The sequence below is a fragment of the Papilio xuthus genome, unplaced genomic scaffold (assembly GCF_000836235.2).
Source record: "Papilio xuthus unplaced genomic scaffold, Pxut_1.1 DF827777.1, whole genome shotgun sequence".
In the NCBI taxonomy this organism is placed as follows: Eukaryota; Metazoa; Arthropoda; class Insecta; order Lepidoptera; family Papilionidae; genus Papilio; species Papilio xuthus.
Window position 1 is genome coordinate 2427532 of NW_013530872.1, and position 72089 is coordinate 2499620.

At 34.0% G+C, this 72089-nt stretch overlaps 4 protein-coding genes across 4 annotated transcripts; all 4 read right to left on the bottom strand.

Moving 5' to 3' along the window:
- Window positions 1–10921: 10921 nt before the first annotated feature.
- Adamts-1 (A disintegrin and metalloproteinase with thrombospondin motifs 1) lies at window positions 10922–35135 on the bottom strand. The gene is made up of 17 exons (XM_013309611.1): window positions 34377–35135; window positions 34191–34297; window positions 33950–34118; window positions 33047–33212; window positions 27920–28060; window positions 27227–27346; window positions 24302–24434; window positions 20678–20850; window positions 19789–19934; window positions 19270–19388; window positions 18261–18369; window positions 15830–16200; window positions 14723–14817; window positions 13924–14046; window positions 12632–12736; window positions 12339–12471; window positions 10922–11949 (listed from the first exon to the last, which is right to left on the bottom strand). The coding sequence occupies exons 1-17, from the start codon at window positions 35083–35085 to the stop codon at window positions 11662–11664; spliced, it is 3207 nt and encodes a 1068-aa protein (XP_013165065.1). The 5' UTR covers window positions 35086–35135; the 3' UTR covers window positions 10922–11661.
- Window positions 35136–40369: 5234 nt separating this feature from the next.
- Window positions 40370–45511, bottom strand: Or-64 (olfactory receptor 64). Its single transcript, XM_013308987.1, has 9 exons — window positions 45394–45511; window positions 44564–44751; window positions 43647–43810; window positions 42921–43174; window positions 42544–42640; window positions 42347–42446; window positions 41576–41683; window positions 41060–41224; window positions 40370–40426 (listed from the first exon to the last, which is right to left on the bottom strand). Exons 1-9 carry the CDS (start codon window positions 45509–45511, stop codon window positions 40370–40372), a joined length of 1251 nt encoding a protein of 416 aa, XP_013164441.1.
- Window positions 45512–49869: 4358 nt separating this feature from the next.
- LOC106115558 (odorant receptor 13a-like) lies at window positions 49870–54511 on the bottom strand. The gene is made up of 9 exons (XM_013308988.1): window positions 54397–54511; window positions 53814–54001; window positions 53376–53539; window positions 52553–52800; window positions 52208–52304; window positions 51948–52047; window positions 51343–51450; window positions 50620–50784; window positions 49870–49923 (listed from the first exon to the last, which is right to left on the bottom strand). Exons 1-9 carry the CDS (start codon window positions 54509–54511, stop codon window positions 49870–49872), a joined length of 1239 nt encoding a protein of 412 aa, XP_013164442.1.
- Window positions 54512–55804: 1293 nt separating this feature from the next.
- lovit (loss of visual transmission) lies at window positions 55805–64823 on the bottom strand. Its single transcript, XM_013309147.1, has 9 exons — window positions 64404–64823; window positions 63610–63872; window positions 63046–63285; window positions 60065–60166; window positions 59546–59793; window positions 59257–59469; window positions 59022–59152; window positions 58381–58555; window positions 55805–56095 (listed from the first exon to the last, which is right to left on the bottom strand). Exons 1-9 carry the CDS (start codon window positions 64616–64618, stop codon window positions 55877–55879), a joined length of 1806 nt encoding a protein of 601 aa, XP_013164601.1. The 5' UTR covers window positions 64619–64823; the 3' UTR covers window positions 55805–55876.
- Window positions 64824–72089: the final 7266 nt, after the last annotated feature.

The following is a 72089-nucleotide window of genomic DNA, read 5'->3' on the forward strand; positions in this document are numbered from 1 at the left end:
GCAACCTGTTCAGACACGCTGGCCCCTTCCCATCTACATGGAACCAACAACAGAGCGGGTGCGGCTTGTGAAGCGGCTGAAAATGCAAAAGCATGCAAATACAGGGGTCTAGGCTCCGAATATCATTTTGTCCCATTCGGCGTCGAGACCCTTGGTCCGTGGGGTCCTAGCGCTTTAAGACTTTTTAAGGACATTTCCAAAAAATTAATCGACATCACAGGGGACCGAAGAGCTGGCAGCTACCTCGGTCAAAGAATTAGTTACGCTGCCAGTATCTTCGGGACCTTGCCTAAAGGGACTCCTTTTATTAACATATTTTAGTTAATTATTCGGTTTTTTTTTTTAATTTTATTTTATATCATAGATTTAAGAGTTTATGTATTATAAGTATATATATGTATAAGGATGTAAATAAATATAAAATATATGTATATCATGAAATGTTAACTTGAGCGTATTGAGTCAATAAATATACAAAGTCTATGTGATTTTCAAACGGTTTTATTTAACTTGTTCTGTTTATTTGGGTCAAGTGTAAATTGATATTTGTGTTATATTCTGATTAATCTGAAAATTGGTAAGTACACACCCTATAGACCCTGATGACAATAATATAAAAAAAACATTTGATGAAAAATCGGGGGAATTTATTGTTTTTTTAATACAACTTGGGAGGAAAATAACGGAATATTTCATCATCATCATCAGCTCACTATACTTCCCCACCGAGGGGCTCGGAGCCTACTCTAAGTTAGGGGTCTAGGGACTAAGTCATAGCCAACCACGCTGGCCAAGTGCGGGTTGGTTGACTTCACACATATTTTTGAATTTCTTCTCAGATATGTGCAGGTTGCATCACGATGTTTTCCTTCACCGTAAGAACGTCGGATAAATGTACATATGCAAATCGGAAATCGAAAGATACATTGGTACGTGTTGGGATTCGAACCCAGGATCTGCAGATTGCAATCAAGGGCTTGACTCGGGAGTCACCGACGCTCCGAACGGGTTGTTTACATTTAAAATATCTAAGTATAAACCTAATACTAACATCATTCTGTTAATGGAAGGTTATTTTTTAACGATAATCTCAACGATCCGAACAAATAAAGTTATTTAATAATTCAAACACAAAGCAATTTAACTTGTTAATTTAGGGTATGAACAGAATCGATCCCATTTACAAAGTTAAAGTGCCTTTGAATAAATTTATATGAAACGTGCGGATTAATTTTTTTTTATATCATAAGGTGGCAAACGAGCGAGCGGCTATCTGAAATCGCTGAAATAGCGAAGTGACCGTTACCCATAGACATACGCAATTACATATGCGTTGCCAAAATTTTTGTATGTCTATATTTTATTTAAATAATTATTTATTCATAAGCGATTCGCATGTTGACGAGAATTTAACAATGCAAAAAACATGAGAATTTTTTAAAACTAGAAATTTAAAATTTCTAGTCGAACTTTTATACCTTTGTGTCGATTGACAAAGGTGTTTTAATTTTCACATGTGACCTTCTATTGTTTAACAGTTTTTTAACGAGTAACGTGTTTGAATCGTATTTCAAAGAATGACAAAATAGTAGAGCCTTAATTTCATTTATATTATATCTATTTTAACAACATACTGTATATGTACAGTTATATAGGTTTAACTTCCTATTATTGCAGTGGTCGGTTTTATAGTAAATCATAGTGACAGCAACTTTCCAGTTATTATCAATGTTCGCTCGGGGAGTGCTCCGCCAAGACATATTACATTCCCTATATTGTAATATTTAATTAAATTAGATAATGTTCAGAGAAGATTTAGATTCGCTTTGTATTTAAATTATATGTATTCTTTGCATAGTTCTAAAGATCAGCAATTTATACATTAATAAAATCGGAGTGTCTGTTTGTAATATTGAAATTACCGTTTTTAACAACATGTATGTGAATAGATACGGTACACAACATTTCTTACAATTTTTGTCTGTCTGTTTGTTCCGGCTAATATCTGAAATGGCTCTACCGATTTTGACGGGACTTTTATTGGCAAGTAGGTAATGTAATACGGAGTAACATAGGTTATGTTTGTTTTGGAAAAATTCTTTTATTTTAGAAAAATAAACTAATGTGCCATGTCCAAGTACTATCCAGTACCGCGCGCAGCTCGAAGTCAGTATTTCACGCGGACAAAATCGCGGGCACAGCTAGTATTACTTAAGTGTAAAAGTAACTTTTTTTTAAAATTGTATAAGCTAGCGCTTGACCACGATCCCACCTGATGTAAAGTGATGATTTAGTCACTGCTACGCACTAAGCTTAACAAATGCCTATTCAGTCTACTAAGAAAGACACGTCTTACTTGGACGAAAAAACTGAACTGAACTTCTAAACATCACCAGTAAATCATTATATCTAAATCTTCTACGATTTTGATTCATTCACTCGTAGGCTAATCGTTTTATTTTGCGCGTATGGACATACAATTTTAAACATTGAGGGAGCAGTTGCAAACTTTTATTTAAGATAACTAGCGAAAATATTACTCAAAGCTCCAAAGAAGTTTGAATAAACAGCTAACGACCACATTTGCACCTGCTTCAGTTCAGAAAACGCTTTGTGATTCATGAATTTATTAAAACCTCATGCATACAAAATTCGAAAGAAAAAAAGACTCGTATTTTACCTCTTCGTGAAATATTCCTTATTTTGAGTTAATCTGATAGAAATCTTACTCTTACTTATATCATAAATGCGAATGTTAAATGGATGGATGGATGTTTGTCTGAAGGTATCTTCAGAACGGCGGCATGGATCTCGCTGAAATTTGGCGTAGCAGTAGACCATAGTCTGGAAGAACACATTGGCTACAAAGTTTTTTTTTAATTCCGCGCGTATGCAAATGCTAGTATTTGAATAATTTTGTATTACAAGATTCATTTATTCATATAGAAATCATGCAATCGTTACGATAATTTTAATATAAATGTTAAATTTATTTATCGATATAATATTTCCATCTCAATTACGATATTTTTTTGGATCACTTATTGGTATGGATGCCAAGAAAAGTGTAACGATTGCAGTGAAAAATTGAATTTGTTTCATATTCTATACAGATAATATGTCACTGTCACAGACTCACAGAGAGCACTCGAATGGAGATGAAATGAAAAGCGGAACATTAATTGAAAACAGATCTATTGCTACATTGATATAATACATGTGATTAATGCTGGATCGTAATTTTAATTTAGATCTTAATCTGTTATTATTGTTACAATGTTATATGTTTTTTAATCTGCTCTGTATTAAATTTCAAACTTATTGACATCAATTCTTTTTTTTCTTTAATTCATGTCTATTCATTTATAGCTCTGGAATAGTTTGACCGATCAACCATAGAACATCGTCATCTTCCCGGCCTTTTCTTTACTTTGTCTAATCTTACTAATATTATAAATGCGAATGTTTAAATGGATGTTTGGTTAATGTTATCTATTAAACGGTTGAACGGATCCAGCTGAAATTTGGCATAGATGTAGAAAATAGTATGGAAGAACACATAGGTTACACATTCCGTACGGGCGGAGTCGCGGACGACAGCTAGAGCATAATAATAATAAAAAATAAAAGTCTATAGGCTAAAGTATGCCTGATTTATTATTCCGTTCGTTCAGCAATATGATAGGAAACTTATAAAGCTTCTATAGATTCTTCTATTCGTTTCTATACGAAGCCATTTCATGTGAGTGTCGCAAAATCTATTCCGCACTAAACTCGATTGCGATCTGCAATCGCTGCAGCAAATTAAGACATAAATTGCATGTTTATGAAATTGAATAATTACAATATGTCCATGTATGTTCCTATTTACGTATTTCCCTTATTTATTTACCAATAGAAGAAACAAAGATTGTATTGATAGAAAAAACCTCTTGTCGAAAACTTATATTATTCACGTAAATCTTACAAATTTTACAAATTTCCAATGTTATGACATGAATTTATTTACATCGAATCTACAGCGTTAAAACTTATTTTTAAGTTTTTAGCTATAAAAGTAACGATGCTTCCATTACATTTTCATCTTCTTTATTAAAATGTCTATGTCCTTTCTCAGACTCAAGACTATCATTGTAACAAATTGCCTTTAAATCAGTTCAGTAGTTTTGGCGTGAAAGCGAGACAGACTCTCGCATTTATAATATTTTAAGTAAGAATGATTGCTGAAATTGCTGATTTTTTTTAGGACGTTCAAAGTTTACTTAAAGTCAATGGATATATCAAATTAGATTAATTATGAGGAAAAAAGTTGATGGTCAATTTCGTATCATCCATAGACGAAAACTGTAAGTGAATTTATTTTATAAGGGAAAATCATTCACGTAATTTGACGAAATGATGATAAAAAGAAGTCTGGTTACATTCAATTCGCAATTTATAGATAGCGGGGGCAAACTTCACAACTGGGGCGATCGATCGATATAGGAATAGCTGACTAACTTTGTCTATATCTTTTGCAACATCTAATAACTTTATCGTTTTCTCTATTTGAGGAACAAAAAGAACCAAATCACACATGATTGCGGTGCAGTTAAGAAAAAAAGAATAAAACGGTAAACAAAATACGATTTTTTACTTTAAATATGTATTAAAAGTTCTTTTCCTAATTTTTAGTAGACCCAAAAATAGTCAGGGTTCCTCTTTCAATTCGGTTCAATATTTGATGAAATAAGACGTAGATATAAATTGTAAAGGTCGTTACAAATCCCTTCATTCCTTGCGGTGAGGTAGGTTTTATAGTTGGTTGGATTTACGAGGCGGGAACGACAGCGGTAGATGACATTTTTTCAGATGTTATAAAGGTTAAGTTAAATATAGATCACATTATATTAAAATCTAAAGATTAGCTTTAAATTGAAAGCACGATTTATCACATAACTTGCTTACATAAACAATCGCTGTCGCCGGTGACTCCGTTCGTGCGATATAAAAAAGTGCGAAATAAAAAGTGCAAAAGAAGAAGAAGAAGAAGAAGAAAGAACAAAAACAACAACCACCACCTCCTAGCCTTTGTGTTCTTCCTGACTACGTTCTACATTTTTTTTTTCATTTCATTGAGATCCATGAAGCAGTATTGGAGATACCTTCAAACAAAGTTCCATCCATCTATCCATCCATGTTAAAAAATCTATTCAAAAAATGAAAATGACTATGAAACTAATAGCCAATATTAAATGGAATGCCATTGCATTCCAATGAATAATATCGTATTTTCGCGCAATTTTCATTTTGCATAAGCCGCATATCGCAAACGAACATATTTCACGAGCTATTTTCCCGGCAGTGGATTTAAAACTCAATTTATTGGTATGAAATTAACGATAACGATAATAGAATAATATTCTGTATTTTGTCAACACATATGAAAACACAGTTACTTTGAGTATATCCATGTATGGGTATGGATATCACAACAACAATTAACAATGCCCGGAACGTTACCCGTACTCATGTAGACATAGATTATGGACTTTCATTTGCCACGGTCCTGACACCCGTCTCTCGCATCTTTGTTTTGAGACGTTTCTAAATGTCCGTAATTAATTACTTTGCAATTAGGGCATATTCTATCCCATCTAAATAATCCAATGAGAGTTATTTTCATATTGCTTTTTGTATAAATTTATCTGCCTATAACTGCATTTTATTTTGCGACCTAGTTAATATAAAAAAAGTCTACGCTTACATTCTTTGAAATCAGTTCACGGCCTCATGTTATCCTTTTTATAAAAGCCTCTAGATGGAACGTAATCGAATGTAAAAACTCAATTCACGTGAAAAGGGTCAAATAATATTTTATATAAAAGTAACTAGTAAGATTACTTTTGGACTGAGAAGTAAGCAACGATCATTTTGGCTGCTTTTTAACGAAAAAAAGTTTTTGGAAAAAAAATTACGAAAAGTGGGACTTTGGTTATGGCTATATGACGTTCTCTGTTATTATTCCATCTTTATTTAAAAATCGCTCTATCTTTTAAATTGGACATAAAATTACTGTAAAATAATGTCCGTCAGCTGCGATTTATGACTGCAATTTGCGAATATAGCATGATAGATGGGATCTATGCGCGTCATATATCACAATTTTACTTAGGTAGATTACAAACGGGTAGGATTTGTGATTTGCCAGTGACATATCCATCATATTTACGGAGTTGCCATGCTACAATGTACCAATTACTAGTGAGTTCCGAAATTAAAAAAAAAGTAACACATAAAAGAAATACAGAAGAATTGAACCTTTTTATTTTTAAATCGGCTTAAAGTCAACAAATACTTTCTCTCTATAAATGTAGAAGACTTGTTCAATGTAGTTTAAAGTAGTATAAATCGTGGCTTTTAGATAAAGCAAGCGTCATCTGAATGCATTTTAATAAGGGCCGCACTTCGCGGAAATTGAAACCGTTTCGATACGATATGAGAATTGACAGCACATGCATTATTCTGTATCGTCGAGTGCTCGCTGCGATCACGTTCATTGTATTAATGTCAGAGGATTTATTGTACGTATTTGACAATATCTGCGAGAATACGCTGCTCTTTTTGATGATAGTACCATTTTATTTGTTTAAAATATATTTAATGAGACTATAAAAAGTTAGTAGAGGAATAAATAATTCTTAGTATGTTCAAACGGTCGTCTTTTTGCATCACACATTTTGGCGTCTGTCTTTCGGTTTAAGTATGACGTTGGTGTCTAGAATATGGTGAATAAGCATTCTCTAAGCTAGAGCGTATCATTTTTCTTTTAATTCACCATTTAATATAAGATCTCAGTTGTTAAGTCTTTGTTTATTCATCGTCAAAAAATCGTGGATTACAGGTATTATATTGTAAATAGTTGCCTTTGAATATGATTAAAAAAGTATAAAGGAACAAGTTAAAATAGAGCTGAAATAACCCAAACGTGTCTCGTAGAATTTAATATGCACAGTCTAGCGAGCGCAGGTGCGGTTTATTATAATTTAAAATAACTTTCCAAGAAATATGCCCAAGTATTAATTTAACTTATGAATTAAATTCAAATAAAGAAGATAATGTAACTATTAACTTTTATATGAACTCTTGAAACTGATATTAAAGGATTTAAACGACATGAATGATAAATGGTTGCTGATGTCTGTAATTTCCGATGGAAATTTCGGAAAATTAAGGAAACCATATTTGAAATAATCCAACGTCATATCTGCTGTTACAGCAATATATCTGGTCTTTTTGCAAATTTAAAAATTACGAAGTTTACAAGTCAAAAGCTTTGAAGATTTTATACATTCTTTTGACTAGCTTTGTACCGAGACATATGCTATGAATTTATTTAAAACTCATGCATACAAACTCGGTACTCTTCGTAACTTTGAAAGTTATACAGCGTATGTTTTCTTTGTAGCAAATATATGTATGCTAGTACAGGTTAATTTTTATATAGAAAATACGTAAAATACATATTTTATGCCGGCGTCTAATTCCAAGCGACTTTATCATGCTAAAATATTTTTGAAGACAGAGTGACATTCAGTTTTATAATTAAATGGTTAATTTTATATTCATAATCTTACTATTATATATTACTTTTGCTAATATAAAAGCTAAAGTTTAGTTGGATGAATAGAATTTGTTTGAAAGTATCTTCGGAACAGCTCAAGGGATATTGATGAAATTTAGCATAGATGTAGAACATAGTCGGAAGAACATAGGCTGCTAATTAAGTTTTTTTTTAAATTCCGCTCAGACAGAATCGCGGGCGATAACTAGTTTAAAAATAAATTAAGTTTACTAATGCTGTGGTAGAAATATGTATATAATAATCATATAATAATAGTTAATTCGTTACCTTTTTTCATATGTATCCTTAAGATTCATTCATGTTGCAGATGTTATCACAATTGCATTTACAATGTTATTGCAATTATAATAAAGTTCAAAGTTTAATAAATCATGGATTATAAAAAATGTCTCGAGAACTAATAAATGGTAACAAATGTTGAACGGGGACAGTGTAACTGGGGCAATCGATTGAGGGTGGAATTAGAACTACAAGTTTCTCGCTACCTGCGCCATTACATATCGGATAATAGTTGTTATTGATTTATGTGAAACTTTATTAAAATTAGCTCAACGGATTCATTATTTAATTGCTGATATTTGTCGCGTCATGAAAGTTTAAGAATAAAGCAGTCTTAAATAAACGTAGACTAAACTATGTCAAGATAGAAAGAAAGAAATTAATTTATTCAAAAGAAAAGGTTTTCATTCGACATGTGCTGCGATGGATATCACAGCGCCGTTTTTCATTGAATCCTTAAATATGAGAAAAATGATGTATAGCCTTGAATCAAAATGGAGTAGGGAACAATCTTCGCTGTTTCTGCTAACTATAATGCTTCGAGAAGTCAACAGCGGCTGTTTGCAGCGGTTGGCTACCGCCGTGCTTGTGTTTGACGTGGGCAGTAGTTTGTTGTAGCCGTTTTAAAAAAATCACAGCGGCTTTTTCAAGTTGCCCAAGTCCGTATATGTTAATCCCTAATCAATCCAAACTATGTAGTCATACTAAAAGCGACGATCTACGTCGTTGTGAGTTTTCACTTATGAATTAATTACAATTAAGCCATTTAGCAAAAAGGGTATGCGGCAAAAGATAATCCCAAAGCTTTAATTATTCAAAAGCACTTTCAACTCGCTCGTGGCAATTTATCTGATGAGGACCTTGTTGCCCTCTGATTGTTATTTCAATATCTAAAAAATACGTATGAAGATCGATTTTTTTTTCCAATCATTATTGTCAACAAAATTACATCGATCAAGCCATCTTAAAAATCAAAACTATTTTTTTATTTTATATTATATCTCGTATTCATTTATTTATCATATTTTTAATATAGTACATTTCATATCCAAAAAAAATATATATATACAAAACATTGTATTTAAAATAGAACACCACCGGCTGCGGAATCCCATGACTCAAACAACCAGTGGTCAGGGCTGCAGAGACAGGAACCTTCTCACGATGCGCGCGGTTTCGCGATATTATATTATTATTATACTAGTTTTGGCCACTACCAAAAAAAATGTCGGTCACGCGTACGTGTACTTACCTCTGTGACATTGCATTGAAGTCGCAAGGCTACTAAAATGGTTAGGTTTTGAAGATTTACGTTTCTACAGTATCTAGTCTTTGTTAATGCAGCTAATATATGTATCTGTAGCCCCATTTGGCTAAACCTCGGGCATATAATCCGATTAAAATTGTTATTCGCATTGCACTATTCTACGACTGAACTTTATTGGAGCTAATTTGGATGATTAAAACTCGCATAAAGAACAGAAAAAGGCGAGAGAAAAATAATTGTAAAAAATCAAATCTTTCACAGCTTTTAGCAAAAATAAACTTGGCATAAAATAGACTTTGAACATAATCGATAGATCGACTATTATTAGATGTTTGTATTTAGTAATTTAATGGCTCGCATTGTAGCTGTCAAACCCTATTACTGAGGCCGGCTCACGTCTGATATCCATACGGAGATTAATTAAAAGCAAACACGCTCTAAACAAGTACGCCTTGATTGGCTTGTTTGTTTATTATTAAATATTTACTTTGAATTGTTTTAAGTTTCATTAGACTAATTTAAAGTTTAGCTAGTTGTAATCTTACTAATATTATAAATGCGAATGTTTAGATGGATAGATAATTGGATGGCGAAACGGATCTCGATGAAATTTGGCATACATATATAACATAGTCTGGAAAAACACATAGGCTACTAGTTAAGTTTTTTTTTAATTACGCGTGACGGAGTCGCATGCAACAGCTAATGTTATCATAAAATTGGTTTTCTATTGATTTATATCAATGTTATTGGGAGAAACAGTCTAACAGAGGAAGAGCCCGCTTTAACATGTTCGCGCGAATTGGCCCTTCTCGCCCGGTGAAATACCACGACCACACAGAAGACAGGCGTGAAGTGGAAGCTATTCCGCGTTTCGTCTGATGAGTGTGCGTCCCGGAGGCCAAATTTAGTCCTCTTTCCCTTACCACCCTTTTTCTTACAGGGAAAGGATGGGAAGTGGAAGTGGACTTTCCGGATAAGAGGGATGCATGGAAAGGGAAAATATTTCTTTCTGTGCATCCTCTCCTCCGTCGATCAAAAGTAGGCAACGCATATGCAATTGCGTATGTCTATGGGCAACGGTCACTTCGCTATATCAGGTGGCCGCTCGCTCGTTTGCCACCTTATGATATGAAAAAAGAAAAAGTACGAAATATACCGAAGTCTGGTTTATATTGAATTTGGATGATAAGTAACGTCTTCAGATTCTTAGCGAAGTATTTTGAGTATAGTCTTTCAAATAAGTCATGGTGTGCAGAATTTAATAAATGTGTAACCGTCTACCGAGGCTGGGTAAACGCGCCGGTGCGTTTTATTACGATTTCAAATAAATTTGCGAGATATACGCACAGAAACGAAATTAGTTTTTTACATTACGCACAGAAAATCTGTTTTAGAATTTGTGATTTTTTTAATTTGCGACTGGATTTGGGTTAATGTTTATTGCGCTTGTGTAAGTTTTTATGTATGTAGGTTTGTATATGTTAATAAAAAAAGTGTTAATTTAAAATGTGATAAGAATGGTTTGAAGTCTCTCTCGCCATTACTTTTTTCAAGAATATTTTAAATTAAAAAGAGGTTTTTTTTTTAATTTTTAAGAAATGTAATATATTATATGTTTTGAAACACAGGTGTTTTTTCAAATGTTAGGATTTTTTCAATAGTTTTAAGTAAAAAAATTGCTTTAATTAGATTTTTTTTATTTGGAAGTCGTGTACATTACAATATGGCACTTCGTTCCGTTACTTATTAAAAAAACATTATAAAAAAACTTAAAATTACTTATATAAATATTTATATAATAATAATAATGAAATACTGGTTACATCGTTTTTAAATTAAATACTCATTCCTGAAGGTTTTACGTCTTACCAAAATAAATATAAAATATTGTAAGCGTTTACATACGAAATACAAACATCGTACAGTCTACTTAAATTATATGGTTCTCGCAAATATCAAATTAATTTGAAATACAATTTTTTTTTACATTTTTTCATCTTCTAAAAGTAAATATACATATTTTTATTAACATAAAATTTGTTAATTTATGTAATATTGCTACATTACATATTTTGATTGATAATTAGTTTTGCGTTATACAATTAAATTGTGTGCGAGGACAAAATACAGATTTGTACCTAGATTGTTTTATGTGCCAAAATAATAAACATTGTAAATAACATTGTGATAGCTTCTAAAACTATTTATTTAGGCTCAACTATCATCTAAAATCTAAATGATTCTTATTATAATATTATTTATGGATGATAAGAAATCTTTGTCATAATTTTACTTTACCTAAAATCTGCCTGTTAATTCCAAGTGTACTTTAACAATCGGAATTCTGTAGATTTTTTACAATCTGCGTCTTAGTTGCAAGATAACCGAATAGCTTTACTTTGGGTTAAAGCCGGAAACGTCATGCATGGAATTCGCACTAGAGCGAGGTTTTTATTACAAAGACCTTGTGTCTTGGTTACTAAGAACACTAATGGGCTTTATCTGAATTAGGTTCGATAGCACGACAAGCGTTACAACAGTACTTTCTAAAGGGCGGTACAACACAATTCCTTTTTAGCTGGTCTCGTGCGAATAGCTCGCAGTACTGCGTGCCGTCAGTGGCAGGGCAGTGCGTATGCGGCCGCTCTGAGGGTGGGCAGTGCCGCACCCTACAGCGGCGCCGATGCTCGCGCGGTTTCGGCCCGCACAACGCCTCATCTGGCGCCGGACACACCAGTGGCTGATGGGAGACACCTCGCCCACATGTAGCGGAACACTGAAATGTCGTATATTATGATGATTTATACTTTAACTCAAGTCTCGAGTGATTTATGTCTTAATATCGACTGCCAGTATGTAACTTTGTATGGATTGCGTGAAAGGTAACATGATGACTTAGTCTGTATAGACTGAAATAGATCGATTGGAAATAAAACTTGGCGTGTCGACCCCAACTACAATGATTATGATCCAACTCAACATGGGATCGGCACGCATGCGAAGGACAAAGAGATGATGATATTGACAACCTTTGGTGTAGATTTTTATTATTAAGATTTAGAAACCGTACATAAACAAAGCAGTAATTCTTAAAATTCTTTTGTACCCAAAACTGATTGGAGTTCTAAAACACTTATAGTATGGTTAGAAGACTAAGGTATATACCGGAGTCCAGGGCATCTCCTGCCAGTACGCCGGACAGGGTAGACGGTTACATGACTGCTGTTTGTCCGGCTTGCTAGGCGGACACAGCGCTGGTGAAACGCTACGCCGTATCAGCTCTTTTTTTGTTAATACACTGCAAAAAATAGCAAAACAGTTGTATTTTTTTTATTTTATTATTTTTTAATATTACTACTATATTTTAGTAGATTAGTTCCTATAGAACAATTTATACGTTTTTTTTCGGAAAGAATAATTTGGAAAAACTTTATTAAAAGTATTTAATAATAAAGTACCTAATGTTAGCAGGTACACAAAATAATTGTCTCTCTTGCACGCCCTCGGCGCCGCAGGTCGCGCTGCATTCCTCCCAGTCGCCCGGTGCCCACATAAATTCACAACTAGAAATAGTAAAAGTACTAAAGTTAGTTTATTATACCTTGGTGTTACCGCCACTCGTTTGGCCTCTTGTCTTAAAAAAACAATTAATAAACACTTGTAAAACTTCTAGATTGTGAAGTCTAGTATACAGAATTGTATGCATTCTTGGCTTTCATCTCATTTCATACAATTCAAACTATTTACGGTGAAATACAGACGTTTATTTTTGCAGTAAATTAATGTTACGAGTGGAGACGTGTTTTTTTTGTATTATAAGCAGTTCAAAGTTTATGTGGCAAAAGCAATTCTTTGAAGACGTAACTGAGACGAGATTTGGGATTCCGCTATTTGCAATTGAAATTTACACTTATTGTATCAAATTTTAAGACACTTTTTTATTTGATACTAATGAAAAGATTTGTAGTATTATGGAAAAGTGATTATAAATTACAATTTTTAACACAGCTTTATTTCTAAATATTTTAAAGGTTCAATGACCTTTTTTTTATCTTTTGATCTTTTGCAAAAAAAGGCTCAGCAAGAAAACTTTTATGAGAAATAATTCTCTTCGCCTTTTAATGACCTTCTTTAAACCGTAAAATGTCTAAGTTTTCAAATTCCAATTGCGTTAATTGTATTTATGTTTCTCAGTTTATAGTTGAACACTTGGTACCCCTAATACGCAATTCACAACTAAGCAAACAGTCGTAAACACTAACAAATGCCCATTATCACAGTAATTAGTTGTAGTCTGCCAACAAAATAGATTTCGCAGCGAATAGCGTCCATTATTGGACCATTAATTACGATGTTAACGTAAGTTACTGACTTCTATTTCAGACAAATATCAGCTAGTCTTGTTTCGTTAATAACTTGTTACAATATTGTTTGCCACGTTTTATTATGCTAACTTCTTTTTTCGGCACATTTTTTAAATGAACTTATTAAATGTACACAAAGTTACTGATTAAAATAAATCATTGTTTTACTTGTAGTAATAACAATAATAAAAAAAGACTCTTAATTAAATGTTACTACACAATATCGGAAGATAAGATAAGTGATAATTTAGACTTAACTGATTAACTTTTCTCTTCTACGGCCGTGACTTAACTCCATCTATCGGTTCCTAATTTTTGTATCAGGGCTTCTTTAATGAAGATTAAATGATAATTAACGATCAATTTATAAAGCATTTATAGGGTACCTATGTGAGTTACAACGTTCGTAACGCGCTGGAGGGCAGTTTTGTTCGCGTGGACACCTCTGTCGCACCACGCGCATGCCACCGCCGCACGACGCCGAGCATGGCCCCCGCTCTCCTGACCATCTATATAACAAAATAGTATACGTTTGGTGCCTATTTCCACTAAGCCGACATTTGTACAACAGTCGCATTGGAAATAAGACGCGGAACTCCACAAAGATACGAGAAATCTGTTGTCTGCTATAAGCAAAAAGCATTTTATTTTCATGCTCTTCAAATGGTCTAGTAACACCACTCTCAGTACACTCTCTCTGTCTATTGCTTATGTTTGAACTCTTGAAAAAAAAGAATGTGTAATCTAGGACTACAAAGTCCTAGTCCGTTTTATGTTGTCAATGAAATGTAAAATGTATTTCCGAGTATAGCTTAACGTTTGCCACATGGTCTCAGTTTAATGCGGGCTCTGGTATGGCAGGAAGCCAATTTGCTTGAGATATGTGTGTTTTACGACATGCGGGTTGTACCGCATTACTAGACCTCTTCAAAATTAACATAGTAAAAAGTTTATTATGCTACGCTTCTATATAAACGTGTAGGAGTTTTAGTTTAACATGATAATAGTAACAATTAACAAAAATAAAAGTAATTAAAGAATATTTTTATTGATTAGATTTTGCGTAATACAGAATTTTATAGCAAAGAGCAAATATATTTGTATTTCTTCACTCGCTATAACTAGGACAGTGATATACAGAGTGTTTACTTTTTCAACCAGAATATAATAATGCGTTGTCCATACCTGTATTCCATTGGTCGCGCTCTAGGTGCGGGCGTGCTGTAGTTAACTGAAACTTCAACTGATAGTTTCTCCTCCACCGGCCTCTCGGGGACAGCCTAGAAATGAAAACATTATATTTACGAGGAATTCACTAAATATTGACTGGGTAAAACTACACATTTTATAATTAACAAAGCAATTAGCTTACTCCTTACTAATATTATAAATGCGGATGTTTAGATGGATGGATAGATGGATGTTTGTTTGAAGGTATCTTCAAAACAGCTGAACGGATCTCGATGAAATTTGGAATACATATAGGATATATTCTGGAAGAACACTTAGGAGGGTCGGGCGATAGCATATTCAACCGACAAAATGTTTTTGTACGGGTTTCTCAACAGTGTAAACTAATGGTTATCATAAAATCTATTAGTTTTTTAGAATCCAACAATAGTGTGTTGTTCTAAATCACAAGACTAGCGTTCTTAAGTATTGCTAAATGGATAACATTTTATTTTACAATAAAATTAATTGAATTCAATACAAATTAGAAGCAAAACTTTTACAACCATTGTAACAAAACGATTAAAACTTTACATTAAAGGCGTTACGGTGATTTCTCGCAAAGTTTGAGATCCCAGTTAAAAACATTGTTGAATAATTAAAGCTGTCTACGCTGTAACCCTCGTCATGAAACGATTCGCTTCGTTAAGCATTTAGTAGTTGGATCCCTTTGTCGGAGTAAGACGATTATTTTTCAGAGGATTTAAACTTCAAAAGCCAAGAAAGTACTTTTTAAGGAGACGTATCGGACGTTTTAAGAGCAAATATACAAGTTTAGACAAAAACCTTTTTCCAGATTTCTCATTTTGGTCTTCATACTCTATACAGAAATTTTAATTGAAAGATGTGTTATGTAATATTAAAAATAAATAATTTTACTACTATTCTCTTGTTACTGTGGCGATTTTTTTTTTATATAAATGTGAGGAAAATCCGTACGAAATCTGTACAACATTGATTTTAAAATAACATTTATGTACTTTATTTACCATTTAAAATAAAACAGATAACAAAGTCAGATTTATCATCGGTCTTCGCATTCTAAATGCCAATTTCACTCACCATAATCATTAAATCGGTCTGTAGTCGAGAGTCTGATGTTATAAAGATGTCGGTGTCGGTTTGCTTCCACCGCACCTGACTCCCCGCAGCCACAACTTCCCCCTCCCATCCATACCTCTCGCCCTCTTTTATATTTATCACATTGCTATCCACTTCTATTATCTGCAGGTTCTGTGGTACATTGGGATCGTACTTCAGGTACTTATCCTCTTTATTGTCCAGTTCAAATCGTCTGGAATGATGTTTCGTCAGCTCCAAGATCGGTCTGTTTTTTTTACGTTCCCGGATCGCGATGTTCAGTGCTACCGGTGTGGTTAGGTGGACAGACAGCAAGCGAGCTTCGTGGGGTATCACCGTCAAACGTGTCCAACCTGAACCGAGAAGATTTAACATCTATTTAAAAATAATTAGTAAACAAATACACTAAACTCTCCTTATTCGCGATTCAATTGCGGCCATAAAAATTATGACTAGTACATTGATTCATGATTATTTCTTTCCGAAATTTTTGAACGTAATCCCACATCAAATTGTGGGGATACAACATATGTGGATTCCTGGATCGTGGCATAAATATTTGCGGAACATAACCCCGCGAATAGTGACATCTGTGACAGTGTAATTATAACAGTCGGGTTTCGACAAATATCTGTCCATTTCTTCGTATGTTTCATAATATGTATTTTTAACTTTATACTACACTCACGAGTACTATTTATTATGCAATGTCAAGGAGGCGAAAGATACACAACGCACTCAAGCGATAATAAAATAAACATTTGTGAGATACGCAAATATTTAGTCTCGACTATGTTCGAGTTTACCACATCTATCAGACTATGTGAGATCATCAAAGTAAAAGAAAAGACGTTAAATACTTTTTATGTGCTGAAAAAACCTTACTCATCACCAACCTAATACTACAAAAATCATTGTTTGTTTGTCAGCTATCCATCCACACCTATAAACAATTATTTAGTTTGTGATAAAGGTATGGTAGAGTACTGAGTTTACGATTTCTTACAAAAATTTCTAAATTGGATGAATAATTAACACGTTCCCTGCGCCATCACTTTCAAAAAACTTTCAGCTGGTGCTTTGGAGACCTAAAAGATCTCCAAACTAACCTACCATTTGGTGCGTTTGAGACCTAATCGGTCTCCTAAAGATACAGTTTTCAAAATAGTTTATATCTTCTAAAAAAACAATCAAATATATTTGGAAGTTTTTGTGGGTGAAAGATAGCCTATTGCTTTATATTTTGCTAGGTTCGCACGCAGTTATGACATTTGAATAAACTACAAAAACCAAAAAAAAAAATGATATCGATTGTATCTCGTACCGCAACGGAAGATAGTTCAATATGTGTAGTAAGTAGTGATGGGAATAAAATAATATCTCAGTTATCGATTGAAAAAGTTTTATTAATTATGCAAAGTGTTTTTCATTAAAACATGGTAAGCACATTGATTGCTTGCATTGCGCGCAAATAGTAACAATTCGTTTAGTTTTTTTAGAAGCGTCAGTGCTGTTTAATGTGCGTCGTAATTTTTCGTAACAACCCACACAACGTCTTTTTTTGTCGCCACGTTGGAAAACATGATCAGCGTTGATTTTTTGTTGGAAATCTCACCAAAATAAAGAGATTTTTTACACTTTTTTCTTTTAAAAGCACTCATTGTATAACAAAAATAATAATCAACACGTAGGTATATACGCGAGTGTTATTTTGCAAACGTGCGCGCGACCTCCCACGTCGATGCTAGGACAACACTAAAACGAGTCACGCAGCGCCCGCGCCGCCCACCTTCCCTCTCTTGCGTCGACGAGGCGTACGATTCCACGAGTACCGACATATCTCCTAACGCAAGGAATGAAAATAATTACAGTACTGTGCGTTAGGGACCTAATCCATCTCTAATTTCTTTTTTAATGTCCTTGAATTCATCTTTAAGTAGGAAGCAAATATGTATATTTGTCCTACTCATACCTAAAGAACTTTACACGTTAGATCCTCCCGCAAGGAGTGAAACAACACTATTATATTCAACGCACAATACAAAAGTCCTGCAAGAGATCTGATAGATCTCGTAATGCAACGAACGTGTTAAAACATGATTTATGTTTAAAATAAAAGTTGCTCACAATTCTGTGGCATTTTCTCAGTTTGAATTTTATTATGTGGCCAGCTTTATTTGTAGATTTCAACTATTTTCTTATCTTACTTCTTACTAATATTGTAAATACGATTTTTTTATGGATGGATGTTCGTTTGAAGATATCTCCAGAACGGCTGCATGGATCACGTTGAAATTTGGTATAGACGTAGAACATAGTCTGGAAGAACACATAGGCTATTAATTCAGTTTTACTTTTTAATTTTACGTGGGTAAAATCGCCAGCTAGTTATTGATACGTTTTTAAACGTTACCTTTTCCAAGTGTTCGTGTATAAACATGTGTGTTGTTGTTACAGTAACCATCTGGGCACCAGTTGCACGCCGGATCCGTAGCGTTACATTGTCCTTTGACACATGTTCCCTGTTAATATGTTACAGATATTTATATCAATAAATAACTTCCTGAGTAAGCGGATTGGTGGGAAAATCTATATTAACATTGAAAATTGATACATGCTTTTGCTTATTTACTTTTTTATATTTTTGGTTTGTCTATGCTATATTTCGGTGTTATGGTGTATTTAAAAGACGTAATAATACAGAATGTAATAATAATAAGCGTGTTATTGACTTTATACTGAGGTCATCAAACTCAAAATTTATCAAGGGTGAAAAAAATTAGGTTATATTATATTGCTTCATATAAATGTTTTTTTGAATGTTGGTGTATGCAATTTTAAATCCAATTTTTTTGTTTTTTTTTTTGTAATCTGTTTCGGTATACAAATTTAATTCTATCTGACTGAAATTCCTGTATCTTAAATACCATGAAATTAGGAGCTGTCAAAATGTGATGAAGGTGGAAACCTTAGTTATTAAAATTACATTAAATTTTATGCTTAGTTATATAAAGTATTAAAGAGTATTTTTTCTTTCCAGATCATATCAGAGCAAGAATAACTAAAACTTGGTAAGTAATTCATCAATCTTTATACTATACTTACAAAAAATAGTAATAAATGTTTGTATGATTAACAAACATATCTATGTGTTCGTAAAATAATTATGTCTGTAAGTTGATTCTATCGAATGTTGATGTTTACAATTCCTAGAACTAATGCGATAGTTGCAGACTTCAATTGTTGCGTCGCTAGTAATAGATTTCATAAGAATTAATCCCTCAATATAATAAGTAGACTTAAACTTGGTAGTATTTACAAAAATATGTTGATTATTTTACGCTTTAGTTAACTCTTCTCGCTACTCGTTTATTTTGGTATTCTTTTAAAATTATCTATTAAAAAACTAAAATTTCTATTACCTGCGAGCAAAGGTCAAACGGCCTCTGGTAACTGCAGGGTGCACCGTCAGGAAGATGTCCAAATTTAGAAGGCTCCCCTCCTGCGTAGTCCACACACCACGCTTCGCAGTTTTTTGACTCTGTCCATTAAAACAAACAGATAAGAAACTTGTGATCGCTTGTAGAGAAAAGTCCTTGAACTTAATATCGCGTCGGACATAAAATCTCAATGTTTAAACTCCATTTTTCATCTCATTGCTGTACAGCAAACATAAAGTACACTTGAACGCATACAAAATTACTTCGTCAATCAGCGCTGACCTTTAAATTGAAACCTTTAATGTACATCATATGTTAGAACGAGCTCATTAATTTTTTCTTCGAACCTTCATCGGTTGAGTTACTCAATACAGTATCATGTTCGTGAGCTGTCAGTCTTCGTTGGTACAGTCGGGTGCAACAAGTTGGTACGGTGTAGCATAAATAGTTGGTACAGTGGTGTGAAAAAACTTGGTACAGTCAAGTGCATTGATGCATTACCATCTGCATGCACATGGGGTATGAGGTGGCTGGCTTGGCGCACGCACATGTCAGCGCGGATGTCCCGCGTGGCCGCACACGCAGATCCCTTCCAGCACACCGATACTTGCGAGCCGGCGCCCTCGCAAGAACTCTCAGAACCAGCCCTGTAATTTAAATTACTTATTTCCCTCTTCCACTAAGCTGATGTAAGATTTGAAGATCACCAGTGGAAATAGTACATTACAATGCTTATCATGGCTAGTCCAGGTAGTGGAAAATATATGTTATAACATACGTTTTGTATCAAATAAAAAAAGAAACATTCTTGAAAATGCATATGAAATGTAATGTTATATAATATCTTTCCTCTATGTACAGTGGCTTGTAAAAGTAATTTAGAGGTAATCGTTTGTGAAGACAAGCCAATCCATCCGTATCCAGTCATGTCGCTTATTTGTTGTACGCCCGTGTTTACAGATTGAAGCCGATTTGATGGATGGAGCGAGTAAGAGCTTTACTGAGCTCTACTTGCTTTAGTTGCAAAAAACCTCTATTATTTCATTTTACATTAGATAGTTTCACAAACATTTAAATTAAAGCTATGCAAGCTTGTCATATATCTTAAGTATGATGATTTAAATTGTTTCTTCAAAATTTCCATGTAACAAAAGTTTGAAAGCATATCACGCAAACGTTTCAGTATGTCATATTAAATACTTGCGTTACAATATCAAATACAGGAAAAACTTTTGATTATAGAGTATAAATTCTTTTGTTAGTATTCTTTGGACACAAACTATCTTTGGCGTCTTCTGAACATGTAGGAAAGTAACATCACAATCCAGTACTTTAGGAACGTATAGGGAACAAACATACAAACATTGATTTTTATTTACTACTTGCTTACCCTTTGTACCGACAACGTCGTGTGCGTGTCCGTATGCCGTAGCCGCAGTCAGCGCCGCACTCGCTCCACGCCCCCCACTCTCCCCATTCCGCAGTACCCGGACCTTCTCCTTCGTGCACCTTGCCTTCGCCCCCATGACCCGGCATCAGCTCGCATACATGGTCCACGCACCACTGTAGAATTATTAACTACATGAATATCTTAATAGAGCATACTGCATCCAATAAGCAGATCCTCTGGTTATTAAGTTATATTAGACGACCCGTTGCGTTTGCTCCCTTCTACTTCCACTTAATGCTTGTCTTCTATGGTCGTGGTATTGTACTGGGCGAGCCAGCTGTGGAACAGATGTTGTTGTTCCTAGCGTCTACCACTGTTAATGTTGCGTTGCTTTTGTTTGTTTTCTTAGATAACTGTGATTTACATTTTTAAGAGGTAAATAAAATGAATCGTGTAAATATTCATTTATTAACCCACATTTTACTACAGAAAATCGTTACGAGAAAACCAGTACTTTGAAGAAATATTGTATAGGCTTATTTTCAAGTAAAAATATTTAAGATGGAAAAAAAATTGCAGATTTAAAAATTTTATCCTTATACTAACAGTTTTTATTTTTTATTTTCCTCTTCATGTTATTCTCTACAATGCACACAATCCTATAAAAACATAATCCATCAATGGATTTATGAAATATTTATATCCATTGGGTGGTCATAAAAGGAGGTCCGTTGTTTTGCGAGGCGTATAAAGCGATATTACATTTCTCCGTGAATTGGTAACCCTACACCTTCAAAGTGCAGCGCCCTCTAGCACGGGATGTTGGTCAATGGACGGCGTATATGTGCACGTAATACTAAAGGGCTTATTGGTATCACATATTCCAGCCCTGACTTCCTGTGCTTTAAAAAAAATAACCATAAACAACTTACACAATGGCAATACAATTTGCAATATTCTTTACAAATAGTAAATATCTTTCAATTCTACCTGAATTGTGCTCGATAGGTAATTTATTTAAGCTAGCATTTGACAAGTCCAAAAAAACAAACGTTTTTGTGCATAAAAATTCTATTCCAAATTCAAAATTAAAATATTGTAAGTACTAATAATCTAGGACCACTGATCTTTATAAATGGATAGGCGATTGCTTGGAAATTATTGCTTTTACTGCGTTCCGATTCAAACGCACCTGTTGATGTTAAGTCACATTAAATTCTATCTATATTATGAATCCACACCACCGCTACAATCACGATCATCAGCGACAAAGTGACGATAGTCAAATTCCCACAATATAATACATCGTACAGCCAGTCCTTTTATTGAGGTCAGTGCATAGTATTGAATCATATTTCTGTACCCAGAATATCTCACACGTGTATTAAGCAAATCAATTCTTATTTCAAGCTCGAAATGCATTCAAAAAGGGTTTCAATGAATTTATGCGGACGCACGAACGCGCGGCGTGTACAAATGGTACGTTGGTAGAATCCATACTGACCATCATATCTGCATTATTACGTTGGAATACATTTTTGCAGTGCACTGAGTACTGAGCACTTAGTATACACGCGCTTTCTAGGGTCGTGATGCAAGCGTGGATCGTGAAGCATTAATTAAATCCACATTGCACGCTACTATCTCTGTTTTATGGTACATACTTTGTAACGTGTACTTTTTTAATTTTGAGATAATATTCATCAAAGTATCGACATCAAAATTGTATTTTACGTATGAATATTAAAATACATATTAATTTCTAGGTTAGAAAGATTTGTTAGGTCGGTAAAATCCGGCTCAAACGATCTCTATGAAATTTAACATAGATGTAGAACATAATCTGAAAGCACACATAGGTTGCAATTATTTTTATTTTATGTCGTGCAGATGAAATCGCGGGCAACAGCTAGTATTTTAATATTATATTACATCACTGTTGCGTTTTATAACACTTGTTATCAACGGATGCAATTTTACGATGTGATTGCATTGAACCATATTTATGAAGACTAACAGAGCTTTTAGACATCTGTTTTCAAACACTTAGGCGTCTGTAACATGCAATGTATGTCTTTCAAACTGCAAATATGATATTGCATTTAGTAACACGTGTTTGTTAATCAAATAATCTTTTTAACGTATAACAAACACCCAAATGATCCTACGGAATAGAGACGCAAGATCGTGGAGGGCCTTATGAATCTTTAAAGTCCCGTAAAGCCCTTGCGTCCATGACCATAGTGTTTTGTAAATAACTAAAAATTAAAAAAAAAATCTAACTCAATATTGTAATTTAGTATAAGGAATGTGTGCGAAAGAGTACGGACTAAGAGTCTGTAGATTCCATTTGTAATAATAACAAAGGGAATCAAACGACATTAAAATTTTACGTATTATTAAAAATTCTTTAGTTATAACCCTAATAAATTAAGAAAGGATATAGTTATTTTTGTTTTGAAATAACTTAAGAGCACTATTAAATTAAAAAGATAATAATATGTAATATCAAAACAAATTGATGTAAACATACCCGATATTTGCTAATTTCAGATCGCGATTTAATGTGTTGTGTGTTTCCATTGCTCGTCATCTCAATTTTTTAATGGAATAAGAGTTATAACAACTTGTTTTCGTACAAATATTTTGAGCAGTTGATAGCAAAGTACACTCAGCCTCTTCAAGGTTTATCAAATGATAAAGCAAATGTTTGTAGTCAACAAACCAAGGCGAAATATCTTTAAGTTATTTGCCAACCGATAGCCATATCAGGACTAAGTGTACTGTGTGATAATCATAGTAGAAAAACCAGTCCCAAGAATACAACTTGTATTGATGAACTTACTTCTAAGTATATCGTTTATAATCAGTTAGTTTTTTATTAACTCAACCTATAATACGTTCAACTTGTCTGGGAAAATGTTGGGCCATGCCTTAAACGTACAAATAAAGCAGTTTACAGTACTGGTTGTAATACAGCTCTAAGGTTCAAAGAATAATAAAATACCTCCATTTATAGATACCAAGGAGTTTTTATTAAATTATCGGTATTTAATATCATATTGCAATAGGACAAATAATATGTCTGTATGCAAGTTAAAAGAAATTGTGTCTAAAATAATAACTAAAATTTTTTTCGTGCAACATTTTTAAATGCCAAAGTACTCTGACTCCATATTGAATCCGAGCGCAAAAATGTCTCCATTTCATACGTCAGAACTAAGTGGTTGGATTTATGAACGGCACGTACGAACGCGTACTAACCTCGGTGAAAAGAGAACACATAATATAACAGTCCAGGAGCATTAACTTTGCATTTTTGTACAATATATCAGATTGATATGGATACAGTATTCTGTTATTCAGAATAATTTTATATTTGTAGAAGAAATAAAAAGAGTTTCTTTGACATAATGTAACAGTAATTTTTACAACTGGCCACCTACCTATCGCTAACTCTATTTGGAAAGAATCAATTAAAATGATATACATTATATTTTATAAACAAATTAAAACATTTGTATATGATTACAAATTAAATATTTAATTTAAAGCCAAAAAATGTGTATTATTATTTATATTAACATGTTTCTACATATTCTGGTCCATTACTGTTGCACTTACCCTATTAGTGCCGCATCGAGTGCCCTCTAGCGGGGGCGCGCGCTTGGAGCGGCAGACATGCGGTACGGAGCGATGTGCACACCATAGTTTGGCACACACCGACCGCATCTTTATGGACTTGCACACAGAGAACCTGACAACAAACAGAACTGTCAAATTTCATCTTGTCAAATGTCGCAATGAGAGTCTTCGATTTGTTCCCACATGCGCTAATTTCGTTATTGTTTCATTGATTGTCAATAGCAAATCTTCGGTTTTGAATCTGGCATGATGCTTGATATCCATGAGATTAATGTTTAAGCGTCTTTTGGGTTTACTTTTCATGCGTGATATATTTTTATTTAAAGAAGAAGGCATATTACGAAATTCACGAGTAATTATATTCTTTATGTAGAAGACAATAGTATTAAGCAAACGTAAAAGCAATTATGTTCAATTATTTCAACTGAGCCATCCCATACCGCAGATAACAATCTAAGGTCCTTTGTTCAAGATAATTAGCCTCAAATTATAGTTTCGAATTGGGCGCAGCCCGAATTCCTGTGACTCATACGCTACAAACAATTGACTCAACTTCCGTACATAGGTGTTTAATGGTGTTCCTTTTATATACACATATGACATGCTGAGCTCAGTCGGCCAAGGTCTCATAGGTCTTTTCTGTACAATTTAGAGCTAGAAACAAATAAGGACTTATGAATTTGTACTAATGATACATCGTACTTCTATGTTTTATATTTTAGTATTCTTTTCGTCTTTAATCGTCAGTTAAAACACATTTCGTTATCTTTTGAAACTCTTCTTTATACTTATGTTCCCCTTTAAGCATACTTTTTTATTATTTTAGCATTTTGTAATTTTAAATGTGCCGTAAAGATTCGGATGGAATATATTAATAACTATAAATTGTCTATGAATATTTCGAGTAGTTTAAACAACAAATTTAATATAGTCTCATGGTTATACCACTAAAATATCCTTGTAATTTGGCTTGTAAGAAATCTATTTAATGAAGTCACTATTTGCTAGTTAATACCTATTTCCACTTATAAGAAGATGCGCGCGATCTGCCGCGTTCAATCGCAATTTACATAGAAATTCTTGTTTTATTACTGGCGCGACCACGACTGCTATAAGCATGTTAGCTAAATTATGCAGTGTTACGCAGCTAAGCACCCAGTGTAAATAGACACTTATAATAAAGATCGGCCATTTACTATGGTATTATATGAGAATAACTTGCTATTTGTCAGTTTTTATTAATATTAGTTTCAACAAATGTGTTCGCTTCGCTCGATTTAACAAATAACGTGTGAGTCATGTTCTACGCTTCGTTGAAAACTTAACTATGCCACTCAAGTTCTTTATTATTTCCTTGTTGATGTCACACGAATAGATAAATCACATTTTTATTATATACTACCAATGTCTTTGACTTTGTCCGCGTGAAATACTGTCTTTGGGTAGCATTTTCATTCACCTTTTCAACCCTTCTTTCGTGTTAAAAAGGCCTTATACTATCTGTGTACCAAATTTCATTTAAATCGGTTGAGTAGTTTTTGCGTGAAAGAAGGACAGACAGAGTTACTTTCACATTTATAATATTAGTAAGGAATAGGCTATAGTATCGTCTGGCTTAAAATATACTTATTACTCAATTAGCAATAACTTGCGATATTTGCATGGACATAAGTTATATTCTTTAAAAGATTATTCAGATTTTTGTTCATCGGGGAACTCTTGTTTTTGAGCACCCAGTAATGGTACGGCAATAAAAATACTGCAATAATCTAGATGGTCAGCTTCTAATGTGGACCTTAAATGTCTCATCTACCTAACTGACAATATCATAGCTAGACCAAAATTAAATACAGGCTACAGTAGTAAAAAAAAGTTACAATTAGCAATATTCTTTTAAATAAAGATTTACTCATATCTGATTAAGTATATTTTTTCTACATTTTTATAGGTAATATCTATTGTGAGGATTTATAAGAAAAAGTCAATTTTCCTCTAGTAATAATAAAAGTAACTATTCGCTCGGCTGACGAGTGCCCGCGAATTTCATTATACGTAAATGGATTATCGGAGAAATCTCTGCTCCAGCTGTCGCCTCGCAACAGGCCCTGTATTTGGCAACTCTTATTGAGACGGACAAGTCGACATGTTGTAGCGAGCCAATTACTAGCGTGTTTACCCTTATTCTGGTTTCTTAATATTGTTGAATTTTATGTTAGTACTAAAAAAATCGTACTTTATTAAATTATTTATTTAACTGCGGGTTATAAATTAATTAAATTCATTGGGACGTGACCTTATATGACCTTGAATATCTAAAAATGCTTACATAAAGATAGAAGTAATGTAACATTGACCTTTCGATCTGCTTATGGATAAAAAATAGCCATCGAAGTATATAATGTGAAGCTATGTATTCAGTCAGTAAATAAATCATTATTTTTGACTGACGAAATGCAACTAAATTCTAGCTAAAATGATAAATAATTGGAAATAACCTAATTTCATAACATCAGCAGGAAACAACGTATCAATATTTATGATAAGCATTGCCCGCTGTGCAGGAGAAATGCATGAAGCACTAATTTTAGAAATCGCATCCTAGAATTATGTACAATGTCTAATGTTTTATTTATTTCGTCACTAAATATTTGGCTGTTCAAATCAAAATAAACACAATGTTACTATTCCTTGAATAAAGAACTATTTGAGATATTTTATGTTACGAAAAAGAAAATCTGTTTGTTTCTGTTTAACGCGCTAACTACTTAATCCATTTTAAAATATCTTCTAGCATTTTGATGGTTGGTAAGTTGGGCTTATAACGAAAATTCTTCGTGTTATGTTTAATTTTTTACCCCAGGGAAACCTGGGTAGTGTGGTCAGGTTGATGTCCTGGCTACTTACCCTTCACCGAATTCAGTCCGGCACTGCTCGTCCATTGTAAAGTGAAAGTTGGCAAGTTCTTTGGCACCTCCGAGTTCCACACCTTCGTCCTGACTTCGCTCGTGTAAGCACCACCACTTCCTGGACCAAACAATAATGTCGTTCAACTAAACATATATGAAGTAAGTTATATCACAAGGTGGCAAACGAACGAGCGGCCACCTGAAATCGCTGAAATAGCGAAGTGACCGTTGCCCATAGACATACGCAATTGCATATGCGTTGCCTACCTTTAATCGACGGAGGTGAGGATGCACAGAAAGAAGATATTTTCCCTTTCCATGCATCGTCTCATCCAGAAAGTCCACTTTTAGTTCCCATCCTTTCCTTATAAGGAAAAGGGTGGGAAGGGAAAGATAACTAAATTAGGCCTCCGGGACGCACACTCATCAGACGAAACGCGGAATAGCTTCCACTTGACGCCTGTCTTCTGTGTGGTCGTGGTACTTCACCAGGCGAGACGAGCCAATTCGTTCGGGATTGTCATTATATAAGATGGACAAAGCAAGTTCATTATCTATTCGACTTCTTGGTCATAACCGTAATTCCATTGTAACTTGTAGTAAACAATACCTTAATGTTCTAACATAGGATATATTTTCCCTTACATTAGATGCCCAATGGCTATCATGTCTAGTGTAATGTAATGCTTACTTTGACTTCTCGTGGAACTGTTCCTTGGAGCACGAGGACCATGAAAAGTGATGCATCGTGGCGAGGACTGTGGGAGCCATCACCGAACCCCTCTCTGAATCCGACTGGCATTGCCCTTCACCATCGTGGGTTAGACCCAAGCTAAGAACCAAAGATATATACTGATAATAGCATTTAACCCGCAGTTCCACTATGCTATATTTAAGCGGTTCGTGCTATTTCCACAAGCATAATCGTGATTGACATAGAAGTAATTAGCCCTCAGGTATAGTCACATTCAAACATCATAACAAAATAATTAAAAACATAGTCTTGTCTTTATTAAGCCTTTAATACTACAAGGTTGATTTCAAGCTTCGTAAAGACTTCCAACTTAAATTAAAAGATCAATTATCTTTTACTTTACTAATTTTGATTTTACTAAATTCGACCTTTTCGTCACTAATTTAAGATACATTTTTATTTAGCATCACCTATTCTCGTCCAAAATTTCTCATGGGTATTAAAGATATTAATTCTCGCTATGTGATATCTTGACTCCATGACGCATGACACCATTATCTTTCATACTAAATATGACGAGCGCAAAGTCCGTGCGGTGCGGTCGCTTTGAAAATTATCGGATACATAACAACCGAAAACTTAGTAATAAGTTCCACAACCCTCTCATATAAAACCTTTTTTTACTAAACAATCTGTTTAAAAAAAAATATAGTAACATTCTTACATATCGGACAAAAAATATTTTGGTTACTTTTAAGCTTTAAAATCAATCAATTTTTTTTTAATTCCAAACAAAAAAAGCGATATTCGTTAGACAAAACCAATTTATAAAATTTATCCTTTATAATATTTAAATCATTCAATTAAACAAATAAATGGTATTCAGCTAAAATCTAACCTAAACGAAGATCAAATTTCCCTTAGTAAGATTTAGGAATCTGTTCAAATGAAATTTGAATCGTCACTAAACGAGGGAATAGCCTTAATTAAGTTTAAAATAAATCCATCCAGCTTAAAGTGAGGGACGTTCCCGAAACAAAGTTCTCGCAAATTCAAATCTGTTTGTCGAATCCGATTTGTATTTTCATTAACTCTATAAGGATTAGAAGGTACTAGAATAATTAAGTAATTTCAAAATACAAAACCTTAGTCAAGAGCGTCGGTGGCTCAAGGGTCAAGCACTAGACTTGCAATCTGCAGGTCCTGGGTTCGAATCCCGCCATGTACCAATGTGTTTATCGATTTCCTATTTACATATGTACATTTATCCGACGTTCTTACGGCGAAGGAAAACATCGTGATGCAACCTGCACATATCTGAGAAGAAATTCAAAGATATGTGTGAAGTCAACCAACCCGCACTCGGCCAGCGTGGTTGACTATGGCCTAATCACCCTTAATTTAGGGTAGGATCCGAGCCCCTCGGTGGGGACGTATAGTGAGCTGATGATGATGAAAACCTTAGTTATCAATACCTTTTCCACCTACGACTACCTAAACCTTTTTCATCTATACATCTATTACAAAACAGTATTGTTGAGTTTTAAAAATCACTATAATTTAAACAAATTATTTTCTTTATTTTATTGATTAAAAAATATTATTTTAAGGCAAACATAAATGTAACATATATATGAGACTGAAAAAATAATCTACATGATTCCATAAAATTGTACATTACTCATTAGACGTTTATAACCGTGAGGTCGTCATACTTTGTTTTCCTTAACCGATAAACTAACCACATACACTCGTTAAACTGATCAATGAAGTTTAATATAGAATTTGGCAAACATATTTTAAAATAAAATAAAATAAACAAACAAAAATATACGAAATAAATGCAGAATTTGATTCTTAATCGGATAAAACAATCCAATATAAATTCTTGGTTGTCACGAATGGAATGTCTTTGATACTGCATTTAAATTTACATTACAGAGGGCTCCGGTTGCTGAAACAGACGAACAAAAACATATCGACATCCCTCTCATTCTATTTAAAAAAAGCAGAAATAGGAATATGTTTCTGTAAGAGTTTTTGGCCAGTAAAAACTGACAGGTATAGATACCATTTTAGTTCAGCAAATTATAAAACGTCATTGGTGTCCGCGATTTGATTTGGGTAAGACTGAAAGAGTGAATGAATGAGAATTTAAAATTTCTTACAACGATACCTCTTAAATTAAAAAGTTAAAGGAATTAAAAAATATAATTTTAGGATGCGCATAAATCAATTTATACTTTTTTTTCTCAATCCTAAAGAAATGTCTTCATAAACTTTGCCAGCGCAACTGAAACAGATCCCTCTTTGGTTTATCTAAAGCTTATCTTCTTAATCTTTATCACAAACCATAATCTGTGTCAGAGCATTATCGGACAAAGCCCTCAACAATTTCATTACAAATTCTTGTCTACTGGTGATCAACAAACCTAAGATGTACTTATTCTATTATTATATTCGCCATTTAAGATAAATCCTTACGATTTGGAAGACATCCAAGGTCGGAAATATTTCAAGACTTTACAGATTCATATAAAAGCCATGTTATAAAGAGCTTTTAACTCGACATAAAAAATCACAATCATTTGCGATTCGTAGTAAGATTAGAATTAAAATCGATATAATCTTTTGCGTTCTATTATTTAAATCAAAATTTAAATGTTAAGCTGAGTATTCTTGACTTGTAGTATAATGTTATACTCAGAAGTTATTACGACCATAGCTAAAAATTTACTCAGCTTTTTTTTACTTCTGCGTCATGAAACGTCGGGAAACTTCTATGCCTATGCTGCCTTATTTTCGTCCACTAAGCAGTCATATCGAGAAACATACAGCATATGTTTTGCTGTCATCTTCGTTATTGGATTCATATTTGGAAGATCGTGAAATACTTTTCCATATTTAGGGTACAGTTGTAGAAAGGAATTAGGTTACTAACTTCGTTCTTAGCTTTACTCAGATTTGAATTAATTAACTTCGCGTTTATTTCGAAAACAGGTTCTAAAATTAATTCCTTTGATGTATTCTAATGGGTCGTATAAAATTGAGGAAGTGTTAATTAATTTTCAACTTCATAATTCATTAGAGTACATGACCCAATTTATATTTACGTCACAGCGATAGATGTGATCAAAGAATTTGTTTGTACGAGTCTAGAGGGCATTTTATCAGTAGTTTATTATTGGTTTTAGTTTACATTTAGGCTGTTGAGATAAGCTTTACAAACATCGTAATTCATTTGAAGTTTTATTATCCTTGGTCGTTGCTACTATATGTTGTCCTTGAGTAAACATGACCGAGTTTGAACTATAGTAGTTTAAGCAAAATTCTATCATTTATTTAAAAGACGAAACTTAAAATAAAGCTTAAAATTTAAAATAGATCACATGATGATACTTTAATTAAAGGCATCCAGTGAAAGTTTATTTGCAACTTGAGTCGTAATTATTTGATGTTTAAAATGAAGAAAAACATGTAGATGACAATCCACGGCTTAATATAGTGGAACTAAAAATAACACAAAGCTCGTAATTACTACCGAGTCGGGAGCGAGGGGAGGTGCGCGGGAAGCTGGGGTGTAATACGTTTTTGTCCCCGGGGACCCTTGTTTAAGCCGATGACAGATGACCGCAGTGAGAACATATTTACTCAGAGTCACAGCATCCTCGTCAAAAGGTCACGCCGCGGGGTAAACTTGAAATATTATTAGCGCTCAACTAAATGAGAAAAGAAATTATCCGTCTTTCTTTCATGACTTTTATGATTTCTTAAATTATTTATTTCAACTAAGGACATTTTAAATCAAAATAATGAGATGTTTTTACATTACGTTTGATTTGCATTCATTAGAAATTCTTAGTGAAAATAGAGCGGAGTTTGTTGGAAAATATACCTATAGTAAAATAACGCTCAGTCTTTGCAATATCAAAAGTAAACGTCGAGAAATCTTCCAGTGAACCGATAAATTGCTTTCGATCCAAGTCAATAAAACCGTGGCTGATAGTAAACTTGCGTCGGAGAAACGCATCTGCATTACGAAATAACCTCGCGTGTCCACATCGTTCAGCTTTGAATCAATCGTCACAGAAATAACACTAGCCGTTATTCGGAACGTATATTTTTTGCTTCCTCTGATCACCAGCCATCAATCTCCCAGTAATTTCTTCCCTCTTGCATGCAAGCCACACACGTTAGGTGACATGACGGTTTCAACCTCACAGTCATTACCAAGTTTATATAACTCTGTACAATTGAATAACACGTACGAAAGAGTTTGCGTGTATGTTATGCATGTAAGATCAAAATCGTCAAGTCACCTAATGTTTGTTGCCTGCATTATTGATTGCGTAATGACATAATTACATACAGACCGATTTGTGAGAAAATTCATATTAAAAAGTCATCGACTTGAAAGCAAAGCCGTGTAATTTCAGTTCTTTCGAGGCGAAAAGTACCGTTTTAATGTCTTTCTGATTTATTTAATAATCGTAAAAGATTTTTTCTCGTGAACTTCGCTAAATTCGTTGACATCCGAAAATCTGATTTCATTTATTTTTTTGTTTTTGAATATGTGTCACGTTAAAGAAATTTCACAATTTGAAAAAATCACGTTCTTAAAAAAAATCGTCAATAGTACGCCAAGTTGTTCGAACCTCTAGTATCATAAGTCAATAGCTCTTTATTATTTATTAATGCAATTAAATAATTTTATGCCTTGCACAATATACATGATTGCTATGACAATATAATTTATTATATTGAGATTTATGTTGTGCCCATTATTGTTTTAATAAGTTGATTAATGATATGAGTGTCTTTAATAGCTTTATAATGAATGAAATTAATTGATAAGTTTTAACTTTCGACTATAAAAATTTTGTCGTTTGAAAATGTTTTACTTAATTGTCAACATTTTGAGTTTCTGATTCGGAGAAGTTGAGCCTAAACTTCGTAAGTCAGGGCTCAAAATCACGTGAAAAATGAAGAACATGTCCACTAAACTATGTACCTATGAATGCAAAGACGTTTTTTTTTCTAATAGATTTTATGGGCTTTAAAAAGCACAGGATGGGGTAAATTTTCTTAGAGCCAAGAAAATTAAATATTTTATGAATAACTCACAGGTGTCCAAGTTCGTGTGCTATTACAAAAGCACTTGTGAGCCCCTCGTCCCTGTCGATGGCGGCGGATCGCGTGCGGGTGCAGATTCCGCCGACGGAGGCGAAGCCCGAGGGCCCACCCAACGGCGCCCGCGTCAGCCATACAGTCGCGTCCCAACCCGTACTATCTATTTACAAAAAAACAATAAAAATCTACTGCAAAATAATAATCTCCGAGTCGAAATCCTACAGTTCATTTCATAAAAAATAATTTAATTGCAAAATGGTTGGCTCACGTCTTCCAGTAAATTTTTAAGAGTTCTCCGGCTTCATTCTTTGTATTTCAAATTAATAGGATACATACTTAATATTACTAATGTGTCGACAGTGTGAACTCAGTCTATTTATGCACATGTTGTGTTTTTATAAACTCGAAAAAGGCAAAAATAAAACTTTTTTTACTTCATTTTTTTTTTCTAAGAGCCTAATTCACGATGTCCATGTAAGTCCTGAATACGCCAAAATTCGCCAAATAAATCCCAGTCGTCGATGTTTCACAATCTCCAAATAAGTTGTGAAATGCAAAGTATTTTGATACAAAGAATTAAGTGTGACCTTAATTTATTCGTTATTTATCCAGCACATTACTTGGTCATTGTATAACAAATCCTTAATCACACTTTTTTCATAGAGAAAATGAATACAAATATAACAAAATATACGGAAATTATCAAACTGTAAAAATATCTAGAAACTATAAAAATGTCAAATATTTGCATGTAAATTTTTTCGAAAAGGAACTTCGAATAATCTATTGCCTATTTGTGTATTTTACTTAGCCTATGTTGAGGCTTGTCTTTGAATTTTTATTGAACATTATCTGACTTTAAATTAAATGTTAAGCATTTATAAATAAATAACTAACCTGCGGGTAACTTCATAAGATGTCTGTAGTTCCATTTATTTGCACCTTCTAATGACTTTCTCACGTTTCCATATTTTATAATCGGATCTTTTTCTTCGTACATAAACAAATTGTTGATGACGAGAGTTATGTTCGAATTGAGCGACGGGTCATTGAAGATGGCACTGACCTTTAAAGTATTACATAAATATGAGTTATCGGCCGCAGCACTTCGCAAACATCACGCTCCAACCATACTTACAATGTTCATTAGAGCTAAAATGTAATGCTTCACTCGCTCTTGACCGTGAAACTTCAACATCGTATGGTCGGCAACGATAGCCATTTCCAGCCACAGGCCCTTTACGCCTGGAATAAAATAATACAATGCATTTCCATTCACAATTGTGGGGTACCATTAAATCGTATATCACACTGGCACACACACCTGACACCGGCCGGGTCACCGCGCGCAAACCGTGAAAGTCTTGGACGGCATCAGAGTGGTCACTGTTACGCACGTGGACGTGCGGTGAGGGCGGCGAGGGTGGATCGTCGTCGAATTGAAGCTCGAGATCGGCGACCGTGTCACCGGTAAGGTTGTAGGCGGCTGGTGGATCTGACAGCACAACGTCGCGCCGTCGCAGCACGTGCGACTGCTTGCCCTGCGGCCGCGTCGGCTGTAGCACGAACTCCTCGCCGCCTACCTGCAGCAGCCCATACAGCTGCCCGCCACACTCCGTCACCGTCACCGAGGACGTGTCCTCGTACAGCACGCGCCCCGTGTAGAATTGGCACTCGGTGTAGTAAGGAGAGCGGATAGCGCGGTTCTCCTGCAGTTCGAGGTGCCAGCCGAATAGGTGCATATGGTGTATGGAGTGCGCGTGGCGCGTAGCGCGCGCGGGCGCTGTGGGCGAGAGCAGCAGCGGCCGGCTCGGCGGGCGCCAGGCCTGCGCGCCCGTCAGCAGCGTCAGCGCCCACAGCCAGCGCGCCATCGTCCGCGCGCTGCCGCCGGCTCCGCCTCTCTGCCCCTGCGCGTGCGCGAGCCCGTTGCCGCACGCCGTTGCCGCTGCGCTCACGCATCTACGCACATGGCGACCGTCTCGTCGCATGGAAGGTAAACGACTCCGCGCTCCGTAGATTGCATCGAGCCTCATGCCCCACGCCTCATGCGTCACTTAGTAAACAAAGGGCGAGCGCCTGTTTTGTTTTATAATCGCCGCGCGTGTTACACATGCGTAATTAGGTACGTATTTATTTGTATTACAAGTCTAACGTGTCTGCCTTAATAAATATACGTGTACGGCGTCTGGATGTAAAATAACGTGCTACTCTTTGTCGCAATTATCTTTGGTTTTAGAATCACAATTCAAAAAAGTTAATGACTTTAACTTCTCCTATAAGTATAGCGATGGAACGGCGAAGTTTCGCATTCTCTGAAGAATGGCGGTGGCCTTTGTCGGGGCATTTTTTTATCGAAATGAACTCGAGCAGTCGGAATGTGCGGCCGTAAAAATGTGACAGAAACGCGACATCGTATAAAATCTACAATGGTATTAATATCGGCAGACGACGGCAGATACTGCTCTTGTTTCATTACGAGCTATGAAAAAAAAATAATGAGCGACCGGCGGAATGGGAGAGCTCGCTCGGAATGCAATTATGAGCGTGGAATAATAGATATTAAATTTCACGTCGAAATGAACCTGAGCTATGATATCATCATAGTAAGTAAACTCGTACTGGTATGATAGCGGCACGACATGAAGTGGGCTACGCGAGGCGGGTGAGTGACCGCCGACTGCTGACTGCTGACCGCAGCCGTGACGTGCCGCCACCGGGCAAATTATCGATGAAGAGATAACTTTACAATGCAATGAAATCCATGGAGTCATCAATTTGTAGATCACGAAATTCATACAAACAATTAAAATAAATGAGTCATATTTCATAAAAACATTTCTTTATTCCACTGAAGAACATATTAAATGTAATCACGTATAAAACTGTAACATAAAGTCAAGAATAACAACATAATATTAATAATACATTTGAAATGAATCATAGAAAATCAAGTACGATCATTATTTAATTTATAATGTATCATAATAATGACTAAGATGTGAAGAATTACAAAATAATAGAAAGGACGTTCCTTAAACATTGGTTTACATGATACATAAAACCTACACAGGATTTTCTTTATATTATTTTATCATATATACTACTCCATTTTGTTATTATTCTCCGGTAAGTATCCGCGTACAAAAGCTCTTATCTTGTCGCTCATGTGTTTTTATTGTTGCCTACGATACTATTTTTAAATTTCTATCGGTGACTGTTTGAAAATGCACTTTAATTTTTATCCCAGCGCGGCCGCTCTTTCAAGAACATCTGCCGCTATCGTTATATCTTGTTTCGCTTCATTTTATATACAATGCAATGTTCCCCCAAAAACACCTTTAAATAGAGGAATATAAACAAACATTTAACCTGTGTTAATTCATCGAGCAGGGAAATAACGACAGATTTAAAACCATTGGGCTGAATCTTTAAATGAATCACAAATTCGTTTTCTTACTTTATATTTCTACCTATCTTTGTATCAATTCCAACGAATTGTATTAATACTTACGGTTTTTATACTTTTAGCACTTACTACCATCTTTTATCCGCGACTTTAAAGGTAGGCAACGCATATGCTATTACATATGTTTTTGGGCAACGGTCACTTCGCTATTTCAGCGATTTCAGGTAGCCGCTCGCTCGTTTGCCACCTTATGATATAAAAAAAAACATAACGGCAATTAATTGAATGTCTAGTTTTAAACCGGAACAAATTATAAACATAGTAAACTTTTATTTATGTAAATTTTAATGAGCAAAATAAGCATATTATATTAATTATTTAAATTAACCTAACTTTGTTTTAGATACATACTAACCGTCTCGTTGAATGAAACGTGTATCTCTAATCGTTGTTAGATAAAGCGAATTCTCGGTAATCGACACAAGTGGAATATTTGTATAAGATATGCACGTTATTTTATATGACTATACATTTGCATATTCATTAGTTAGCACAAATGAAAGGAAACATAGTAACTGAACTGATATATCTCGTATTACCCGACTGACCGTGGGTTTCTGATACCAAAATATCTGTACAAATATATTGTCATCCCTGTCTTACATTTTTAACAAAACAGAGTTAACAACATGTTTTAAAAGATGATTATAGTCTCAGAAACCCACGTCGACAAAAGTTTTTCGCGTTGTAATTTTATATATGTATGTGCTAGCCGTAGGTCGCTACTCCATCCGCACGTTATTAAAAAAACTTTAAAAGTTACCTATGTTCCAAACTATGTTCTATATTTATGCTAAATTTCAACGAGATCCTTTCAGCCGTTCTGGAGATACCTTTAAACAACCATCTATCCATCCATCTAAACTTTCGCATTTATAATATTAGTAAGATGTATGTGTGATTGCCACCTGTAACTTACACGGCTGGACCAATTTTGACGAGTGAGGTATCATAGTTATAATTTTCCTCAGAATTTTGATGAAGAGTCAAATGTTATCTATAAAAATTATTGACTATAGATTCGTTTTCAACTGAGCGTCCTAGGGCTACAGATCAGTCGGATTTATTGATATTTTTATTATCAACAGAAATCGTAGTTGTTTTTTTGAGGGGCATTGAAATTGTGCTTCAAATGTAAACATTTGGTACTTCCTAATAAAGAGATATATGACGTGTTGTATTAGTCAAGAGTACGGCCTTTAAACAGGCCCTTCTTAGATTCCAGTGCAAGGCTCTTATCAAGGTTCCATCTCCATACATAGCATACATTTGTACGGACATGTTTGCTTTTTAAGTTTATACGAATACTTTACGTTTATTCATCTTAATTATGACTAAAATTAGAATTAATTATCGATTATACCCAGAATCATTTAAAAAAATATATTACGTACGTATTTAGAGCCCTTATCTTACTAATATTATAAATGCGAATGTTTAGATGGATGTTTGTTAAAGTATCCCCAGAACGTCTTCGTAGCTCTCGCTGAAATTTTGGCATAGATGTAAAACATATTCTTGAAGACAACATAGGCTATTCACTTAACTTGACTTAAAGTCCTACTTCCCCGTAGGTGGGAAGAGGGCGTCCACAGTGCGTCGCCAGCTCGCTCAATCTTGCGCTCTGCGTTTGGTCTCTGGCCAACATAAGCGACTAATTAAGTTTCTTTTTATTTCCGCACAGACGGAGTCGCGGGCGACAGCTAGTACTAAATACATTTCTGACAATAGCGATTACGTAGTAATAGTTTAATATCTAATATTTTATACAAATAAAGTTTACGTTAAATAATGACGATAAGCAATATAAAAGCAAATAATCACGTATACGTTAAATTTCACACAAAGAGTTAGAATTCCGTTTGGCACAGACATAGTTCTTTTGTTTGACTACTCTGAGATTCAAGGAAGAAAATTAATAATACAACATTTGCTTAAAACTTGGCAACCGCAACCACGATTGTAATATAAACAAAAATGGTAATGACGCGTTTTCTGCTACTTATTTAAAATGTAGAACACTTACTAGGTGTGAAATTCAATAGAGATATTATTTGTGAATAGCCTTTGATAAAATTTACACGATAACATTTTCGTACCTAAATATTTAGTCCTCGGATCGAATTTCATTAAGCTTTGATCGTGTGTTGTGACACTCGACTTCTCACTTGTATTATACTATGATAATAGAAAAATAATAGAGTTTGTTTAAGTCTTAAAGCTTAGAGTTAAATCAATATGGCTAAAATTAAGATAAGAACAACTAAAGGATCTATCATTTTCCTAGCAAAATATTTTTTTTCGCTCTATGTTATAAATTTTACATCATTTGAGATAAACTTGAAGTATACGTGTTCTATGCCTGTCATTCGCTTAAGTGACCATAGTTAAGAGAGAAGATATTTCTCACTGATTTCTTAGAATAAACAATTTGTATTCTATCTTAGAAGCTATCCTAAAAGACATAGCCTTCGAATGTTTTGTTTAAATGTAAATAAGTTGAGACAATGGCGTTTTAACATGTCAATACGAAAGCCGGCGGCGGCATTTCAGTTAGCTAAAATCATACGTAGTTTGTATGTACGTATATAGAGAACTAGCTGTCACCCGCGACTCTGCCCTCGCGGTATAAAAACTTAATTTGTGCTTTGTGTTCTTCCAGACTGTGTTCTACTTTTATGCGAATTACATAGAGATCCATATAGTCGTTTTGAGATACCTTCAAACTAATATCCTACCATCGATCCATCTAAACATTTGCATTGATAATATTAGTAAGATAAACATAACTAGCTGTCGAAAGAGACTTTGTCGTCGCGGTATTAAAAAAACTTAATTAGTAGTCTATATGTTCTACTATGTTTTACGTGTATGCCAAATTTCATCGAGATCCATACAGCCATTTGGGACATACTTTCAAACCAATATCCATCCATCCATTCATCTAAACATTTGCATTTATAATATTAATAAGATTTTAATTACAAATACTTTGTACTATTAACAATCATAAGTCATACTAACTTAGCTGATTACAAGTTATTTGATCAAAGTAACCATAAAGTTCAAATAACTTAGGTTATGAAATAGCTTTCCTTTGTGATCTAAACACCTGTTCATACTTTAATGGCGGCGAATGCTGAATTCACTGAGAAATGTCTTACCTTTAAATTATAAAGTACGTCTAACTTATGTTACGTATCACTTATATTAAAAATATGTCATAAACATTACAAACTTATAAATATACCAAAGACTTCTCATTAAATTGTAGTTCATGACTACAGATTTCATTATTCTGTATTACACTATATTAAGTATAAAGAAATATTGAGTCTCAAATGTAATGTAAAGGATTTCATATTCATTTTCCAATTGGAGTTAAGTATAAAACAATTTTCCTTCGACCTCTGCAGAATCAAAAGACTATTTACGAGAAAACTGGAGAAGTTTATAAATTAGGATACACTTAAAAATAATAAGGCATTTGAAATTACTTTTTTAATTATTGAAATCTTAATCGAATCAGTGAATTAAAAACAACTTTTTGTGCGTAATCTACAAAAAATTCTTTAATTCTAATTGTATGTTTCATGACTCGTGTTTTGTATGAAGAGGTAGTGCGAACTCTCAGTGAAGCATATGTTAAAACTAGATTAATACCTAATTTATATTATACCAGTGCATCAAAGGAGTGCAACTGGAAATATGTATAACCACACAGCAATCCATACAGTGTATTCCAATGTTGGTTAATATTTTTTCAATAGTAATCCAGTGCTAGATTCGATTACTGGATTGGAATGATATAAACGGGGCATAAATGTGTAAGAAGTGTATAAAATTTATAATTATTCCTGACGAAACCGTAGCAACATGGTCAATGCACTATACGATGTTTTCACCAACTGAAACAAAAGTAATATTTATTTTTTCGACTAATAATAAATGTGAGCATAAAGATGCCATGGTTATTAACTCCAACAGAGTGACATAATGGCAGTTTAATTAGTCCATTAGTGAAGATTTCTTATACCAAATCCTACAGACCTTTTATTGCAGAATAATCTTTGTAACAATTTAACTTCCAGCGGTAGAGAGATTTAATAAATAACGTTACAAAGAAATCGTGTCATTAACACTTCAAACACGTGTTTTTGTACGACGACTCATTTTAATATCCTTACGCTAATGAAAGTGTTGCACGCAAACACAATATTTGCAAAATAATACAAATACGACTCAAGGCTTCGAAAGGTTAACAAAGATGTTAAAATTATTTTTTATACAAATACTTACAAATTAAATAACTTGACTTACACCAGCTACTTAGCATATAAATAATCACTTAACATCGTTATAACTTTATTTACTTAGGTCATAAAAATATAATACTGCATTCAAATAATGTTAAACTGTATGCAGTAATATCATCGTCATCGTCATAACCATCATCATCATCATCATCAACGTACAACATCAATATTCTAGCTAACTTGCAACTCCAATATCTTTCTCAGTATGCAATCTTATTAACATACATTTGCGTAAGACGCTAAAGACAGGTCATACATTCCTCCAGCTGTTAAGACCAGAGGTTTATTTGCTCGGGTGAAGACCAAAAGGAGAGTAGAGCGGACGCCTGGAATGGAGGCTAGGCCACGTTCCCATCCAGAACAGTATACTGAGAATCCAATACCCTCGCTCTGAAACAATTGGATTACTTTTAATTTTACATTCAGTGTTTTTATAGTCACTTGAATAGCCAATAAGTTAAGATTTCTCATACTAAAGTCAAATCCAAGGAATTTATTGGCCTCTTAACATATTTTATGTATTATTATGTATGTATTAAAGTTTTATGTATGTATTAAAGCGTCAATAGCCTAATGGTTAAGGGTACGGATTTCCGATCACGAGGTCGGGGGTTCGAATCCCGCCATTCGACTATTGTCGTAAACCATATCCTAGCACAAGCCTAGAGCATAGATGGAATGGTAAAAGAAGAAAAAAAAATTTCGCCAGAGGTTAAGGTAAAAGGTATAGTAGCTATGTACCTGTATGGATAATTCTTCGCACCATCGGCAAAGAATGTAAAGTACTACCATGTTGTATCCCAGATAGAAAAATGCCATCAATGATTTTGTCAAGTTTACTGAAACCGACTGCAAAGAATAAAGAAATCATTGAACCTTAAAGCATTGTATTAGGCGTGCTTTTGTTTTTCGTCAGTTCATACGCTTCCCAAATAGAATCTCGAGTCTACACTACATTAGGGGTCATTAGGCCTTGGTAAATTGCGCTGATATGAACTGGTTTTAAATTGTTTTACACCGAAAGAACTCTCTGTAGTGGATGGTGGTATTGCAGTTTTGGAGGTGACATTTTTTTTAAATCATAAGGTGGCAAACGAGCGAGCATCCACCTGTAATTGCTGAAATAGCGAAGTGACCGTTGCCCATAGCCATACGCAATTGCATATACGTTGCCTACCTTTAATCGATGGAGGAGAGGATGCACAGAAAGAAGATATCAGTTCCCATGCATCCTCTCATCCGGAAAGTCCACTTCCCATCCTTTCTTTATAAGAAAAAGGGTGAAGCGGGAAAGTGGACTAAATTAGGCCTCCGGGACGCACACTCATCAGACGAAACGCGGAATTGCTTCCACTACACGCCTATCTTCTGTGTGGTCGTGGTATTTCCGGGCGAGCCGGGTCAATTCGTGCAAAGATGTTAAAGCGGGCTCTACCACTGTTAGAACTTGTTAATTCAACGAGAATAGTCTGTTCGTGCTTCTTCTAAAGTCATACGAATACCATGACTCACCATGACAATCTGGTAGCCGATAGCACAGATCAAGACTGTGCTTGTCGCCAGATGTCCCAGCATTGGCCCACTTAAAACCTTTCGTAGATCCAGTGTATTGCTAAAATGGGTGATAATTATAATACAAAAAATATCAAATAAAAATTACATTCGCTTTTGATATTAATGTAAAATGTGTATATGCAGTAAAAACTTACTTTAAAATATATGTATGTTGTTTGATTAAATTCCTTAACCTTTTTGTGATTTTAAATTGAAATCGCTCGTCATTCAACAATTGAGTTTCTGTCATTCCTAAAATTACAACAATTATTCAAAATGCTTAATTAAGTTTTAAAAGAAAATAAAGATAAATGCTATTCATACATTGTCAGTAACGAAAACTTACTAATTTAACATTAGACTATTGTAATTAAAATGAAAAAAATGTAATATAACATCTTGTGAATTATCATGTTACCATATCCTGGTATCTAGTGATTAAAAATAATATAAAAAACTCGAGTGATTTTTTTTATGACAAACAACACATTTGAAATCATTGATATAGTCGACAAATAAAAGTAGAACTTACCTTTAAAGTCTTCAGAACAATCGCTTAATATATTAGTAAAGCAATCCTGTAGCACCGCAAATTGACATAACAATTGCATTAAATACACCTGAATTAGGATGTCGTATACCATGACGAAATACGACACATAAGTAAACATAACCACAACTGTGGTATACACTATTGAATATGATGAAGGGTCGGTGTAAGCAAATGGTAAGTATACGGGAACCATTAAGTTATAATCAATATCGTCCATGAAAGGATATCCATACCTGGAAAATTGTATCAAACGTTTATTACAGATGTGTCACAATATTATGATGTTTAATTTTGAAACTTTCTCTTTCTCTTTCCATCCTTTTACTATAAGGAAGTCAAGTGAATTTGACGGAGAAGGGGACGCACAGTCCTCATCCTATGCCCTATCCTACGTCAATTAAAGTTGGGCAACGCATCTGCAATTGTGGATGTCCATGGGCAGCGATCGCTTTGCTGTAACGGCGAATTTAGGCAGCCGCTTGGTTGTTTGCCAACTTATAGAAAAAAGGTATTTAAAGTAAAATCCAGTAGCTAGATCTAGTTAACTAATATAAGCATTGGTTATATCATTGCTACTTGTTAGCTATGACTTTTTCAACAGTAAATTGACACTATCGAAAAGTTCTGATTAGTAAAGATATTTTACGATCACGTGAGCTTCTGTTCATAATTCAAATATATTGTTTACAAATAATATATTGTTACCAAGCCACTAGTGTACAAGTCCCAAGCTTCAACAGAATCTTTAAATACGTCCTATTTCTCTTTACCCATACGTCAACTATTTTTCTCCTCGCTTCATTAGAAATATCAAAGCTGGGAGATTCCATAGCTGATGCTAATGTTCTGAAGGTTTTGCGGTATTTAATCTGTAAAAAAGAATATTATTCCTTGTTTTCTTTTAGTTGCCTTAACTCAATATCCACGGAACTGCATTCGTATTTTGTTTTATTTCCAATGTTCCATAATAAAGTGTAGAAATCGAATTTTAAATGTCAAAAGAATGTGTGAAATCGTTAAATATTGCGTCATCATTTAATTTCCTTCAACCAAACACGAACGTAAATAAATTAAAAAAATACTCCATCATATAATCACACACATCCTCTTTTAATTTTATTACAACAATTTGATTAATCGGCAAAAGTAACATTTATTGCATTCCCAATCAGAATAACGGCATTGGAACTTCGCAAATTAAGTTGATTCCCCTTCGATAAATTATGCAATTAACATCAATGAAAGGGGCCTTTGTGTTGCTTTGAGGTTCGAACTGAGCGTATGAAGATTGGAGTAACGGTATACCTTGATTGCGTTCACGCAAACGTTATGATCATACTGAGTCTACTATGAGTACTTTAATAGTTATAATAACCACATACAAAACGGTTATTTATCTGTCCCTTAGGGGAGATTCCATTGAAACTTCCTTTAGGGTTAACAACTCAACCGATATTTTCGAACGACAAATGAATTGATATCCTTCTTTTTGAAGTCGACTAAAAATGTGTATTAGGATTCTAGGAGTATCATGGAAGAACATTCCGTTGGGCTACTGTTGATACGTGTAGTTATATTATTTACTCTGTGGTGTTTTCGTCGTAAATGAAAAACATTCTTACCATGTTGCGATATTTAAATAGTGAACTGAACTGAATGAAAGTGGCATTAATGCTGTCAGTCGCCACATCAACACTCCATGTTATGTTGAACATATACCATATCTCTCCGAATATTATAAGCATAATAAATAGCTTTACTATACTGCTATATATAAAGTATCCTACACTATTTTCAACAGTCGACAACCCTGGAAAATGTTATGTTAGTGTTCAAAGGAAGAAATCAATTTTATGAATCAATACGTAGTAATGAACCTAGTGCTAACATAGGTACTTTTAAGTCCTATTTTATTTATTTTTCTATTATTATTATCAATAAAAAATTATCTTTACTCTTCCTTAAGTGTATTTAGCAATTTATTATATAGTTCACTATTGGAGAGAAAAAATAAGTACATAATTTTTTGTTAACTTAGCTATTCAATAACCTTTTTTCAATCTCACATGATGTGAAGGTCTCGTGAAGAACTTACTACAGAAATGATCTTATGAAATAAGGTCTTCTTTTGAGCGTCGGTGGCTCAGAGGTTAAGCACTTGACTTGCAATCTGTAGGTCCTGGCTTCGAATCCCGCCATGTACCAATGTGTTTTTCGATTTCCGATTTACATATGTACATTTATCCGACGTTCTTACGGTAAAGGAAAACATCGTGCAACCTGTACATATCTGAGAAGAAAAACAAAGATATATGTGACGTCAAACATCTGGGCCTGCGTGGATGACTAAGGCCTAGTCACCCTTGATTTAGGGTAGGCTCCGAGCCCCTCTGTGGGGGCGTATAGTGAGCTGATAAGCGAACCTTTTTTATCCATTTCCTACGTAAATTACCTGTGACATAAATGATTCTGTATATAGTTTCGAAAAATCTTGTCTCCAATTTGCCGCTAGAACTTTCTAGAGCCTTATTTCGTGTCATTTTATTCCAGAGTCGGGTGATGTACGTCATTTTGTCGCAAGGGAGCAACTTGTAATGTTTAATTAGCAATCTTTACCTTTAATAAACGGCTACCTATTAATTGTCGAATACAAAGCCTTTAATGATCCGAGGATTAATTGGAGTGCGTGTTTCCATTGCTTTAAGAGCGATTACTTTTACATAGTATTGCAAGCGCAAAACATTTGAGTATGTATTTATTTGGTATAAACAATCTTTCTAATATTATGTTTAGATGGATGGATGGATGGATGGATGGATGGATGTTTGTTTGAAGATATCTCAGACGTTTCTGATTGATGAGTAGATGCTCAACGATTAGCTGTTGCTCAACGGATCTCACTGAAATTTGGTATAGATGTAGAACATAGTCCGGAAGAACACTTAAGGTACTAATTAAGTTTTTTTATACTGCGCGGACGGAGTCGCGGTTGATAACTAGTAAAATATAAGTAAACAAGTTTCCTTAACTTAAACAATACTATAGTTTTATATTTATATTAAAATAATAACTTGTTTATTATAGAAATACTAATGATGTTAGATGTAAAATATTACTCTGCTATTCCTTTATACACGTCCAATTGTTTACTTAAATCACAGTTAGTATTCATTTAATAATTAACGTGAGAAAATGGAAACAAATCGTAACATCACACAGACTTTGTCATTTTCACATTAGCGTTAAGCGTTTAAAATCTAATTTATATGTTCAGTTCAACTAGCATTTATATATCACTTATGATTTTACTTAAGAAATTATTTACAAAAACCAGCCAGACTTAACGCTTGTCAGCTTTTGTCTTTCAAAATAAATAATGATAAATTGATGAAATTAAGGTTAAAAAAGTAAATAAAATCTGCTTTGTACTTCGTATGACTTTTAAATTATAAAATACATTTGAAACTCTAATATCCGATGGCCCGTTTAAGGATAAAGTAATTTTATTGTAATTAGCGCATTTCCACTCACTGTCACACTCAGAGATTGGTTAATCAAGCTGAGAGAATTGTTAATTAAACCTTCTCTTAGTGTAAGGCACCCTTAGTAATGACTTAATAAGTCTGAGTACGGTTAGATGGCTTTCATATTTGCAAACTAAACGAATGCGTCCGGTTACGAAAGTGTTTATTCTTAGAAAAGTCAAACGCGAGGGAGCGTGTGTCATACAAGCCCCTTTCGTAATTAGCCGACATGTGGCCGGATCAATTTATATTTGCTGTACTGCAATTGTACATTCTTAGGTTACACGTTACTGTATAGTCGAATTCAATTAAAAAGAGGTTATATATTTACACATGTCACTGGCTGAAAATGGTATTATTGGTTTATGGATTTTTTGAGCAAAGTTTCAGTGTTGATACAAACATGTCTGTTTTTAATTAGTCTATGATTACAGCCTTATAAAGTTATAAAGGTAATTTTGTTTAGACACGTGTGTTCTAATTTCTAATTTCGTTGAATTCGACTATAAACTAGAACATTATTTAATGATTTCCAAATGTGTTAATGTACACAGAAAAACTATCTTCAATTTTAAACAACAAGAGTTAGAGTTTGTGTAGCTTTTGAACCCCGTAAACGAATATGCGATCCACATTTTCTCTATAAAAACTAAATTAAATAGTAACTACAGTTAGGAAGAAATCCGAAAATGAGTCAGTGTATTGACTCAACACTAGCCTTATTAAAATGTCGACGTTTATATCCCCTCACTATTCATTCTGACATTGGACTTTGTAACGAAAGCACGTCATTCGCGCCAAAGGATTCTTATTAATATTGTTTAAAAGTAGTAAAATGCTGTAATAAGTAATAAAAGTTTTGTTCATAAACTCGATGAATCTTATACTTTCCAACATAATTAAGGCACTTGGAAAAACACGTTAATATTAGGTTGATTGCCCGTAAGAACTTTGCCTTTACGCTTTATAGAGACAAATTGTTAGGGAATTATTTAATTTGTTGCGTTTAACACAATTTACTATTTATGGTTAACAGTTTAATCTCGAACAGATGTTTGTAGAATGTTTTGTTGTTTAAAATAGTTGTCAATATTATATTTTCTTATTTAAAAATAACAGGATTTCTATACTTGATCTCAATCATCTCTGGTTAGAATATCCAGGTCTTTTTGCACAAACTATCGCCCGCGATTCCGTCTACGCCCAATTAAAAAAATGCTTAATTAATAACCTTTATGTTCTTCCCAAATATGCTCTACATCTATGCTAAATTTAATCGAGATCCGTTCAGTCGTTTTGGAAATACTTCTAACAAACATCCATGCATCTATCTTAACATTCGCATTTATAATATAACTAAGAAGTAAGATGATATATTTATAAATGTCACAATGTTAACATTATATTTAGCACTTGGTCATGAATCGTGGTTTGTTAAAAATGTTTAGAATATCATGTCAAGGTCACGTTTACCACATGTAAGGCATTACACCAGTCACATTTATGTCACAGTCATAGTTTGCTCAAGGTTTTATGACGTAAAAAAGCTAAATATGGTCTTACTAACATATACAGGATGTTACATTTTCATCCTGTATTCTAGTCCATATCATCATCATCAGCTCACTACTTGTCCCCACCGAGGGGCTCGGAGCCTAACCTAAGTTAAGGGTGATTAGGCCATAGTCAACCACGCTGGCCAAGTGCTGGTTGGTTGACTTCACACATATCTTTGAATTTCTTCTCAGATATGTGCAGGTTGCATCACGATGTTTTCCTTCACCGTAAGAACGTCGGATAAATGTACATATGTAAATCGGAAATGCCGTTCATGCCGCGCGGACGGAGTCGCGGGCGACAGCTAGTAATATTTAATGATTTGTTGCTTCCTATGTTATATTATAATAGAATACATTTGTTCATACCGGTTTTAACAGACAAAACTAACTTTATGAAGCAACTTGAAAACAATGCTTGCTAGTGACAAGTTCCAGCATATGGCAAGGTAAGATGAAACACTAAGTGCTTTAAGTTTGTTACAGCTGCTTCGTGCTTCGTAACTTGAGCGCAAAAGTTAAACAACAATACCTCACTAACTTATGTTCAATTAGCAAATGGAAAAGGTATTTATTTACGTAGTAACATGATTAAAATGAATAATGCAAAATATAGAATATCTCAAGGAAAAATTAAGCATTCAAAATATTAAATAAGTATAATATAAAAACGTGTCACCTTTCAGAATCATTTTTTTTAATATTAGCAGATTTTTCTTTAGTTATTAATATGTCATACAATTTCAACTAAGTTCCAGGCTTGTGCTAGTATATGGTTTACGACAATAGTCGAATGGCAGGATTCGAACTCTCGATCTCGTGATCGGAAATCCGTATCTTTAACCATTGGGTTGTGGCGCTTCAGTTTTAGGACTATATTAGATTTTAAGCATGCGCCATCTCAAAGGCCGGCAACTCATCTGATCCTCTGGTATGATTTCCATAGGCGTCGTTGAACACCTCGGTGTTCCCGCTGCTCGTTTGCCCTCTTCTGTTATAAAAAAAAAAAAAAATTAACAAATATCGAATTTGAATTACTTGTTACAAGGCTAGGTCTTTTATCACTTTGTATCAAATTCTCTTTATAGTCCGTAAATGAATGTATTTAAGTAGCGGCCTAACATAATATCTTCCTCGCCATAAAGTCGTTGCTATTAAAGAACCCAAATTTTATAGTACGTAATAAAACGCCAAGGCAGCTTTTGACTTTCTAGAAAATAACCATAAAATAGAACTTAAAATGATCTAATTTAGATAGATGTAAAGATACATTTAATTCTTGTCACTTCACAAATAATGCCAAATAAAATTAAAAAGCTATCGTTATTTATTTATATTTTTAATTTTAACAAATACAAAAAAAAATATTACTACTATAACACACCAGCTATTGCCTGGGACTCCGTCCTCGCGGTATTAAAAAAACTTAATTATGTTATCTTCATGACTATATTCTACATCTATACCGAATTACAGCGAGATTCATGCAGCTGTTCTGGAGATATCTTTAAACAAACATCCAACCATTCATCCATCTAAACATTCGTATTTATAATATTAGTAAGCCTGCTTAAAACACATTATAATATTTGTAGATTTATGTAAATTTAATATTTCTTGTACAAGTAAGCCTTATGCTTGTGCTAGGATATGGTTTACGACAATAGTTAAATTGCGGAATTCGAACTCTCGACCTCGTGATTGGAAATCCGTACCCTTAACCATTACGCTATTGACGCTTAAAAATAAATTTTCATTTTCATTTAAATCATTGTTTTCTTACATCATTGAAATATTTCCACATACGTCAAAGGGAAATAGTAAAATGTAAAGAAAGGTAGTGACGCATTAATCTTGAAAGCGAAGCAAAACAGTCAGCATGCTGTAGGATGTTTTCATCAACTGCAAACAAAATAATAAATAACCATCAATTTTACTTAAATATTAAATACCAAGTAGCATCTTCAAAAATCTAACATTTCAAATTTTTTTACAAAGTATATATTAATTAAAATGTTATGACATTAAGCTTCACAAAATCATTAGTGGTTTGTTTTTGAGACCAAAATCTCTGTATTAAACTTATCGTCAAAGATTTTGGTCTCCGAAACTCACAATACGCGTACATATCGAAATGTGGTAACCGTGAATCAATGTCTGCACATATTGAAATAACCATGCCATTCCTCTCATTGAACAATTGAAATTGTTAAACTTAACATGTCATTTATAAACGTCGATCTGTTTCAATTCCAACTAATTTTAATCACGTTAATGTTTTTAATGGAGCGTCGGTGGCTCAGGGGTCATGCACTTGACTTGCAATCTGCAGGTCCTGGGTTCGAATCCCGCCATGTACCAAAGTGTTTTTCGATTTCCGATTTACATATGTACATTTATCCGAAGTTCTTACGGTGAAGGAAAACATCGTGATGCAACCTGCACATATCTGAGAAGAAATTCAAAGATATGTGTGAAGTCAACCAACCGGCACTTGGCCAGCGTGGTTGACTATGGCCTAATCACCCTTAACTTAGGGTAGGCTCTGAGCCCCTCGGTGGGGACGTATACTGAGCTGATGATGACTAATGTTTTTACCGTAGTGAATGTGACAAGTGACAAATCAAAGAATCCACCAGCTGACAACGCGAGCGGCTTTTGAGCGCGCGCAATGATGAACATAATCCTCGGACGAACTCCTCGCAAAAGCGCGACGCCGCACTCCCAGTTGGAACAATATACTGAATTACTTATGTTCTCACTCTAGAAATTTTAAAGCTATAGGTTATATTCATGTAAAAAAAGTGAGTGACATTTTAACAATTTCACAAAATTATTAAAATCACAGTTACTTTGTAAACATTTTTAAAATGTAGTTTTTTAAGTTTAAATATTTATTTTTATATTATTTTGTTTATTTTGTGGTCTGTGGGACGTGGTCCTGGTAATCCATCGCACAAAGTGCCACCCTAGTTTGGACACCAGTCCGCCGCCCATAGGGGAAAAGCAAAGAAGTTTTTTTGTTCTGTTCTGTTCTCTTCTGTTTTTTTTTTTTACACAGAAGAGTACATTGCGCATTTAACATTCTACAAGTGCGATCTTTATAGAAAATATTTACTAAAGGACAGTCAATGTACAAGATCAATCAAAATCAAAACAAATTGATGTTAAATTACCAAGTTGTATCATTCAGACTCGAAATTACATCTTTAACAAGCTTGTATTGAATATCCATCGTGAAAATTGGGTTGAATGTGGATTTTCGTATTAATTAAAAAGGGTCAAAGGCGCGAGGGTTACGATCAAAATAAAACATCTGACCTGGATTTTAATTTCATCGCACCATCGGCAGAATAAAAACAATTCGAACACGTTGTAACCCAAATACAGGAGGCTTGCCAAAAATTTTGTAATACTAATTTTCACGGTCTGAAATTGATAACATATTAATTTACAAAAGCTTTTATACTAATGGATAAGTTTGTTCCAATATTATTTATGGATCGTATAATATTTCAAGATCGAATTAAAATCACCGACATCGTATATATTTATCGAACTCTTTGGGAAAACTGACCACGACGAGGAAATCGAGTCTGAATCATGAACTAAAAAACGAAGTCAACGAAGTCTGCAATGTTGTGACTAAGGGATTTCTAAAAGATTATTTTAAGCTCTTAAAACCCGACCATACCCGTTAAACCTACTATTTCAAACAGTATCTCAGTAGTCAAGAGTAGGAGAAACTATTAGTATTTTCTTATATGGCGGCCCAAGGTCACCGGTGAACTGCGCAGTGCCCTCCGATTCTCGCCCGTCCCATCACACCTACAATTGTGTTCTGTGCAGCGACTCTGGGGAACTTAGGAGCCGCCAAGATATCTGAATACCACTATACTAAAACTGGAATTTTGAAGCATACGTACCAATGCAACTTGATATCCAGCAAGACAGATTAGCATACCGCTAGAGGTAAGTTGACACAGCATAGGCAAGCTTAATGTATTCCTCAGCTTCATTGAATTCCTTTAACAAGAACATTTATGTATCGAAGATTCTCTATTGTTATTCTCTAAGTATGTCTTCGTATTTGTTTGGCACAAATTGAACCAAATATAAATTGTTGTATTAAATATAAGTTAAATCAAAATTATGTTAAGTTAAATTAAGTATACTGTAAACTTACATTAAAATAAATTTGTGCTGGTCTATAAGATTGTCAAATCTCTTTAAGTATTTCGTCTTGAATTTGTTATTTAAATTTAACTTTTTGTATCCAAGACCTGGAATATGAGACAAATATGTAAGCCGTTTCCTTTCTTCAACTTTTATTTGTAACTTTGAGATATTCGAAGCCTACCCTAAGTTAGGGGTGGCAACCACGCAGGCCCACTGCGGGTTGGTTGACTTCATACATATCTTTGAATCGCTTCTCTGATATGTGAAGCTTGCATCACGATATTTTCCATCACAAAAACACGCTTATTTTCAATTTACAATAACATTAAAAACTTACTTTAAGCTACATTACCTTTGTATGAACAATCAGTGACAATGTTCTCGAAACAATTCGCTAGTACAGCGTACTGGCAAATAAGATGTATCAGATGTGCTTGCAGTATTATATCGTTTACCATAACGAATAATCCTATTTCATTGAAAGCTAGAACCGTTGCGAGGTAGGTTGGGGGATATAATGTAGGATTGCGGAAATCATAGGGTAGTCGCATTGTTACAACTAAATTATATTCTATATCGTCCACCAAAGGATACACATACCTGGAACATACACAACAAAATACACTTTCTTTTTTATATACTCTGTGCCAAAATTAAGTAGTACAATTACTCTGAAAGGCATAATGGTACGGGAGCTAGCAACGTTTTAGAAGTAAGAATTTCAGGTCAGCTGATTTTGTGATACGTCGTCCTTCTAGCTTAGCTTGCTATAAATAAAGCTACATTTGCGAATACGTTATTGGTGCATAATAAAAACAGCATTTAAATATTAATTAAAGGATTTTTTAAGTTTATATTTTTTACTAAATATTTTTTTTATTTAAGAGATGATTTAATGTTGTCACACCAAAAACAGTATTTTGACATTGCCAGCCACATAGCTTATTACTTTACTAATAATTTTTGTTTAACATATAATGTTATTAATTAAAAAAAGTGTAACAGAAAAAAGCTGATAAAGTTGTAAAACGTTTTTTTTTATTTTATATCTCTCTCCTCAATAGTTTAAGAGGAATTAGAATTTCAAAATTGTTCTTCTTAGTTTGGACGTCGCGTATAATAATATCTTTTTTTAATAAAACACACACAAACACTAGTTTAATATAGTACATTACCATATTGACAACGTGCACATTCCTAGTGTAAGCAGTAACCTCAAATACTTCTCATTTTCAGACGCCCAAAAGTCAACTAATTTCTTTCTTTGCTTAGTTGATATATCGAAATTTTCTACTTGGGAAGCAGTAGCCAGTCTCTTAAAGAGAACCTTATTTGATGCCTTAAAATAGACAAATTGCAATAAATTAACAAACCTATCTCATCTTACTATTTTACTTCTCAATAATATTATAAATGCGAATGTTTTGATGGATGGATGGATGTTTGTTTGAAGGTATCTCCAGAATGGTTGATCTCGCTGAAATTTGGCATAGATGTAGAACATAATTAGGAAGAACACATAGCTTACTAATTAGGTTTTTTGTTAGTTCCACGCGGACGGACTCGCGGGCAACAGCCAGTTTTGTATAAGTTTGACGTAAATATATTAATACCATATTCCTATATCTATAGACTGCAATTAAATGTATAATAGTGACATTTATATTGGCTATGATTCCATCTAGACTATCAGCTTCGCTCACAAGGTTCCAAAGTTCGGCGAAAATAAATAGACCTATTATTGTTTTCACAATTCTGCTGTAAATTGCATAAAATATACCACTTTCAAATGTGGAAAGACCTGTAAAGAAGCAGAGAGAACCACAATTATAGATCCGCTTTTGTTTTTAAGCTTAGCTTAGCTTAAGCTTGCTTTAATTTTTTTGGCATAATTTATCATTTAGCCAATTATGGTAGTCCTTATTAGGTATACTTTAAAAACAAATAGCGATTGCTTGTCTTTGATGTGCTTTATGCATACAAATAAGTGTGGATTCTGTTCAAAATACTGTAAATTACTTTCATGATTTGCCATCGGTGCATTGAATATTTAGAAGTTGGAATAAATGTGTAATTTTTCTTGTAATGGGTGCAAAAAAAAAGAGAATTTAAATTGTATTCTAATTACAAACTGGATAAAACAGCAAACAAATATGGATTTGCTACCAGTACTTTTTTCTAATTGTTACTATTTACCTGTTATATAAAGAAGTCTATATGTAGTCCCGAAAAATGCTTTTTCCAATTTACCACACGACTCCAAAGCTCGAGTCGGTGTTAGTTTTATCCATGCAAATTTTAACACATCCATCGCTTGTGTTCGTCGCTTAAAACTACATACAAACTGTCGACTATTTAAACATACACAAATGTATATTTAAAAGCCTTTTGTGCAAATGTTTCATGATTATATTTGTATTGACATAACGGTATACGGTTGGAAGTTTATTTATAGTCAATTTTTTTCCTTTTATTCTTACTAGTTCTTACTAATATTATAAATGCGAATGTTTAGATGGATGTATGTTTGTTTGAAGGTATCTCCAGAACGGCTGAACGGATCTCGGTGTAATTTGGCATACTTATAGAACATTATCTGGAAGAGGACATAGGAATAATGTTTTTTTTTAATTCCGCGCAGACGGAATCGAGGGCGACAGCGAGTAGTTTTATATATCTCTAAATTTTGCCGTGGACTTCCAATGACTTGACACCTATAAAATACTCTGAGATATCAAATATTGTATTCCCTAATGTCTGATCCCGTCTAATTATGAACCTGCGCAAAGTTTTCTTTGCTCGTACACTTAAAACTTAAAGGACTTGAGGTCCTTGGTGAATTGGCCCTTAGTGGGCTATTATTAGGTTTAAATAAATAAATACACTTCGTCATAAATATATTGATTTTAACAATATGATTATAATATAACAAATATTTGACATCAATACATTTACACTTTTGATGATAACATTTTTACGACATTTTTAAAATAATTATCTCCCATAAACATTTAAATTAGATCTCTGAAACTTAATCTAATATACTTAACTATATATTAATTCTAAAGAGAGCCAGTTGTTTTCTTTTAGTTGTAACTTGAAACTGATTGGTCTTTGTGCTTACTTCTGGCATATTTTTTCAAGTTAACGCTTATTAAAATGTTACTTTGATAAAAATAACGTTATACATATAACCAAGTTACACAGGTTTGCTTAAACTTGATATTAAATTTTATTTTATGTAATGACTGAATACTTCACTATAAACATTAGCTATAAGTAACTAGCTATAACATTTCTTAACTAATTATTGCTAACCATATCTCTACTGAGATATACATAATTTAACGATTCGATTTGCTAAGTCTAACATTAACTGGAATAAACTGATATAAAAACGGCTAAACACTCACTTTATTCGTTCGGTTCCTTCATCAGGATGAGTGGTACTGGTAATATTTCGCGGACGCGGCCCGTCGCTCACTTTGAGCCACTCATCCCGATGAAGGGCCCCCGATAGGCTCGAAACTAGTCGGTGCCGCCACCGAACGAATAAACGTGACTGTTTAGCCGTTTTTATATCAGTTTATTATAATGTCTCACGATAGTTTGAATAATTTAATTAACTGGAATGTTTGAAATAATAAACAAAATATTTAAACTGTTAAGATAACAATTACAGATCAAGGTAAGTTATCTTAGTAGCAGTGAAGGCAGCTGCGCCAGCTAATATTGCAGCTACAGTAACCACCGCTGCAGTGGATCCCATTGCTTTCACCGCAAACCCCATGATGAAGCTCACCAACAGCTGCGCCACGAACACACAGCTACTCACCACTGCTACGTCTGTTCCGATGCCGCGCTCCTCACCGCTACCCCCGCCACTACTGTCCCACTGGAAGTAAATTATGTCAGCGTTTAAAAGGTTAACAAGTGAAATATCCTTATGATAATCCAAGATAAAGTAATAATCGAATGAAGTAAATGTTGGAAAAAAATTTTGTATTGCATACATTTTGAACTTTTATCCACACTATCTTTCATCTCTAAATGGTAGTAATTTAATTCGGTCATCAACCGTAGTATTTATTATTCTAAAGTTTTAACAAAGATTTAAATCAGTTTAATGTGGGTTTCCATTGTTGAACTCGTGTAAAAACATGTCATCCACTATAATTCACTTTGAAGTTTTCAATATTTTACCGCAGTGGAATCAACGATTTTACATCGCAACTCTAAGTTCATATAAATTTATCGAATGCATTAATCATCCACAAATAAACGGCACTGCACAAACGTGTTTTATTTTGTAAAGTACAGTTCAACGAATGTTAATTACAAGGCAGCGACAAAGTAAATCTGACGCTTCGTCGTGTCGTCTAAATTATGCAGTCGTGGTCGCCCGATCGCGAGGTAACCACAGTCTTTGCATATTTTATGTTTATGCGATGTACAGTCAGCTTTATTAGCAGTATTGAACCTATGTACCGGTAATTGTTTAAAGTCTTGCACGTAGTCTGTAATGTTGGAATGTGTTTTACCTTGCAACACTGCAACCGTTTTTAGCCCTCTTCCTCTTAAATATGAAATTATGCTAAGGCGATAATATTATTCTTAGCCAACAAAACGTAGTCAAGGGTATTTACTGTGTAGATAAATAAACTTTATAGCCCCTCAAATTGTAAATTTATAAGAAGGTACGGAGTCTAAGTTTTTTGATAGATAGGAGGTAAATTTTATGTAACTGGAATACCACTAACTAAGGCGACTGTACTTGATTTCTCTAACTCGCTCTGTTTTACATTACTTTGATTTGATTTTGATTTACTTCATATAACTGTCTAATTATCGGTTACTGGGGATATCTAATAATTAAATTATAGGTACTATAATAATCTCATATTCATAGGACTTTTCTCTCAATTCAAAGGCATCTTTCATTCTTTTTGTTTTGTACAAAATGTGAAGAAATATCAACCAACTTAATTGTTTTGAAAATTAAGGAAAACTACAATTCTGCCGTTACGGCTCTATATTCATCTTCTTTATGTTTTTTGTGAATTGCATTGCTGTTGTTGAACGTGCTAACAATACTAGTAAACTTGGTACGTCTAAATTAACTTTATAAGAAGCAAGCACTGTCAACAAATGAAAAGCAAAATGTACTCGCAAGAATCTTTTTAGACTAATAAATGTTTTCTTTCTGTGCATCCTCTCCTCCGTCGATTAAAGGTAGGCAACTCATATGCAATTGCGTATGTCTATAGGCAACGGTCACTTCGCTATTCAGCGATTTCAGGTGGCCACTCGCTCGTTTGCCACCTTATGATATAAAAAAAAGACGACAATTGTGTCGTCACACAACTTCAACTATTTTATACCAAACCTTAATCTATAATACGATAGTACAAAGTACTTACGCATAATTTAGTATGTAATATAAATTACTTTATGAAAAATCGCATTGCTCTTTTATCTTGAGTAACTCAGGTTTTTATACTTTTGTATTTTCCAGATAAAAGAAGATGTGTCAACGACATCCGAAGTAGTAAAAAATATTTTATGTACTTAAAGTAATCAATGTAGCGATAAATCGGGTTTTCCATCAATGTTCCACTTTATAGTTTCCGACGGCTCTTATCTTAAGAGATCAATCAGAGATCAACCGTTCGATGTTTACAACATCTTCCTACATTCTGTATGCCAAAGAATTATTAAATACTAGATGTCGCCCGCGACTCCTTCCGCGCGGAATTAAAAGAAAACAAGTCGCCTATGTGTTGTTCCAGACTATGTTCTATATCTTTGCCAAATTTCAGCAAGATCCATGCAGCCGTTCTGGACATACTTTCAAACAAACATCTATCCATCCATCTAAACATTCGCATTTATAATATTATTAGTAAGATTGCAATTTTCCAAACATTGCAACAAAACAAACAAATGTTTCAATTTTTTCAGAGCGAATTAAAGAGAGGATAGGCCTTTATCCGAATGTTTCGGAAGTGAAAATTTATGGTACATACCACAATCATTGCCGCACTCAGAGTAATTAATTAAAGTGATCCCTTAGTGTAGATTTAGTAATAACAATCAATACTTAACAATTGTGCAGCATTAACCGACATAATTGTTACAGTTATTTATGCGTACAAGGATATCATATAAGCATAGAATTACCATTCCTGTTGCGTGATAGTGTGCCACCAAGAGGTAGGGCATGGTGAATAGTGTGGAGTACATGACGCCCGCCGTCCAGCTGAAGAGGATGACAGCCGCCCGCGCTCGTAACAAACTCAATAACATCATGCCACAGCTGTACGTACAAAGACCGCCTACATACACCTTCTTTGCTCTGGAATTGGGAATTATCAAACTTTGAGGTACCAGGCAAACATAAGATACAAACAGGTAGAGATATTCTAAGGCGTCATACTTAGGTATTGATTTTTTTTTAATCTTATGGAAGCCAGACAACTTAACTCGTGTCTGGACGTCTTCGTCAAAGTCAAGGGCCGCCTGATCCCATTACAAGAAAGTTATTTCTAGGCATTTCAAGTTGAAGGCTGGTATAGTTCCTAGTTGTAATACTCTGAGCTGTTATAATATGAAGCCTTGTACTTGATTTATAATAATTTCTTCCTGATTCCGATGCGGATATATTATCTTTGTTTATAAATAAACATGTAAACAAATAATTTTATCTTTGTTTAGATTGAAAACCCATTACGAAAACCCAGTCCGAGGGATTAATTTGTGATCTAATTTGGAAACAGACTTTATTATGCCTTACTAGTTGATTGTCATTAATTAAAACTTACCCAAGTCTTTTTATGAGTTTTTCAATGATAGTTGAGTAACAGGCACATGACAGCGAATACATCGCCATACCCCAGCAGCCAAACCGAACGCCAGCCTCGTATTCTACTCTGCTCGGACTGCCCACCGGCGCCTGAAAGATTTGAATAGCAAATATAAATGACTGTAACTTTGATAAGTAAAAATGATAGGAACTAGAATACTTCAGTTCGTTCAAAAGGTAATAATCCAACTTACAGCAGGATTTCCACCGAACACAGCCTCGCCTACAAAGTCAGTAAAGTAGAGCGAATAACAGACGTGCGCCATCCAGCAGAATAGATTCGTCAAGCAGACAACGCGCAGTGAGTTTGGCATCACCACTATCGACTTTAGGTAATGTCGCAACGACAAAGGTTCCCCTCCATGAGGAAGCTCCGGAACGTTTAGTGTTATATTGGTAATTTCATCCTAGAATGATAAAACCAATTTAAAATGTTATAAACCAGACAGATTGTATTAAATTTCAGTGTAAACTGAGCCTTACCTCTGGTTGATTCAAAGCGCCGTACGACGTATTCTCTACCTTCAAACCATTTTTCTCAACATCCTCGTCGTCGGCATCGAAGCTCTCTCGCAGACGTTCACTGTGAGCTGGTTTCCTCAGCTCTTCATTGCCATGCAGCTCACTTAGCGGTATCTCTTTGAAGCTGGTCACTGTGGCCGACACGCACGCGATGAAGATGATTGTGATGAGAGAAAATACCGCCCTTACATGTCCACCGAAGATGGCCCCTGGAGAAATTAACAAAATAAATGAAAAATAAATTTAATTTAGCATCGATTTATACCGAAATTTAGATCTTAATTACTATTTAAAGAAGTTGAACCGACAATCTTGTCAAGAAATCAATAGTTAAATGGATGAAGTAAGCAATTAATAATTTTTAAACGAATTAAGGTAAGTTTCTTTTTAGCTGTGTTCTGTAATACAGTGTCTTTCCAGCATAATCTTATACAGTAGTTGAAGAGTACGTCAAAATGTTTGAAACAATGTGCTATTTACCAAGTGTAGTCTCATCCCAATTTATTCCACCCAAAGCATATCCCATAAAACCTCCCAAGCCGGCCATGATGGTGAAGGTACTGAGTCCCCTTGCATGATCCTCTGAAAATATTATTTTATATTTAAGTACTGATTAATGTCAACGTTAAGAAAGGAAGAATTGTATCGTATCAAAAACATTGTGGATTCTGAGTAATTGTACTTAGAAAGTTGGTAAGGTAATTACCAATTGTTTTTTGTAACTTTACCGAGAGTTTTTAAGACCGAAATCACAGTTTAAAACATATTGTTATCTCTATTTTATCAATATAAAGAAAGGAATGACGATATGTTTTATACAGAGATTTTGGTCTCAGAAACTCACGGTAAGTTAAAATTGCTGAATTGATTAGATGATAATTGTATAGTCATCTTTGAAGCATCGTAACCTCATAGGTTATGTACGAGTACTACTCAACACTGCTATTGTGTAGTAATTTGATGTGTCTAATTCTTACGGATTAAATTGTTTATAGACACACTTACACAGAAATACTTATAACATTGTATAAATTTCCTTTAGTGATTGTAATTTACGTATAAAGCAAACATCGCTTCCTAATCATAAAACACATATTTTATTATGATAGTATAACATATATTTGGGTTCTTAAAAAATTATTTACTTACATCAGTAAAATAAATTATCATGACAGTAAGACAGTGTGACAGTGATGTTTACGTAGTGGTTTTGCATTATAATATTAGCAAATATATTGTAATTCTTTTGTTTAAATCAAATTATTGTTTGCCGAAACCAGACTGTTATTACCTTAATAATTAAGGCTTTATCATGATAAATATTCAAAACTTATATTACTTATTGATAAACAGTGTGTCCTAACCTTCAACTTAGATTTGGAGACTGGACAATTAAGACAACCTACCATGGGTTTCCGAGATAAAAATCCTCGTTTAATCATTATCTCTATTTTGTTAAAGATAATGACAGGGATGACGATATGTTTTATACAGAGATTTCGGTCTGAGGAACCAACGGCTAGTCGATAAAGATAGCTGCAGGTTATAGTACAAAATATAAGCATAGCATCTTATTTCCTTTTGAAACAAGATGAGAAGAAACCTTTCCATAAAACTTTTGAATAATATACTAAGGAAAGGATGGGAAGTGGAAGTGGACTTTCCGGATGAGAGTATACATGGGAAGGGATAATATTTTCTTTATGTGCATCCTCTCCTCCGTCGATTAAAGGTAGGCAACGCATTTGCAATTGCGTATGTCTATAGGCAACGGTCACGTCGCATTTTAGCGATTTCAGGTGGTCGCTCGCTCGTTTGATATAAAAAAAAAACTAAAAAAAAAACAATTCAAACACTTAATTGCGATCGATGTTTTACAAAAAGGCAAACTACATCATTAAAAAAGTTCATTACAATAAAGAACAAACGCGAGTTTACCCCACCTCATTTTTATATCAGCACACAAATTAACCATGAACTAAATAGCTTGAATAAATTACGACAATCAGTCGGTTGAAGTGGGAAAAACACGAAAACGAAATCTCGCCTAGATAAATCAATCATGGCTGGAGATATAGATAAAGCGGTTTCATTTTTACGAATACCAAAATCAACAGAATCACTAAGTCACATGCCGTGACGTGGAACGAAGAGCAAATGTTTAATTGTATTAGGATCTGTCAATCTAGGTTAAGGACATGCTACTGGTGATATGCAAATATTTCCGGCGAAAAACTTATAGATAACAATATTTTTTGTTGAAATCTTTTTTATGTTTTACAAATGTAAATATTGCTACTGAATGATAATAAATTTAACGTTTCTAGAATAGGGAAAATGAACGACACAGAAACAAAGTAGCACGTGGTAGTTCCGCAAAGAGAAAATGTGACGTACATTTACTGACATGAATAGGATTGAATGTGTAACACTTGAACATATTAATTTGTTGAAATCAAAGAGTTAAATTAATAAACAAAACTAACAAAGATATCTGATTAAAGGAATTGATTCAACACTTTGTAGTGTCGATCAACTTTAATAATATAGAAAACTAGTAGTCGCCCGCGACTCCGCGACAAATTTTATCGAGATCAATTCAGCCGTTCTGCAGATACCTTCTAACAAACAACCATCCATCCAAACATTCGCATTTATAATACAAGTAAGATTAATAAGATTTTACAGATAAGTATGATTTAGGCCAACCCTTTAAATTTTTGTTTTCTACACAACTGCTTTCGCGGTCAGATTATTAAGACAATGGGAGTAGAAAATTAATATATAGACATAGGCATATATGCCTCTTTAAATCAATATAGGAGATATAAATAGAAAGTTTGTGTTAATCACATTTCTATTTAAGGTGAGATAAGTGACGATGGCTCATCCACTTCACTTCGGTTAGAGTGCGTGTTGATCCAGTTTGTTATGAAAGGAATTGAAATAATACACGTGAGCGTAACGTGTCTTAATTAGATTGTAACAGTCAGATATAACCAGCAATAAGACAATTCACATTTGAATAATTTTCGTCGTTCGAAATTTTTATTAAACAGAAGGATTATGATTTCCTCTATTAAAACATCCGAAGTTGAACTGATCACTGTCTCTTTCCAGTCTGTTTCTTTTATATAAGTCCTTCCACTTCTGATTTTCTATTTATAATTCCTTCTAAAATTTATTTTAATGAAAGCAATTGAAATAATTTTACTTCTTACTAATATTATTGGAAATGTATGTTTGTTGGAAACTTGGAGATACCTCACATAGAACGGCTCAACGCATTTAGTTTTTTAAATTTCGTGCGGGCGGGTACGCCAGACGCCTAGAAAAAGGCTAATTTCGACTACACGACATATCACAATAATCGAAACAATTTTAAATTGACTCCTAACGTCTGAGAAACGATACAAAATTTACTTAAATCTAAAAATAGAATATTTGTGTTTAATACTAACCTGGTACAGTAACATCAAGTAGATAAGCTCTCGCGGGGCTCTGACATGCATCAGCATCGAAATCCAAGAACACAGTACCGAGGACTGTAAAGAACACACCCCAAGGATGGTGACTGGTGCCGGGATTATCCAAGACTGAGCTCCGAGGGCCTAATACCGCGGGGACATCCGTCCTGTTTATTGTACCCTGGTCCCCCAGAGCGTATCCTATTGATTCTCCATTAGGTACTAGTATTAGACCTGGAAAGTATAATTTTAGGATTTGAATTTTAAGATTTTCTCTATATCAATAGGTTAATGTCTAATTAGCTAGTGATTGCATTCTTAATAGACATGTAAAATGAGCGCTACTGAATCGAAGCCTTAGAAGTAAGATTATAAAATATACATGTTGATATACGATCAACAATCATATATGTAGATTAAAGAAGTACAAACTAAACAACGACAATATTAATAGTACCTATATTTAGCTGAACAACATTTACAAGTAATGTATTTACAATATGTATGTAGATAAACAAAAGAAGTATACCAAATCAAAATCCAATGAATCATAAGTACCTAATAGTACTCCGATTGACATAAGCACAATAAACGGTCTTCTCCTTCCGAACCTGGAGTTGCATCTGTCACTTAATGAACCGAGTAGTGGTGTCATGAAGAAGCCGATCATGGGTGAGAGAGCCCACACCAGCGTCATCTGTTGGTGCGGCACGCCTATTTGCAGTAACGTGGGCGACACGAAGGCAGTCTCCCCCGCGTACGAAAATTCAATGCCCATCACCGCAGCTGATATTCTCATCAGTTCTATCCGGCTTTTACGTCTAAGAAACATAGAAGGTGTCTTATTTGTGAATTGAAATTTCTCGCATATTTTATATGCAAAAAAAACTTAACTTAGTCTTTTTAAAAATCGATTATAATACTTTAAACAGGAAACTTAGTGGCTAAAAGGGAAACGGGAATATGTTACTTTCTACTACGATTTGAAAGTCCAAGTCACCACCACTTTTTTACCAAATTGATCCTACTATTATTATAAATGCGAATGTTTAGATGGATGGATGTTGTTAGAAGTTATATCTAGAACGGCTCAACGGATGTTAATGAAATTTGACATAGATGTAGAACATAGTCTAGAAGAACACATAGGCTATTAATTAAGTATTGTATATCCGCACGGATGGACTCACGGGCAAAAGTTTAATAATTAAAAAAATACGCTTTATAATATAATAGGCAATAAATAAGGTAATATTTACTGATATTTAAAAAATCAAATTGCAGTACTTAATAAGTGAAAAATAATCCACATTTTAATACATATCTAGCTTCTTGACTAAATGATAAGATACCTGTATAAATCGCTGTATTCGCCAGCCTCGCCGTCTTCATTCACACGTTCTGGTGCATCTTCAGATGACGGTATACCGAAGAACGTTTCTCGGAACACCTCCCTGATACCTCTAGGATGTTCTTCCTTCCACTGTACAAATCTCTCACGACAATTCTCTTTTGCACAATGCAGCCTTCCTGTTACACCTTGGTATTCATTTAACTTTTCCGCCATTGTTATTTAAACTTATAAGCCACTCAATCAATTTATCACCATTTGACAATTATAAAAAAATGTCAGATTATAAATAAAGATATATCAATTATAATAGAGAGTTTTTAACTGTATAGATACATTTTAAGATTCGAAAACTTTGTCAACATTTAACGATGGAAGTTGTTTGTTGAGTGAAATATCGGTCAGTGAAGCTCTGCCGCGAGCTCGGGTGACGGAAGTGGACTAGAGCGCGCGCGCCGCCCGCCGGCCTCCGCCCTCGCAGCACCGCCGCCCGCCCTAACATTAATAGAGATGCTAGATGTGGCACGCTCATTTTAAACCATAATTTTAAATTTTAAACGTTATCAAATCACTGCTAGTAAATATAAAACATATTATGTTTGTTAAAAAAGAGAAAGGGAGGGAAAAATTTGTACTTCAATTGGACAGTGGAAACTGACGTATTTTATTGATCATAGAATTGACACTGAATAAAAAAACTTAAGTCTACAATAAGGAGATTTAAGTTGTACGATCGCATGCCTTTTTATTACAGCATATTCATAACTTGGCTGAAAAACAAGATTTTGTTTTCTCAGTAAATCTATAAAGTGTTATCTTCTTCACACAGAGATCGTCTACGTCACAGATTGCCGTTGATTGATGTAACAATCCACTGTCACCTAAAAACAAACAGTAAAATACACAATTTTTTAAAAATTTCACATAGTAACTGAGATTGTACCTAAAAATAACCGTCAAATTGATATGAATGGAAAAATTAGATAATAAAAAGATAGAACTTGGATGACCGGATTATTTTTTAAATTGTGTTTTTTGGAAATTATATTTAAGTATGAATTACTAATAAAATAATGAAATATGAATAATATTTTTCGATCTTACCGATAGAAAAAGTTAAGTTTATGTTTAAGTTGATTATCGATAAAACACGAATAAAATGACATTTTCTAAAAATGATTCCTAGCTAGATCGATTTATCGCCCCCGAAACTCCCTATATACTAAATTTTATGAAAATCGTTGGAGCCGATTCCGAGATTCCATGTGAATTGCTCATTTAAAGATATAAGATAAGATCAAAGTTAAAGGAAAGAATGTTAGTAAAAATAAGTTTATTGAAATATTTTTAAGATCATTAAATGTTAACAAATCTGCTTATAAAGTAACAATTTGTCAGTGAGTCGCCTGAGAGATTACTTTTACTGCGGCCCCGGGGGACAGCCAACCGATTCCTTTCTACAATACGGCCCTAAATAAACAAAGAAATTGTCAGCCCGACTTATTGCTTTCTTTTCTTAGTTTACAGTATAGAACGATAATCTTATTTGACCCGGTGAGCATACGTTAAATTAAATGATAACAGTACTACCCTTTCAAAATCAAAAAAAAGTGTCACTAGATTCTTGTACTGTATCTTGTCTTGTATGCCATTTTTCATGGCTAAGTAATTTTTACCTAATATTTTCATAAAGAATTGAGTGCGATTCCGTCTCTCTCACCGGGCCAGGGAAGTTTATCGAACTATGAGCCTACACAGATTGAATTTACTGCATGAAACTGTTTGCGATGATCTTTATAGTATTTTCATTGTGTCGCATCCGTTCCTATTTACAGCCAGTTTACGTTAGATTTGAATATATGGAATGATCGTAGAATTGTTTACTGTTGCATAACACTATCCAATATAGTGACTTAATATTATATTATGATTAATTCATGCCTTTTTGATCCACTAAGAATGAACATAAGACTAGGCTTTAGACCAGTGATTTTTAAGTTGTACGAGTTTCTAGTTAAAAAAAAAGTACACCAAAGACTCGGCGATGATGTACAATGGCGGGAAATAAAATTTAAGGTCCACTTGGGACAAGGAACGTAAGCCGACAATCTCTGTTTTAGTCTTAATTTTGTGGTTATGTTGCACAGTTTATTAATATTACTAATATTATAAATGCAAATGTTTAGATGGATGGATGGATGCATGGATGTTCATTTAAAGTATCTACAGAACGGGTGCACGGATCTTGCTGAAATTTGGCGTAAATGTACAACAGTCTGAAAGAACACTACTAACTTAGTCTTTTTTAATTTCGCGTGGTCGGAATCACGGGCAATAGCTAGTTAATAATAAAATTCGAAATTATTTAACAAGACCTCGAGACAAGTCTAAAGTCATTTGTCAACCTTCTTTACATTTATCAATATAAAATATGTGCAGAAATGTTTACCGGTAGCTATGAATGATAACTCTACGTTATTTACCTAGAAATTATCTATTTAAATGAGATTAACATTGTATTGTTAATTAAATACATGCAAAAGAAACAAGGCTGGGTCCCGCACGATCCTTTGCAACCCCTACTATTGTTACAAAGAACTACGTACTTGTTTTGTATCGATACTCATTTAAATACCTTTGTGTAGAGACCAGTCGTAATGAAATTATATTGAATGCGATGTCGGAAACGTACAACCCGACTGATTTATTACGGACTATAGAATTTCAAATTGTAGCGTGAACTTTTTCATTCTAAATTATGTGTCTTCATTTGTTTTAAATGACTGACTATTACTAAATCTTTGGGTTAGATTGATCTTACTAATATTATAAATGCGATGGATGGATGGATGTTTGTTAGAAGGTATCTCCGAAACGGCTGAACGGATTTTGATGAAATTTGGCACACATATAGAACATAGTCTGGAAGAACATAGAGGCTAGTGAAGACGTATTTTTTTTGGGCGGAGGGAGTCGCGGGCGATCACTAGTAACAGCTATTTGTAAAATTGTCAGAACCTGGAGTAATAGTAGCTTTTGTTCTTCATCGCATCCTCATCTATTTTGTCTCATGTATTTTTATATTCCTTACACATAAAGTCTATCGAGGTCCCCCTACATTTGTACGTGACCTGTGGATCCTAAATGGCTGAAATAATTTTAAAGAGTAAATCATGTATCTTTTCCCATAGTGTTATTGTTTGTACCGTAATAATATAATTGTTATAGTTATTTGTTCCGATTTACGAATATCACGTCATCCTCATATGGCACACTAAACTAACAACAATCAATACAAATGCAGCCGGTATCTAACGACGTACATCCAAGTGTATTTACCTAAGTAATACTTATTTGTTCTGGAATATGTTACTTATAGCGCCAAGAGCAGTATCGTTACACAAATACTAATGATTTATTAACGGTTATTTAAAATGAAATTAATGGATTGCGACCCAGAGATTCGTAAATAAGATAATTGTCTACGTTCTAATGCATCTTGTTGTGCGAAAGACGTGTTTTATTCAATGGAAATACTGAAGGTCACGTTCATTACCATGCCCGCACACAAATAATTCCCCTGGCCGAGCAGACGACCTCGCAGATCAATCAACTGGTGACAGGTGACAAGTTATTAAAAAAGCAAACTGATAGCGTTCCACAAAAGAACAGCCCGCGAGGTACTTATTTGAAAATGAAGTTGTTTGCTTTTGTTACAAGAAAAAGGAAAACTTTTTATATGTAGGTAGGTTTTATATGAATGGCTTTTGAAAAGTTCTGCACATTTTAATCTTGCGATAAATTTATCGTACTCAACAAGAAGTTAGTTGTCAGCTGCTCGTTTTAGTCATGCTGCTAGCTTCAATGGGCCTAGCACGAACATTTGTGACAAGCGCCTTCGTATCGTCATCGTCACTAATGACAATTAGTATGAGATTTTTGGTGTACTTTAGAACCGATTTTATGCGCTATACAATTTTTGAAACAAACTTTGTCGATAACAAAACGATGCTGCATGTTATAATTATTCGTATTAAGCCCACTGTAATCTTTGTTTTAAAAAATGAGAAGGAAAGAAATAAAAGAAACGAACAAATTTTAAATTGGGCAACGCGACAGATAACTAAAAACGTATAACCAATTGATGACCTTTAAACCAAATAAAAATTAGAATATATTAAAAAAAATATGTTGGAATAGAGGGGCAAACCAAAATCAGATCACTATAGTGCTCTAGATATCAAAACATCTGCCCACATTTAGAACAATGAGACAGAAATATTTGCGAATAGATTTAGATTTGATAAAACTTCCTGCTTTGCATATAAATCATCCGTCATGAAAGTATAAGTAGTAAGATGTCGTGATAATAAAATCTATGAGATATATGTATCACAAATCTTATTCTTATCACAATTGACAGACGTTTCTTTTTGAATACATTTACAAATATATATTACATCATTCTATTTAACAGACTATATCCTATTTAAGATATCGATCTTCCTATTAGTCTGATCTGAAGTGGTTGAACAATTAACATAAATTAAACATTTTTTTTAAGAATTAATAACCTCAAAAAACTAAAAATCTTACCTCAGAGTACTTTGACACTCGTACGTTTAAATTTATAACAACTGCGAATTTAATGAATAAAGATTGGTTAATCTGCAAAGAAATTCAAAAGATATGCGTGAGTCAATCCGCACTTGGCCAGCGTGGTGGATTGTGGCCTAGTCACCTCTAATTTAGGGTAGACTCTAAGCCCTTTAATGAACGTGTAGTGAACTGATGATGATGATAAAACTACTTGGAGGGGCCAATTTAACAAACATTTATATTTACAGTAACATGTCACCTGAAAAAATTTCTACAATACCTTTCTATCCTAAGTTATATCGTAGTTTTTCAGGAATACATTTTTATAATGTCGTATGTAAGTGAGCTATGAGTTAATAGGATTTATATGTTTTAGGGCTTCATCAGACGTGGCTAAACGCGGCTTTGTGCCTTCTATACTACTATATACGTTTTAACCTAACACTGACATCCACTATGACTACATTTTTTAAATTATCATATAATTTTTATTAAAAATACTTATTACATACAATTATTAAGGTAAACAGATAGATACAGTCTCTTTCACGGAAATGCAACCTGCACATATCTGCGAAGAAATTTAGAGATATGTGTCAACTAACCCGCACTTGGCCAGCGTGGTTCACTATGGCCTAGTCACCCCTAACTTAGGGTAGGCTCCGAGCCCCTTAGTGGGGACTTATAGTGAGCTGATGACGATGTCTTTCACGACAAATTAATTTAACTTGTTAAAATTATGGGTGTTGATAGTTTATAATAAGTCTAAGGACGCACTTAGTGATCATTAAAGAGTTCATTACAGGATTTAGACTGTTTATAAGTAGTGACATTTTATCATAAAATACGATATACATATATCATATACTAGCTGTCGCCCGCGACTCAGTCCGCTTGGAAGTACAAAATTGGTCTATACCTATTGGTCGCAGCGTAATGTTATATAGCCTAAAGCCTTCCTCTATAAATGGACTATCCAAAAAAAAATACATTTTTCAAATCGGACCAGTAGTTCCTGAGATTAGCGCGTTTAAACAAACTCTTCTTTATAATATTATATTATAGATAAAACTAGTTCTAGTAAACGTATCAACTTTTTGCTACGAGTTTGAAATTTATACAGGAAAATATTTATATCCGTCCATGCAGGAAACTATATCTTTGCCCTAATACGGACTTCTCGCGTCATACGTCATTCGTAAATAATTGTAGGAAAGAAAAGTAACTTTGTAGTTCCGATCTAACTTTGATAAAACAAATATTTCCTTTGTTAATTGATTTCTTCGTTGTTGAATTGTTATTAAATATGGAAACCATTAAATTTGATTTAGCTAATTAAAAACCAATTATGTTTTTGTTATGTTACGCCGCCGACTATATTTAACACAATGACGAATTTTAACTTAATATTAACTCATATTTAAATAACTTTTCTTTGATAGGTTTTACGACTTAGTATTTAGTTTTTTAAATAAATATGACAAAGTTTGAACGAACTTGTATTTGCTGTCTTAACTTCATACAATAAATATTTAGTTTGTTTATATTACCCGTAATTTAAATAGGGGTGTTCAGTTCCATGCGAATTGTGGCTGCAATATGAAATTTGTCCGGATAAGAATTGTTTAATTATTTAACTTGAATTAATTTAAGCCTCTACATACAACTGTCTTGTGTATATTTATACTAGTTGTCACCGCGAGACCGAATGCGCGGAATTAAAAAAAAAAGTTAATAAATAGCCTATGTGTTCTTTCAGACTATATTCTATATGTGTGCCGAATATCGTCGAAATCTGTCCAGCTGTTTTTGAGATACCTTCTAACGAACATGCAAACATGCATCTAAACATTCACATTTATAATATAATAGCTATCGCCCGCGACTCTGTTCGCGCGGAATTAAACAAATAATAATTAGTAGCCAATGTATTCTTCCAGACTATGTTATACATGTGTGCCAAATTTCAGCGGGATCCGATTATCCGTTCTGGAGATACATTCAATCATCCATCCATCTAAACATTCGCATTTATAATATTAGTAATAATTTACAAAGTATTTGATCGACATAAACAAAAGTGTAAAGTCGTATTTCGTAACGCAACAAAGAGGTCGAGGATTTCTTGTCGATTTGTTTCCTTTAAATGTTTTTTATTATTCCCTCCGCAGACATCGATGACCCTCCGTTATATTACGTGGCTTGTATTACATAATTTCACACCACTACAACTGATACTTGATACTTGAAAATCAATCGAAATATACTATCTAGCGAGTGGTAGTTAATTAAAAATGATATATTTTCTTTTATGTTAGTTAATAAATTCTAATTTATGAAACAAAACTGCTTCCTATAAAATAAATAAACAAAAGTTGATTCAAATAATATAATTTTTAAAATTTTTGCTTTTAAATATTAATTATTTTTAATATATATTTACCTCAATACATCAATACAGATTTATAACATTTCGTCCAGTGTAAGGACATTCATTAGTTATTCAAGCGAATGTCGAAATGATACCCTAAGGACGCGGGCAACTTTGTTTTGCATACAAATAAATGTCGTTATTCTAATCACATATTGAGTTATAAAGTTTTGATTGTAAACGACATTTGTTCTTACAATGTCATATATTTTTAAAATATAAATCTGAAAAAAATCCACCTAAGGGATAAGATATAGTAAAAAGGTCTCTATTCTACCACAACGCAGGCACACAGGTATTCTAGTTTTGTATCGTATGTACAAACTAGCGGTCTCTCTCGATTTTGCAGTACAGAATTAAAAACAAGTAGACTATAATATGCCCAGGTGCAGCAGCCACCTTCTTTTCAAAGTCCCGTCTAAATCGGTCCAGACGTTTCGGAGATCACCCGAAAACATCATATTTTTGTAAGAAATAAATACAGCCACTCCATTAAAATTATTGGAACAACAATTTACAATCTTACATACGTAAATGGCAAAACATAGTATTCATACGTTTAAATATGCGAACCACTTGCAAACAAAACTCTTCTATACTTGTACAAGTTCATTTGGATTATTATTTAATAAATTTATCCGACATAAATTGTTCAAC

Excerpts from the sequence above, each read along its gene's own strand:
- Or-64 (XM_013308987.1), bottom strand. The coding sequence starts at position 45,511 with ATGACGTACATCACCCGACTCTGGAATAAAATGACACGAAATAAGGCT. Across the intron at positions 43,811-44,563 it reads TATTTAAATATCGCAACATG|ATTAAATACCGCAAAACCTT; the intron begins GTAAGAATGTTT and ends TCTTTTTTACAG. Across the intron at positions 42,641-42,920 it reads TTGTTCTGAAGACTTTAAAG|GAATGACAGAAACTCAATTG; the intron begins GTAAGTTCTACT and ends TTGTAATTTTAG.
- Adamts-1 (XM_013309611.1), bottom strand. The coding sequence starts at position 35,085 with ATGAGGCTCGATGCAATCTACGGAGCGCGGAGTCGTTTACCTTCCATG. Across the intron at positions 34,119-34,190 it reads TTTTAGCTCTAATGAACATT|GTCAGTGCCATCTTCAATGA; the intron begins GTAAGTATGGTT and ends AATACTTTAAAG. Across the intron at positions 19,389-19,788 it reads ACCCCATGTGCATGCAGATG|AGTCAAAAAACTGCGAAGCG; the intron begins GTAATGCATCAA and ends TTTAATGGACAG.
- LOC106115558 (XM_013308988.1), bottom strand. The coding sequence starts at position 54,511 with ATGGATGTGTTAAAATTTGCATGGATAAAACTAACACCGACTCGAGCT. Across the intron at positions 50,785-51,342 it reads GCGATGAAATTAAAATCCAG|AGTGAGAACATAAGTAATTC; the intron begins GTCAGATGTTTT and ends TAAAATTTCTAG. Across the intron at positions 49,924-50,619 it reads CACTTGTCACATTCACTACG|TTGATGAAAACATCCTACAG; the intron begins GTAAAAACATTA and ends TTTTGTTTGCAG.
- lovit (XM_013309147.1), bottom strand. The coding sequence starts at position 64,618 with ATGGCGGAAAAGTTAAATGAATACCAAGGTGTAACAGGAAGGCTGCAT. Across the intron at positions 63,286-63,609 it reads GTCAATCGGAGTACTATTAG|GTCTAATACTAGTACCTAAT; the intron begins GTACTTATGATT and ends TATACTTTCCAG. Across the intron at positions 59,794-60,064 it reads TTGGGATGAGACTACACTTG|GGGCCATCTTCGGTGGACAT; the intron begins GTAAATAGCACA and ends TAATTTCTCCAG.